Source organism: Solanum pennellii, chromosome 7 (assembly GCF_001406875.1).
Source record: "Solanum pennellii chromosome 7, SPENNV200".
In the NCBI taxonomy this organism is placed as follows: Eukaryota; Viridiplantae; Streptophyta; class Magnoliopsida; order Solanales; family Solanaceae; genus Solanum; species Solanum pennellii.
Window position 1 is genome coordinate 76441299 of NC_028643.1, and position 54760 is coordinate 76496058.

The 54760-nt window shown below is 32.9% G+C and overlaps 6 protein-coding genes across 7 annotated transcripts; 3 read left to right on the forward strand and 3 right to left on the reverse strand.

Moving 5' to 3' along the window:
• Window positions 1-1759: 1759 nt before the first annotated feature.
• LOC107024689 (probable E3 ubiquitin-protein ligase ZFP1) lies at window positions 1760-7570 on the reverse strand. Its single transcript, XM_015225676.2, has 7 exons — window positions 7480-7570; window positions 7135-7168; window positions 3501-4925; window positions 2758-3089; window positions 2527-2622; window positions 2276-2443; window positions 1760-2102 (listed from the first exon to the last, which is right to left on the reverse strand). Exons 3-7 carry the CDS (start codon window positions 4894-4896, stop codon window positions 1932-1934), a joined length of 2163 nt encoding a protein of 720 aa, XP_015081162.1. The 5' UTR covers window positions 4897-4925; window positions 7135-7168; window positions 7480-7570; the 3' UTR covers window positions 1760-1931.
• A 10861-nt stretch (window positions 7571-18431) lies between these two features.
• Window positions 18432-20904, forward strand: LOC107026220. The gene has a single exon (XM_015227113.2). It carries the CDS (start codon window positions 18662-18664, stop codon window positions 20795-20797), a length of 2136 nt encoding a protein of 711 aa, XP_015082599.1. The 5' UTR covers window positions 18432-18661; the 3' UTR covers window positions 20798-20904.
• A 7676-nt stretch (window positions 20905-28580) lies between these two features.
• On the reverse strand, window positions 28581-31104 carry LOC107024070. Its single transcript, XM_015224958.2, has 2 exons — window positions 30172-31104; window positions 28581-29128 (listed from the first exon to the last, which is right to left on the reverse strand). Exons 1-2 carry the CDS (start codon window positions 31018-31020, stop codon window positions 28799-28801), a joined length of 1179 nt encoding a protein of 392 aa, XP_015080444.1. The 5' UTR covers window positions 31021-31104; the 3' UTR covers window positions 28581-28798.
• Window positions 31105-34927: 3823 nt separating this feature from the next.
• Window positions 34928-38981, forward strand: LOC107024190 (uncharacterized exonuclease domain-containing protein At3g15140). Its single transcript, XM_015225109.2, has 6 exons — window positions 34928-35218; window positions 35347-35549; window positions 36805-36885; window positions 37539-37664; window positions 38163-38286; window positions 38379-38981. Exons 1-6 carry the CDS (start codon window positions 35000-35002, stop codon window positions 38577-38579), a joined length of 954 nt encoding a protein of 317 aa, XP_015080595.1. The 5' UTR covers window positions 34928-34999; the 3' UTR covers window positions 38580-38981.
• Window positions 38982-40870: 1889 nt separating this feature from the next.
• Window positions 40871-49621, forward strand: LOC107026037. Of its 2 annotated transcripts, none has more exons than XM_027918298.1 (6): window positions 40871-42821; window positions 43557-43697; window positions 43871-45629; window positions 46987-47243; window positions 47473-48308; window positions 48404-48580. In XM_027918298.1, the coding sequence occupies exons 1-6, from the start codon at window positions 41424-41426 to the stop codon at window positions 48441-48443; spliced, it is 4431 nt and encodes a 1476-aa protein (XP_027774099.1). In that variant the 5' UTR covers window positions 40871-41423; the 3' UTR covers window positions 48444-48580. The 2 variants fall into 2 exon arrangements, with proteins under 2 accessions (XP_027774099.1, XP_015082352.1); XM_015226866.2 differs by having other exon boundaries at window positions 40880-42821; window positions 48399-49621.
• Window positions 49622-49890: 269 nt separating this feature from the next.
• LOC107024476 (E3 SUMO-protein ligase MMS21) lies at window positions 49891-53308 on the reverse strand. The gene is made up of 7 exons (XM_015225462.2): window positions 53153-53308; window positions 52990-53061; window positions 51757-51867; window positions 51566-51676; window positions 51022-51161; window positions 50358-50446; window positions 49891-50279 (listed from the first exon to the last, which is right to left on the reverse strand). Exons 1-7 carry the CDS (start codon window positions 53246-53248, stop codon window positions 50125-50127), a joined length of 774 nt encoding a protein of 257 aa, XP_015080948.1. The 5' UTR covers window positions 53249-53308; the 3' UTR covers window positions 49891-50124.
• Between the last annotated feature and the right edge of the window lie 1452 nt (window positions 53309-54760).

Consider the following 54760-nt stretch of genomic DNA (forward strand, 5'->3'; position numbering starts at 1 on the left):
TCATTCAATATCACAATACAACAATGAATTACAGTCTGCTTATATACATGAACTGAAACTAAAATGCTTAATGTATTTATCTAACTAACTCCAATCTATACTGCTTTACCACTGTTAACTAACTGTACATAAGTTATTTATAACTAGCTAACTAACTTCCAAGTCACTAGACTCAATAGATAGTCAATAAACAAAATAATAGTCTATAGTGAATTAAAAATTTATTTACTATGTTGTTTTGTTTAATTAATTCATATTTTGTAAGTATGTAAATAAATATTATTTTTTAATATTTGAAACGGGAGATAAAAATACCTGTACATGATAAAATTGAAAAATGCAACAGAGGAAGAAATGACACAAGGATGATTTAACTAAGAAATTGAATAAGTTTCGATCACTTTTGGATCAAGGTAGAATCAAAGTACATAAGAGGTGTAAAACAGTTTAGGTTTTTGAATAATTGGCTCATTGATTTGTTAAATCTTTAATATTTGAATCTTCAAATTAAGAATACTTTATGTATGTTTCTATGAGATTTTCCTTCTATGTTATGTGTTATATATTTGATAGTTTATGTTGACTATTGAGGTGTGATGGAACTGTGCATTATTGTTGTGATTCATGCATTATGTCATGAATGCTCTCAAAAGTTGAAGTGTCTTACAAAACTATTCATTTTTATGTATTCTAGTTCACTACTAAGCGTCGTTATGTTCATAAAGGCAAACTACAGCGTCACTCTTTTACATTTATGTTTAGTTAATATCCTTAGATTAGCTTTTATAAAATCGTGAGTAGAAATATATTCCAATATAACATTATTCTAAATGGAAAATATGTTTGTAACTATAGAATATTTATGATATCTCTTATTCTAAATATGTTTGTAACTATAGAAATATATATATGGGTACTGGAATTATAATTTATTCAATCCAAGCACCACTTATATGAATAAATACCAGTTATATCGACCTCTACAAAAACCCTTTAATATTCAACTGAAAATGTCTTTCTTTATTTATTTTTTTCAAGATTTTAGAAAAGTAAGGTGTTTGATCAAATTTATGGGACAAAATAAATCCTCTTGAAGTAGCAGCAGTTATTTTTCAGAAGCTAAAAATATAAAAGCAAATTCCAAAAACATTTTTTTTGAAAAATAGTTTTAAGAAAAATACACTTTAAAAACACTTCTAAAATTAATAAGCCAAATACAAACTTCTCATCAAAAATATTTTTTTAATAACACTTCCCAAAATAGTTAATTTAAAAAGCTTGATCAAACAGACTATGATTTATATATCCAATATATATGCCTACTTCACTTTTCAAAATGCTTATTTTAGAAAAATACAGTGTTTGATCAAACTTTTGAATGGAAATAAATGCTTATGTAGAGAGAAAATAAACTTTAGAAGCATTAGGGAAAAAATCGCCAAAAACTAATTGCTATTCAAAAGTAATTTTAAAATTAATTTAACCAAACACAAACAACTTCTTACCAAATTTTTTTTTAAAAAAAAATAGTTGATTTTAGAAACTTGACCTATTTTCTACTTCAATAATGGCTACTTCATTACTATATAAACTACAAGAGCCGAGGAGGATCTATCAGAAATAATCTATCAAACATTCATTCACAAAGTAAGGGTAAGACTACGTACCGTTAAGTTGAGGTTGATGTACAACCTACATTCCTCCCTGCAACACAAGATATAACCAGAACACATAGATAGATACAACAAACATGCAAAGATTGAACAAGAAGTACAAATCTGTACAACTTAATGTCTTACAGATTTAAGGTTTTAAGGTTCAACAGCTAAATGTTTTCGAGAGATGGACTGCTAAGCAAAGTATATACAAGTTTATAATACAGTTTCAGCAACAGCTCCACATCTCGGAGGTTTAAATATTAAACGAAAACATCAGTCACCACCTGTAGTCACCACCTCCTTGTCCTTCTTCTCAGTTGACAAGGCTTTTGATTTGCAGATCGCGCAGCTGTTCTTCACAGCTAGCCATTTCTTTACACAATCTTCGTGGTACTCATGACCACAATTCAGAATCCCTATCTTCTCCCCATCCTTGTAGTCAGACTGCAATAACGCGTGTAAAGGATTCAAGACAATGACATAAAGGCCGAGGTGAGATTGTGTGTGATAAGGAAAACTTATAAGGATTCATGAGAATGTTTTGATGAATTTAAGACTTGGGAAGAAAATGGAAATATAAACATTGCGTAGAGTGTAAGTCAGCGAAGGAGTAATACCTGGCATATAACACAGACAGTTTTCTGGTCTTCATCAGATGCAACATTTTCCAGAGGGGTAGGAGTCTCGGTAGATAAAAATATTCTCGTTTTCAAATTGGCAGCGATGATGTCCTCGGACAAACCAAGTGTCACATTGCCAATTCGCTCCCCCAATGCAAGAAGCTCCTGGATAGATATTTGATATTAAAGGGTAAGTTTGCTGAAAATATCAAGCATGCAAATATGAAATAACCTACAATTGCACTTACCTCATAGGACATGCGATCCACGTCCAATCGCATATCTCTGTGCTGATCAACAATAGCCACTCCACGAAATCTTGGAACACCCAGCATTGACACTCCCTAGTAAAATCAAAAAGAAAGAGATACAACATCCAATCCCATTACTTCAACCGCATGAAACTGCACTACAATAAAGATAACAAGAAAGAACTATTATAATGCAATAAATTTTCCATCTTGTGGCAAAACTCTTACAGTACGGAGGTTGTGGTGGCTAGCATTTGTTCCACGGATCGTGAGTTCCCTTTGATGAGGTCTGTACATTCTATAGTCAGACGGAAGCAAGGGTCCCATATTGGACGAAGTAAGTTGTAGTTGTCTGCCTGGAGATGCTGTCATCTGAGCATAGGTGCTCACTGTGTGGCCTGCCATACTTTGCATGTTAGGTGACAGATGAGGATGGTACTGCGGTGATCCTTGAGGAATGGGTGGATACATGAAACCAGTCAAACCCCCGTTGCTGGAAGGTATTTGATAACCTTGCATAGCCATGTTTCCAGCACCTATCACATAGCCTCCGGCACCAACTAAAGTATATAGAAAGAAGCAGAAGAAAGATACAGTCAGTTAATATGTTATTCCGACACTTAGAATAAAGATCACAAATTGCTGTTGATAATTTGACGAAAGAGAAAAACCAAGGCTTTCCTGGATTGTCAGAAAATGAAATGAAATAACCATTAGGTAATAAACATTGAAAAAAGGAGACGTATGCCACATAAAATGTGAAGATGCAATAGGAAAGATTAAGATGTGGTTCAAGTGGATTGTCACTTTTAAATTTGTAAGAAGAAAGGACAGCTGACATATGCATTGCTCAACTTGGCAGCACGCTAATAGCTCGTAAGAAAACAAAGTTTAGAAGAACAAAAAGATCAACTAAGCTAAATAGACACTCAAAAGTCATAAATGTAAATTAAAACTAGAAGAGTAGTTACCGGGCGGATAGGTTATAGGAGCAGCCTGACTCCAGGCCCAAGATGGAGCTGTACTGCCGCTGCTACTGGAAGGCATGTTCAGCCAAGGATTGCCAGGAAACTGATAGGCTTGGCCTACATAGTTTCCTTGAAGCAGATAATTATTGTTATTTTGCAATACAGTATCTGGACCACCAGCAGATCTGCTCCCACTTCTCTGTACTCCATTTTCAAGGAGCAGTGCTGAGCCACTCACTACATGCGCACGAGATACAGAATCATCTGTAGTGCCTGAGACTGGAAGCCCATCATGTAACCCATGATTTGCTGGAACGGGCAAATCCATAGTTGCAGACATAGCACCATTTTGAAGGAGTGGTGCCGAGTCACTCCCTCCAGACTCGCGTGATACAGAATCATCTGTAGTGCCTGAGACTGGAAGCCCATCACGTAACACATGATTTGCTGGAACGGGAAAATCCATAGTTGCTGAAGTAACACCATTTCCAAGGAGTGGTGCTGAGTCACTCCCTCCATGCTCGCGTGAGACAGAATCATTTGTAGTGCCTGAGACTGGAAGGCCATCACGTAACACATGATTTGCTGGAACAGGCAAATCCATAGTTGCAGATGTAGCACCATTTCCAAGGTGTGGTGCTGAATCACTCCCTCCATGCTCGCGTGAGACAGAATCATCTGTAGTGCCTGAGACTGGAAGCCCAACACGTAACCCATGATTTGCTGGAACTGGCAAATCCATAGTTGCAGATGCAGTACCATTTTCAAGGAGTGGTGCTGAGTCACTCCCTCCATGCTCGCGTGATACAGAATCATTTGAAGAAACATCAGACTCATTTGCTGTTGTGATGACGGGAGCAGCGGAAGTACTAGGCCCTGCCAGAGCAGAATGATGTTGAAGATTTCCAGAGTTGCCTGCAACATCCCTTTGCTTAGATGACTCTCTGGTACTGTCCATACGAGGATCGTTCCTACCTAAGTTATCTGCGTTATTTCCTGTGCTGCCCTGAGTGCCTGAGACTGGAAGCCCATCACGTAACCCATGATTTGCTGGAACTGGAGAAGTCCTCAATGCAGCTGGAGCTGCCACATAAGGGTAAAAGTAATTTGCTGGTGGTGTAAATGCTGCGCCAACATTGGTAATATAATGCCACTGTTGAATCCCATTGGCCGGTGGCCTCCCATAAACTAGAGCACCCTCTTGATGGCCTGGTAGATGAGGCACATAGAAATTACCAAGGCTTCCTGGAGCTGGCACAGTGGTGTTAACGTTTGGATGCGGAAAAGTTGTAAAGCTCCCATGCATCATACAAGGCTCTGGATAAATATACGCTTGACTCCGCTGATCTGCTCCCAAAGTCATGAAGTGATTACTGTGGGGCGTATTCCTTTCCCCCATGATATCGAGTACAATCTTGTGGATAATATCTGGTCAGAGAAGAATAAACAGTCATGCAAAACTACATGCCAATACATGCATTAACTAAGAAATCACATGCATTCAGTATCTGCCAGCTGATATGATTCCGATTTATTTAAACTTAAAAGTTCAATGCTAATATGTAAATGTTTACTGGCATTCATCTCAAAAAGCACACTTCAAAGTTACCAAGATCCCATTCAAAAGTTCTAGGGGTATCCTCTTAAATTCAGAAGTTTACTTACGTAACACAAACCATCATAGACATACACCATGCAACAATAGAACCCGAGTATAAATTGTTTTCTTGATATGCAGTTGTTACATAAGGTAAAGAGTAACCAAACCATGCAGAAAGAGAAGCAGGAATAAGACGAAGCGAATATGGCACGTGAATAGACAGCAAGCTACTATTACGACTCATACCATTCTTAAACAGACAACAGAGACGATAAGTAGAAGCAATTCATGCATCCACTATTGTCAAGAAATCTGTCTTACACACTACTGCAATGTACTTTAATAAGGAAAAAAGTAAAAATGGATATAGGAAACATGATTAAATAAGGGAAATAACTCCTCCCCTAAATACATGTTAACGTGACTAGACCTCCTTCGTTGAAACCTCCTAATGGACTAGATAATTGCAAACATGAAAGAGTACCCTTCGTTCATTTGATTGTCTTTCAGAAAAGAAGTAGTGACAAAATTGACAACCTAGATAAACCTTCACAACTCACAGTTGTAAAAAGGCCACCTTTACTCCCTTAGCCAGTCAAAAACCAAAGACTTGAAGTCTACAAAGTCCACATGACAGTGATGAGCTCAAGCAAAGAAAAAAAGAAGGATCATTGAGCGGATACGAAACTTAGTATAAATGATTGTATAAGTGACAAGAAGAAGAAAAATTGGGTAGTATAAAGTTAACTATCAGGTACCAAAAGTTATCTGATTTCCCTTACAGGTTAAGACGTTAAGTCAAACGGCTAGTAAAAACTACACGAGTAGAAAAAGGTCAGAACAAGTAGCATCCACATAAGGTGTGTTCCATCATTCATGGATTGATATCAAGATTTTTAAAAACTCAAAGTCATCAGACTCAATATGAGATATACTAGATAAAGAACTTGTATCACGCTGTTGAGCTAGCTGTAGTAGTCCACACAGAGTGACTTTTAGCTAAAACTGTTATCACGGAGTTCAGCTAGCTGAACGAAGATTTGCTTTTCTTTCCTTGGTAGCTCAAAGAACAAAAAGCTTTAGAAAAGTCAAGCAGAATAGGAAGCTAGGTTCCTAAGGGAAATGGCTATAAACAATCGTAACAAGAACACAGACTTGAATTTTAAACCAGTAGTTTATAAATTCAACAAACCCTGATAACTGAGGTTAACCAAGGCAAAAACAACTTCGTAAACCTTTTCTTTATAAGACATAACCTCAAAAACTAGAAAAAAAATACATACACTGATCAAACACCGTTCAAAGTTCCAAGTAAAATTCAACAACTGTTAGTCAAGAAAAAAATGCGCAAAATCTTCACTCCCAAATTAAGTAGGGTTTACTCTCAAAATCCCTTCTCTCTTTTTTTTCATTTTCATTTCCCTTTTTTGATCAAGCAAGAGCTTGATTTTTTCTTCTTATAAACGGTGGTGTTCAATCCAGCTTGCACAAACCTCGATTGTTTCGCCAGTTACCTCCTACCTCCCACAAACACAAGTGATTAATCTTACCAATGCTCAGACAGATACGACGAAACCACCAAGTGTTTTCGTCCACCATTTCATTCAAACAAAACACTTAGTAAACAAATTTAAAACCTTCAAACTTTTCACCTTTTTTTTTTCTTTCCAAAACAATCAAGATCATCCCATTTTGAAAAATCATTCTTTTAGTATCCACATTTAAGTAAATTCTAAAATGAAAACACACAAAAACTAGTTATAGACTTAAAGAAACAATATATATATATTAAAAAATACTTTGAAGATGTTTTCACCTTTATTTTCTTTCCAAAACAATCAAGAACATCACCATTTTGAAAAAAACACTCTTCTATATCCCCATTTAAGTTAATTCCAAAATGAACACACACAAACACTAAACATAAACATTAAAAAAAAAAAAAACAATCTTTAACATTTTTTCAGTGAGAATCAACATGCAACTGATATAAAAAACTTCAAGAAATGCAATTCACTAATAAAAACTAAACTTTACCTTTCACAAAAAACTTCACAACAACTTGAAACACCTACAAAAAACAAACAAAAAGCCCTAAATTCAAGTTAGATATAAAATGTAAACGATGATCAATGATCATAAAAATGAACTCCAACAAAACCCCACAAAATTTTTCTTCTTCTAACCAAATGCTGCACTTCCACAAAGATTAATTAGCAACAAAAAAAAAAATTGTAACCGACCAAAAAAAAAAAAACACTTCTAAGCAAAAAGAAAACTGAAAATTCCGATTAAAACCATCAAAAGAAGCAGAAAAACTAACCCAAATTGAGCTTGATGAAGAATTGCAAATGAAAAATTGAGAGAGAAATAGTTGATTACCTCAAAAAAAACTGAAGCATTAACACATGTTTTTTGCTCTTATGAAGAAAAACTATGAACTCACTGGTTTGTTTTTCCTGTGTATTTTTCCTGGACTTAACTGCAACGTGGCTAATACATTTTTGTCATTATTTACTTTCATTTATTTCTTAATTACAATTATCATCCCTCAACTATTCAAAAATAATTAACTTTAATCTATTTTTACTTTGTTTTGAACGAGATTAGTGAAAAAAATTACAAAAAGATCCATTACGTTTGAGAAACATAAAAAGAAACGCTCATTAAATATAGGATAAGACAGTTACAGTCCTTTTGAACAAGCCTCGTTCATATCGAAGACTGTAAGAAAATACAAAAATAGTCCTTTAACTTTAATGAAAAAGTTGAAACTGCACGTTAAGTATGTGATAGAACAGATGTAGTCCTACTTCTAGAATCTTGTTGGTATCGAAAAGTATTTGGAAAATATAAAATAGTCCCTGGAGTTTTAAGAAAAGTTTTAAATTGTTTGTTAAATATTGGATAGAACAATTATAGTCCTCCTAAACCAACCTCGTGGATATCGAAAACTATTAAAAAAAAACAAAATAGTCCCTTTAGTTTGATAAAAAAAATCAAAATTGCCCGTTAAATATACGATGAAACAATTATACTCCTCCTATTTGAACCTCGTTGATATCGAACATTATTAGGAAATACAAAATAATCCCTTAATTTTGAAAGAAAATTAAAAAAATGTCCGTTATATATAAGATAGAACAATTATAGTCCTCTTACATGAACCTTGTTGGTATCGAAAAGTATTGAAAAATATAAAATAGCCCCTCGAGTTTTAAGAAAAGTTTAAAATTGTTTGCTAAATATTGCATAGAACATTTATGGTCCCTCTAACCAAACCTTGTTGGTATCGAAAAGTATTGGAAATTACAAAATAGTCACCGACGTTTGAAGAAAAGTTTTAAATTGTTTGTTAAATATTGGATAGAACAATTATGGTCCCTCTAAATGAACCTTGTTGGTATCGAAAAGTATTGGAAATTACAAAATAGTCCAATAAGTTTGAAGAAATATTTAAAATCGCCTGTTAAATATATGATAGAACAATTGTGGTCCTCTTACATTAACCTTGTTGGTATCGATTATTATTAAGAAACACAAAATAGTCCCTTAAGTTTGAAGTAAAAATTAAAATCCCTCGTTAAATATACGATAGAACAATTATAGTCATCTTACATGAACATCTTTGGTATTGAAGATTATTAGAAAATACAAAATAATCCCTTAACTTTGAAGAAAAAATTAAAATCGCCCATTAAAAATACGATAGAACAATTATAGTCCTCTTACATGGACCTAGTTGGTACCAGATATTATTAGGAAATACAAAATAGTCCTTTAAGTTTAAAGAACTTTAAATCGTCCATTAAATATACATAGAACAATTATAATCCTCCTACACGAACCTCATTGTTATCGAATATTATTAGGACATACAAAATAGTCCTTTAAGTTTGAAGAAAAATTTAAAATCAATCATTAAGTATACGATATAACAACTACAGTCCTCCGACATAAACCTCGATGATATCAAAAAATGTTAAAAGACTCAAAATAATCTCTCAAGTTTGGACGTGAACTCATAATTTTCCCTCAAATATACAAAAGAACACTTATAGTCATTCTACACAAACATTATTAGTATCGGAGATTATTTTTTAAAAAAGTACAAATTAGTCTTTTAAGTTTGTAGAAAAATTTAAAATCGTAATATACGATAAAATAATTATAATCCTTCTACACGAACATCTTTTAGATTGAAGATTATTAAAAATATTCAAAAAATCTTTCAAATTTGAACAAAATCTGAAACCGCTCATTAAATAAATGATTGAACAATATAGTTCTCCTACACAAACATCATTAGTATCTAAGATTTATTGTTACCTCAAATTTAGACATGAACTCAAAATCGTCTCTAAAGTACATGGCGGTACACTTACAATCCTCTCACTAAACATTATTAATATCGACAATTTTTTTAAAAGCCAAAATAATCTCTTAAATTTGAACATAATTCTTAAATGTATGGTGAAACACTTATTATTATTATTATTATTATTATTATTATTATTTTAGGTATAAGCTTTTGAACCTATTTCTATTTTCCCTGGTGATAAGGCAAGTCTGCCTTGGCCTCACGCATTGCGTTAAAAAAATATATTAGGACATAGTATGATATGGTATGATATTAATAAAATTGATATGATATTCTTGTTATTTTAAAAATATTATATCGTTACAATATCAAATTAATTCGTGTATAGTTCGAAACCTTAACGTTCAATTTTATTTTTTTTACGATATAATAATCAACAATGTTCAACTTCAACTTATATAAGCTCATATTTAGAAAATTTTCATTTCAGACTACTTCAAAAGAATATCTCAATTATATCATACTTTTACTTAAATAATATTAAAATAGAAACAAGTTGTTCTTTGTTGATTTAATGGTAAAACTCATGTCTCACAAGTTGATATAGTGAGAGTTTATAAAAAGTACAAAATTAATAGAGACTATATAAATTCTAATTGCTAAGGATGTGTGTTGAGTCTAATTCTAATGAGGTTGTTTTATACTCCTCTTATTAGGTTAGGTTGGTGGTGAGACGAACATTAATACTCAATTTAAAATTAAATTTTGAAAAAGAGCTTAATAAAATGTCAACGATTTATTATAAGAAAAGAATAAAATTAATTATCGTATATCTCCTTGTTTAATTTTTTTTCATACCAAGTGACAATCAAGCTCAACATGCTTCATACGAGCATGTAACACAAGATTGACTGTTAGAGTATTCCACTAATGTTGTTTGCATACAACAATGAAGGTTTAGGCGAAGAGATAATTAAATCCTTCAAAATGTAAGTAATTTATGTGATATTAATCTGATCTTAATATTTATTTATTTTTATAAATATGGAATATCAAAATTTTAAAAAATATATACCAAATATTATAATATCAAAAATTGAAGCATTAAGTTTTTTTAATGCTCATACCTAATTGATGTTACATATCTAAAAGAAGGCATCATGGCATATTCTATTTGCAATGACACAAAGTATACAAAAATTAATCGTTTTTAAAGTACAAAAGGTTAGATTCAATATGACTAAAATAGAGTAGTTCAAATGTAAGTTTAATAACGTTACTCACAAGATAAATATGAAAATAAAAATGATAGACAAATTATCTCTAAAAGAAGTTTTATGAATCTTATATCAATAAACCAAAGAAATTAGGAATTGACAATGATATAATCATGTAACACATTACATTAGGGTGTGATAAATGAAAATAGAGGCTTGTATCTAGCAGTGTCTTGAATGATAGTATAAGAAAAATGTCGATAAAGGTAAGTTTTGTAAAGTGATTGTTAGATCAACTATGTTGTATCGGATGGTGTGATAATCAGTTAAGAGCTCGTACATTCAGAAGATAAAAATAATGTAAATAAGGATATTAAGATAAAAATGTGAGCATACTAAGAAGTATAGGATTACGAACGAATAAATTTGGAATAATATAAGAGTGATCTCAATCATAGACAAAATGAGAAAGACATGACTAAGATGATTCAGACATATGAAAAGAAGCTGTACAAAATACCTCAATGGGGAGGTGTGAGAGGCTTTATACGGTGGGTCTGGGTCTTAATAGAGGTGAATGTAGACCAAAAAATTATTGGACATGTGCATTTACAACTTACTGATATGATTATGATAGTAGATAATTTAGCGTTGTTTAGTTCTTAATCAATATAATTATTGTTACTATTTTATTATTTTATTCTTCAATTCTATTAGTATTTATTGTCCCCTTTGCTTCAGTTATCATAGTATTAGTTTCTTGTTGCTACAGTTCTTTTCTTCATTGTTTTCTACTTGATTTCTTCATTACTATATATATATATATATATATATATATATATATATATCGGTTGGGAAACAAGTTAGCCGTGAATTAGGTCTCTAATTAGGAATTATTTTAATAAATAATATTAAATTAAAATTATTTTAAATAAAAAATTATTAACAATATACTTATACCATAAAATAGGCAATAATTAATTTATCATTACAATAAAGGATCAAGTCCTTGTCAATTTATTTTTCTTAATGAGCAATAAAAATGGACTTTTATAAATAAAAAAATGTAAATATATTATGATTTTTTATAAAAAAAAATCAACAGAAACCAAAATTCAAATATGAGCGCGTTGTGTGCCTTAGGCTTCTCCCAAGTCCTAAACACCTAATTCTGCTGGGCATTGGCTACATTATTCAATTGTCGGAGTGCGGTGTTAAATGGATGGGTTGAGTTAAAATCACAGATATTAGAATTAGATAAAGTAGAAATTGACTTGGATCATGACATGCTCAAGTTTATTTTAGGTTCAAACGGGCTAAAAATCGAGTTGAATCATGACCTTTCAATTTGACCTGCTTAATATCGATTATTTTGACATATTATTATTTAACTTTTATAACACAATCTTAATTTCAACTCAAGTAAATAAAATTTAAAAGAGTTACAAATAGATAAATAAATACTAAAAGATATAAAATGGATATTATATATAAATACAAATAAAGAGTTTTAATACTAAATAAAATTGAAAATTAAATTGGGCTCAATTGAAGATTCTTCTAAAATGGGTTAACAATTGAATGGATTAAAATTGAACTCAATTCATTATTATTTTGAACTCAACCCATAAAATTTTGAACGAATTGAATAGATTAACTTGGGCTCATTTTGACACTCTTATTTAATTGTATCAATGATGTTCAAAGTGTGATATCATATATTCATATTGAGTAGTATTTTATCTATTATATGGTGTGATTTTTCGATAAAAAATATTCATATAATCACTCTTGCCTCTGTCATTCCTTCTAGATTCAATCGTGAAATTACACAAAATATATCATTATGCATTATGTATAATTGGAGTCTAAGTTAGCCTTGCGATACTATTTTCCTCTTAGATTCGACTCACAAGTATTTATAGAGTATTACACAAAGAAGAGAAATCAATTTTTCTTAAATTACAATTCGTAGCTACATGTTATAGGGAGGAGAGAGGCGAGAGAGAGAAAAAAAAGTGGGAGAGAGGTGAATTATATATGTATATTGGTTAGATAATTGTATATTATACATATACATTTGTATATATGGCAGACGAGATTGGGAGAGAGAGGAGAGAGGTGAGCGAGATTGGGACAGGGAGGGTAGAGGCGAGCGAGGGAGTGCAGAGAGTGAGAGAGAGGTGAATTATATATGTATATTGGTTAGATAATTGTATATTATACATATGCATTTGTATAAAAAGCAAGTGAGATCGGGAGAGACAGGAGAGAGGCGAACGAGATTGGGAGAGGAGGAGAGAGGCTAGCAAGTGTGGGCAGAGAGTGGGAGAGAGGTGAATTGTATATGTATATTGGTTAGATAATTGTATACTATACATACATATACAAATGTGGTTAATTATACAAACTCGAAGTTTGCCCACATAATTAATGTATAATGTTACTTGTGAGTGATAATTATAGCAAACTATAACTATAATTAATTAAGTAGTATAAGTTTGCTCAACCGAAAAATAAATTGAATGGACTCTTTTAATATTAGTTGTCCACGTATCTCTCTATTAGATATAAGAATATATTTAGCCTAAGAATATTATTAAAATAAAACAAAAGGCTCAAAATAGTCCCTTTAAGTTAGGATTTACACTAAAAATTGCTCATTAAGTATATGGTAGAAGGCTAACAAGTCTCCTATTCAACCCATTTAATATCATTGATTATTAAAAAAATTCCAAATAGTCCCATCCATTTGGATATTAATTCAAAATTATCCTTTATTTATATCATAGAACACTAATAGTCCCCTTATTCAATACATCGTTGAAAACCGTTGCTCTTAATACATTGTTACTTTGTTGGTGATAATAATTACTTAAATCCAAATTAGTCCCTTAAGTTTGAAGAAAAAACTTAAAATCAACACTTAAATATATGATAGAATAATTACAATCCTTCTACAAGAACATCATAACCCCTAAAGTTTAAATGTAAAGTTGATTTTTGGATTATTAGTTTTAATAAACTTCGATACAAATGATGTTCTTTTAGGAGGATTGCAATTAGTTTATCATATATTTAAATTAATATATTACATTTTTCTTCAAACTTAGTGAATTAGTTTGGATTTAAAGTAATTATTGTTATTAACTAGTAATTAACAGTGTGTTAAAGCAATGGTTTGAACAATATGAATAAAAAGGAAAAAAGGCCTTGGGCTGGACTGGACCATTTCAAAGTGGACTGGACTACTCTTAAGATCTAGGGGCTTATAGGTTGGATCTCGAGTGAATGCAACCCAAATTTAATTTGTTCGTTATTGGAGTTTGAGGTACTGCTATTATGATATAAGTATTTTGTTATGTGTGAGTTGCACCGAAGAAGTACTTTCAAAGTGAGAAAGGTAGACTCAATTGATCGTTTCTAGGATTTCCATGAATAGATTAGAGGGTCCTCGGCTCCTCGCGCCCCACATACTAAATTCATCTTTTTAGTAAGATGAAGTTGTATCATGTTTTAATATTTTTTCAACCTACTTTTACTTTTCCTTAACTTTTCAAAGTAAATATATCACACCTCTGCACCGAGAAACTCATACATCTCTTCTTCACATATTTAAACAATCTTAGCCTCGGCTCTTCATCTTGTCCTCTGTCGAGGCCACTATAGAAAAAAAAGGGAATAAAGGCCTTGATAAGGTAGGACCAAGTAAAAATGGGCTGGATTTTATTCCTAAAATCAAGGGGCTTAAGATTGGACTTTGACTTTGAACTTTATAAGGAAAGCCCAAAGACAAAAAAAGAGGTCACTATCACTTCACTAAATTGGAGGTTTCAACTTCATTGGATTGGACCACCTTATCTAGTTCTAATTAATTCCAAGTTGACAACCCAACTAATCCTTCAACTCTTTCTTCATTTCTAATCAAATCACTTATCAATAAAATATTTATAAACTCTCTTTATTACTCAATTGTCTTTTTGTCCCTTTTTGATGTAATAAATGTTGGTCAAAGCCCTTCTTTTAAAGTAATCCTTGACTTAACTTAGACTAATAACCTCCCACCCCCACAACAAAAGAAAGCCAATTGACTCAACTTTTATACATGTTAACATTGCTTAACCTTTGAATATTCTCTTTCATTTTATTTTATATAAGAGAGATTGAAGTTGAAACACTTTGTTGATAAGTGTTTAATTTTTTTAAAAGAGAAAATTAGAATATTTTATTTATTTTACTCTTATTTAATTAATGTTTCTTTTTTAAAAAAAAATTATAGGATTCGTTTTAACTATGACATATAGTTATAGATAAAATAGATTTCATAATTTCAAAAAAATTATACAAAAATTAAAATAAAATAGAACATAAGAATATTTTTAAAAAATAAATACCCTTGCTGAAGTGGGCTGTCAAGACGTGTATATTTCAGCAGAGATTTTTTTGGGAGAATTTATCAAAATTGTTTCTTTTGTTCTATTTTCATTGACGTTGATGAAGACATACCCACTTCAGCTTAAACTCTCTTATGTATTCAAATAATACTTCAACTTCATCTCATGTGATATCATACCAGAATTTCATTTCACATGACCAAACATACTTAAAACTCAATACTAAACATCAATTAACAAGGATAGTATGATGAAATAGTTAGATATTATTTTCTTAATAGATATGTTAAATTCAAATATAACAAGTAAAAAGTTAACAAAGGAAACATTTTATATGTTCTCTCTGTTAATTTTTACTTATTTATTTTGGATTTTGCACATTTGTTAAAAAACAACACGTACTAGTATTGGGTATTGCTAATTGAAAATCAATTTTAAAAATACAAAAAAGAACTAAATACACCCTTATACTATTGAAAATGATCTAAATATATCTCTCGTCATACTTTTGGGTTAAATATATCAATCATATTATATTTTGGCATATATATACCTTATGACTAGCAAAGTGACACGTTGAGCGCCACGATTTAAAGAACCCAACTAATTTTAAACTATATATGGTGCTAAGCCAACCCACCCGATTTATATTACTCGAACCAAGATATAGTTCATACGGGGAAACCTCTGCTTTGCACAGAGTTTTGCATGTATGAACTGTATTTTGGTTCGGTGTTATATCAATCTGACGGGACAAATTAAGCTTAGCACTTGATAAAGTTTAAATTAAATGAGTTTTTTTAACTCTAACCCTTTAAGTGTCACTTTGTTAGTTATAAGCATATAGATATAACGAGAGGGTTTACCTCAAAAGTATAACGAAAATGATATATTTAAGGTCATTTTCAATAGTACAAGAGTATCTTTGATCCTTTTTCGTTAAAAATAATAGATAAATAAAATAGCGATTGTAATTCACGAACACAAGTGGCGCGTGGGTGAGACATTTTGATTACTAGTCACGTCACGTGCACCTCTTGTAGTTTTCTGTTTCACCTCGTCTCTATCGATCTTTACTCCCCATGTGATCGGTCCACAATTTGACACTAAAGTTCAATTAAATAACAGAAATACCACTTAATCCAAGCACAAAATGTTGGGTAAAAAAGAAATGGTGGAGCCTACACTTGGTAATTTTACTAGATTTTTTACTCACAAGAGGGCAATATTTCCCTAATTAGTAAAAATAAAAGGAAAATAAATAGTAGTTTGGTTTTGCATAAATAGGTCCTATTGTACTTTGAGTTGTTTTTTATAAATATCTAAAATACTAGACAGTTTCTACGAGACGTAGGCGTAAAAATATTTCTTTATATAAGGTGAAAAATAATACTCGAGTGTAAAATTAGAAGAAAACTTAACAACAAGAATATAGAAAGGTAACTTATGATATTGGAAAATTATGCTTTTTCTCTCGCTTGGTATTGTGATTATGATCGATAAGTTGCATCTAATCAATATCGGAATTAAAATAAACCATGAAAACAACTGAGTCAATTGCTATTTTCCACGGATCTACTAGACAGTTTCTATGTGAGGTAAGCGTGAAAATGTTTCCTTGGATATGGCAACAAATGACTCTCGAGTGTAAAATCAAAAGAGAGCTTGACTATAAAATACAACCATCGAATTGGAGAATTATTCAGATTCAATAATGACGAATGAAAAGCCGTCACTCAAAAAATAAAAGTTACTAGTGGATAATAGGCCGACCTTGTCCAAAAGCTCACATCGATAGAAATGTTTGACACCTTAACGTCGATTCCTCATCAACTATAGTATGTTTCAAGGGTTGAGTTGTTTGCCTATTATAGTGATACATGAGATATTCACTCTATATTAAAAATAATACTAGACATGCACACACCCCTACCATATGAATCCTAGTAAAACATATGGTAATTTTGGTCCATTGGCAGCTGGATTAGTAATTGATGAAGTCATGATCTGGCCACGTTCATGGAGGGATTTATTAGAGGTAACATAATAGAAAACATTTACACTACTTTATCATCATTTCATCAAATCAATATGTTTTAATTAGTTGTTGAACATGATAAGAACCAAAAATAAAAATAAAAATGAAAGGATCAATCGACCATGTGGTATGCAAGCTACAGATAGTGTTAAATGGGACCAAAAGTTGGAAAATGATTGGGTGGTCCAATGTCATGAAGCTAACGTACCAAACTAATTGACAAAATCACTTGAAAACTTTTTATGTAAAATATGTTATGTCCACAATTACCTAAGGGTAAAAATAAGGGAGAAACCCTTTCTTTTTTCTCTTTTTACGTTGAACCTCGATAAATTTGGATTTACGATGAAAATTTCAAAATATTTCCTAACAAAAATAATGTCATAGTATCTGATTAAGAATGAAGAAACACTAATTACTTCACCATAATTCTTGATAAGAGAGAAAGCCTTTTGTTAGGGTGTGGGTTATAGCTCAATTCTTTTTCCTTTTTGTTTGTTGTTTTTTGTCTCAATCCTAGAACATTTATTTTTATTACATTTAATAGGGAAATGAAAGAGTTAATGATTTTTACCACTACTAATCCTAAAAAATGTATCAACTTACACAATACTTTTTTGGTCCCTAATTATTTGTCTATATTTTTTTTTATTTTTTTCTAATTACTTGTTCATTGATAATATTTTTTTAAATTTATTATACTCTCAATTAATTACTTTGAAAGAAGTAGAATTTTTGAAAATAATAAATTTTTAATTCATCCACTTCACAATTAATAGAGATAAATGATAAACTTATCATGTCAATTATAAATTTTTTAACAGATATGCCAATTCAAAAGCGACGAGTAATTAAAAACAAATGGAGTATAACTTAAACAATATCACAGGCTCAAAGGCCTTAACATATGTTGGTTTTTTTTGTGAGGTTTATGGAGTTACAAGCAACCAAGAAAGAATTATTATTTGTTGCTTGAAGGCTCGATAATTTTTATTTCACCAATTCTTTCTATTTTCAATTGATTAATTTCTTTCTTTACGCAAACATTTAATTCGTCAATTATTATGTTTATAATTTTTTATTTTAGTTTGCATTTTTCAAATAGCCAGAATCGGACGTTGATTTTAGATGTGGTACTCACTTGTAATTAACTTTTGTGATGTACTAACATAACGACTTTTTCGCAATATTAACTAAACTTGAAAATTTGATTAGTAATATATCATAAAACGGCAAATCACCTTGTTTTTCCGACTAATATATCGCAAAACGATAAATTATCTTGTTTTACTATATCATCAAAAAAGTTTCATATTCAAGTATTGAATATTTTCAAATGAGACTTTGTATATTTTCAAAGCTATGCGCGGGGTTCGGAGAAGGACCGAGAATACGAAGGGCTTATTCCTCTTTTATTTCTGCAACCCACAGTCCATTATATCCACACACACGCACCCACTCTTTTTTCTCTTGTTCTCTTCAATTTTTCTGCGCCTTCACAGTTGGCCACTATCGTCCATGGCTTACTATTACACTCTGTATTGTACTGATGAAAGCAAAATATCATAGCTTCACAGTCAATTTTTAGGGCTTAATGGACTTAGACACCAAACCCCATCAACGCACAGCAGCCGTTACAAGCAATAGTACAAAAACTGAGCTTTTTATTTGCTTTACTTCTCGTCTTTCTTCTTCTACTTCATCTTCTTCCATGAAATTCTCTAAATCAATTCTTAGTCCTGGTCGTGCACGTGATGGGCCGCTTTCTCTTCCCACTTCTCTTAGCCGGAGACTCAGAGCAAATGGGAGCTTAAAAGGTGGTCAAGCTTCTCCGATGTTTCCGTCCACCGGGAAGAAACGTGGGTCGGGTTTTGAAAACCCGGAACCTACTTCTCCGAAGGTTACTTGTATTGGTCAAGTTCGAGTGAAGACGAAGAAGAAGGTGAAACAGACACGGAGTTTGTCGAAGAGAAGAAGTGGAAGCGGTGAGGTGAGTTTTAGAAAAATAGAGCAAGCTCAAGTCAGTGAGGCATTTAATCAAACAGATGATAGGCTATTGTTAAGGAATCAGAGATACTCACAAGGGAACTCGAGTGTGCATTATCAGCAACAAGAATGCGTTTCTCATAGAAATCAAAGATGGGTTCATCTTCCATTGACGATATGTGAAGCTTTGAGAGCTTTCGGTGCTGAGTTTAGCTGTTTGTTCCCTTGTCGTTCGTCGTGTTTTTCGACGAACGAAAGGGAAAAAGAAGAGAAAGGAGGGGAGAACAATGAACATAGATCGTGTGGGGCGGTTTTTGCTAGATGGTTAGTAGCAGTGCAAGATGGGGAAGGAGGGAAAAGAAGGGATATTGAGTTGGTGGTAGCGAGCGGTGAAGAAGAAAGAACAGAGGAGGCGAGGTGTAGCAGTACAATGAGGAGTTCAAGAAGACATGTATTTGAAGATATTGAATTTAAGGATGAGATTGTTGAAATGGAAAGCGGAGGAGGTAGAGTGAGTGTTTGTATTCCGCCGAAAAATGCTCTGCTTCTTATGAGATGCAGATCCGATCCTCTGAAAATGGCTGACCTTACTAATCGGTTCAGGGAGTCACCTGTTTTGAAACATTACGATGAGGAGGATGACGAACAAGAAGATGTTGGAGAATTGGAAAAATTCGGAGAAATTAAGCGTATGGACATCATAGATTATCAGATATGTGAACCAAGTAATACAGTTGAATCAACGGAGAAATTGTGCAAAATGTCAGGTGAAACTAGTCTTTCGTTAGATCTCAATGAAATCGAAGAGAACCCGGAGGAAATAGAGGAAGAAAGAAAGCATGAAACTTGTGAATTAGCCGCAGAAATGGAGGAAGAGCATGACCGAATAGAGTGTTTTGTAGGCGAAGACGAAGAGTATCTTGAACAATCAGTCCAATTGGTTAATCATACGGAAGATAATGAAGAAATTGGAAGTAACCATGTTGAAGAGATTGCGGAAGGAGGAGAAAAACTGACCATTTCGCCTCGTTTATCGTTATCAGAAAGCTCGAATAGACGAAGTATGATAATTGAAGAGGAAGAACTAGAACTAGTAACTGAAGAAGCTGCATTGGAAGAAGAAGAAGAACGATTCAAGTTAACCGTAATGAAAGAGATTGAAGAAATTCTAATGCTGGGTAAAGTAGAAATGAATTCGACAACGCCCCAACAAGAAGACGAACAAATTGAACTAGAGAAGCAAATTGAACAACCCAAAGAGCCTGAAAACGAAGAAAAAGAATCCGTTTTACCAGAGTGCTTGTTACTAATGATGTGTGAACCGAAGCTATCAATGGAAGTTTCGAAAGAAACATGGGTGTGTAGAAGGGATTTTCTCAGATGGTTACCCGAAAGAAAACAACACACCAAACCACCCAAGAAAGAGATCCCCGAAGAACAACCCAAAAGGCGGCGAAGCACTGACACTAAACCCACGGAACACAGGAACAAACACCTATTACAACCACCAAGATCATCGTGTTCTTTACCAGCAGCCACGGGGATGTCCATGGCTACTATGATTGAGCAGAAACTAGTGAATGCAGCAGCTTACGAGCCGTTCGTATTGACAAGATGCAAGTCGGAGCCAATGAGGACAGCGGCAGCTAAGCTGACCCCGGAGAATTGTTGCTGGAAAAACAGAAAAATTGAGCCTCACCGGCCAGCTACATTTGGCGTCGGGGCAGCTGGAGTCGGGTTTTGAGCTGACCCGATTGGTTTGTTACTATTGAATACAATAGTCTAGCACTGTGTCTAGCTTGTACATTTTCTTTAAATGAAATTAGCAACTTTGGTTTATGATTTTATTCAGTTGGTGTTCAGTACATTATACGTCGAAAAGTTTTATATCGAGGGTGCAATAAACATTATCTAACAAATTCAACTTTATATATTAAGTGTTAAAAGAAGTACTTATCACTCTGCTACGACTCTCGTGGTGAATTTTCTTTAATATCATCACTCTGGCTACTGTTGTCTGAATTAACATCAATTTGTTGGGGAGGTAGACGATAAGGATTGAGGATAGGTTTTATATGAATGTTTTTTTTCTGATATACTGATGAGATGTCACCCTTCTTCCATTGGTGTTTCCTTTGTTTTTTTATGATTCCGATACCATTTGAAGTCTGATTAATTTGAATTTATTTGTGTAAAATATTCACTCCGAAGATGAAATTTCTAGTTAGTCAATGATACAAAAATACTTACCACTACCATGTAACTTTTAATAGTATGCCTCATTTCATACCAAGGAAGGTTATTTTTGTCATTTTGAATAAATGTTTTCGAGAATTTGATCTTGAAAATATCTGATATTTTTCTCCGTAGCAAACACATCCTTGATCTTACATTTTCCTATTTGTTTGCTACTTACTTCGTATCTTGCCATTTTGATGTTATATTTTCTTGAAATCCAATTTTGGATACTCGTCTTTTAAGTCGAGAATCTATCAAACACAACCTTCCTACCCCTTTTTACGTTGTTATTCCAATAAACAAAAATGAAAATGCTAGTATATTTATCCCTAGTACTTAGTCAACAAAAAACAATCGCTAGGTCCAAACAAGCTAAGCAATATACCAAAACTGAATCGCGCCCATTCAAGCGTGACGCTCTCAACATATTTTTTTTCTATATCAATGACTTGAATCCAAAACTTTTGATTAAAGATGAAGCAATTCAACCACTACACCACAATTGATATTAAAGTCAATCTTTATGCAATCTATGTACTAATTTATTAAGTAGTTCCACGTAATCATTTATATGAATCGAAGACTCATAATTGAATGTCCAAAAAAAAACATTTGACTGAATCTTAATATGAACAATCAAAGCCAAACTTTCAATGAATACTATAATTAATAGTAATTATTAGCACTATAGTTTTATGTCTTTGACCTAATGTTAATGGGCAATCTGGATAACCACATCATAACATAATGTATCAGTATACCTATAATGTAAGGACGGGAAATATTGTTACACTCCTAGCAATATTCACGTAACGTAAAATTTACGTACATTTTATTCTCGTCAAATCTTAGTTGTATAAAAGATTCAAAGAGAATAGTATATGGTCTAAAAGATATTTTAATGGAAGCTGATTCTTTTTTATATATATATATTATTATGTGTGGCTTGTTTAAATGTCATGTGACAAGGAGCCTCTCTATTTATTTCTTCAACTTTATACCACTAGTATATTAAAGTTTAAACATTCTTATACAGTTTTACCTCTTTGTGTTAATACATATTTTTGATAATTCTATAATTGGTAAATTTAAGTTTTTGTGATATATGACATATTATATTTAATTATTATTTAACATATTTTTTTAATATCTTCAAATAGAAAACATATTATGTATCTTGGACTATTTTTTAAAATTATATTACCTTTCAAGGATATTCTGTTTTTTTTTTGTCCAATATACTTTTCTGTTCAAGAGGTATAAATATAAAACTTCCAAATTAAGGAGAAAAATTATTGATTCGTTTGGCCATAGATTTTTTAAGTGTAATTTGGCAAATATTGTTTGTCAATATAATTTGTCATTATTTGATAAATATTTTAAATTTGTAAATACCCAAAAAAAATTAGTATTTGGGTTAGATTTCATTTTTTGAGATCTTTTAAAAGTTCAAATTATATACCAAACTGTAATCTTTTACAAAAACACTGCTCTATTACATAATTTTTTACGTAAACACCAACATAGTGTTGAAATATTCAGTTATATGAAAGTGGTGATATCACATTCTCCATTCTCACGGACACTACTTGTTATTTTTTGCAACGAAGATTCAATTGACTTGTAATACGAACTTATGGTTAGTTTAAATAGTCTTTAAAACTTATGAGTTTAAATTATATTTTTCTAAAAAGGTGACGTACGTTTTCCAAATACTATGGTCAAACACATGTAAAATTTTGCTCACATTTTCACTCAAATAATATTTGCCAAAAATATTTAAAAATATATGGCCAAACACTAGTTAAGTTTTTTATTATTTAACTTATATTTATATTTTGGTCTCAATCGATTAACTTATTTTTATTTTTATTTGGTGTTGATAATTATATGAGCTGAGCTTTAGTAAAATTATAAAAATTTATATAATTTATTTAAAATTAAAGCGTAATTATAATTGCATAAAAAATATAGGAATTATGACCCGACCAAAAATTATCTTTTTGGTCAGAGATTCCCATACTTCTTTCCAACCTTAGATTATAAGTATTTGCTTTTTTCTTTTCAGTGATTGTCTTGCTTTTTCAAGTGCTCACTTTTATGCACTTTTATTATAATTATATTTTTTTATCATAAAGAAATTTAATCCAATCGAAACCATGCAATATATGTCAATTAAGGAAACAAATAAAACAAAAACCAAAAAGATATAAAAGAAAAAAAAGTGAAATCTGCAAAAGTGATCATGTTTGAAAAGGAGATGTTATTATAAGTTAGAGTTACAACTTTCTGATATCAAGTTCGCCTGAATATAATAATTCGATTCGAATGAAGTAAATAAATTTATACAATATGAAAATTTATAAAAATTGAAAATATCGAATATTGATTTCATAAAATTTAAATTCAATTGCTTACGTACGACTAGATAGGGTCTAAAATATTTTTTATAAAAATTTCATATATAGCATATTGAAACTTAAATTTCTTAATCATGGGGGTCATATTCTGATACTAATGCCCTACTTCACATGCAATTAATCTGTGCTTCAACAGATATATTGTACATATAAGATATTTAAATGATTACTTCAATTCGAAATATATACTTCTAAAAAAAATTGCTTCATTGTCATCGATAAACAACAAAAAATGAGAAAAATGAAGATTTCGTTGGTTGAAGTTTAATATAATTTTTCATTATCGACGGAAGAAGAAAGACTATAAATATCTTGTATAGTAAAAGATTTAATAAGAAAATACAATCAAATATAATTAAAATAAAATATGCAAAAGTTAGAAAATGATCTACATTAATATTGATCCGCGATTGGATTAATTCAAATTCGCATGACATATGAGAAAATGTTAAGGGCGCGATTGGTCATAGAATTTTCAAATAATATTTGAGGAAAATTTGATAAATAGTGTTTGTCTATACAATTTGTCATTATTTTATAAATATTTTTGGCAAATATCCCAAATTTCTAAATACTAAATTTTTCTAGTATTTGGGTCAAAACTCATTATTTGGGATCTTTTGAAAATTGAAATTTATCTCAAACTTTTATCTTTTAGACTTTTACAAGAACACTGTTTATAGTAGTTGTTTGTGTTGTATTACATAATTTTTTGACGTGAACACTAAAGCAGTGATGAAATATTTAGTGAATATTAAATGATGATATAGTTGTTGATCAAAATGATGAACAATCGGCTCAGGGTAACAAAATCATGTGTTTTGTCTACTTCACCATTATTGAGATGATGCTTATTGCACTCACTTTAAACTACCACATTACTCTAGTGTCATGGAGACTATTTGTTATTATTGCAACGAAGATCCAATTGACTTGTAATACAAACTTATGGTTAGTTTTGATAAATTTTAAAACTTATGGATATAAATCATACTTTTATAAAAAAGTGAAATATATTTTTCAAATACTATGACTAAACATATGGCGAAATTTCATCCAAATAATATTTATCAAAAATATTTGAAAATCTATAATTAAACGCTAACAGATAGCGGACTACTTAATTGAATTTTTTTTTTTTAGAGAAACCAACGTACACAAATTTCAAGTTACAAATACGTATGAATTATGATGGACAGAATTTATAGGAGTCCACACACAATTTAGTTATTATTATTTTTTTACTTTTATTATAATAAAATAAAACCTTAATAAATTAAATTCATTTAATCAAATGTAACACTTTAGTATTATACAAAGGATCATGTATGTTTCTCCACTTTCTCTGACAAAAACAACTCCCAGGCTATTGTTTAATGTTATGTACTCGAGATTTAATAATTTATTATACCAAATTAATTAACATGAAATGAGAAATCATTAATTACTTTTTTTCTTAATAAAAACAACACCTAGGTGACAGGATGTCCTACATATTAAGAAATCGACATTAAAAAAATAATAAAACAAGTTTTGCAAGTAATTTTGACACATTTTTTTATATATATACTATTACTTCTTCAGCAAAACAACATGTGCTTAGCTAAATTTAGATTCGATATCAGAAAGTCTAACAAAAATAATAAAACGTTTTTTAATATAGGTGATTTCATATTTAAGAAAATATGAACAAATACTTATCACGCTACTGTAATCTTTGTGGTGATAATTTTTTATTAAACTTAGTACATCTAGTTATAAATATATTTATAGCTATCAAACCATGCCCAAAATTCAACATTAATTCATCTTTTAGAGGAAGCATAAATATTTAACATTTTGAGACAAATCTGAATATTTTTTTCCAAAAGGTCTCACATGTAATTCGAATTACATGCACTATATGACTTTTTTTAGGCCATTTCTTGTTTGTCCTTAAAATTGAATGTTCTCTAATTTTTGTCTTTAGAATCAGATTTATTTCTAGTAAGACATAAATTGTTAAAGGCTCGAGAAATAATTTGTGAAATATTATAATGTAAAAATATAAGCTTATGTCCCATAAAAATATTATTCATCTCGAATGATAATATTAAAGACCATCGGAATAGGAACAAAGGTACAAATAACCTATTTTTCTCTTTTTAAAATAGGGATAATGCACAAGTAATTACTCAATCTATGCTCAAAATCTCAGAGACACACTTATACTATACTAAGGCCCTATTAGCCCCTGAACTTATTTCATTAATAATTTTCTACCCTTTTAGGCCTACATGGCACTATCTTGTGGGTCCAACGCTGGTTCACTTTTTTTTCAAGCTAGTGCCACGTAGACCAAAAAGGGATAGAAAATTACTGTAGAATAAATTCAGGATAGTAATAGAACCTTAGTATATTATAAATATATCTATGAAATTTCGATCATAGGTTAAAGGGTGCTTGAACAGTAGTTGATGAAATTTATGAAATTTGCATCTTGCATACAAATTGAGTCCATTGGACTGACAGGGAACAAACAAATATTTATAAACAAATGCTCAGTATGGGCTTTTAACTTTTTGTCCAGAAATAATTGGGCCTGCTTGATCTGGATTTTATTGAAAGTTTAGTAATTATAGACCTTTGCATTGACAAAATGTTAGATATTATCAAAAACGTTTTCTCATAAGATTTTCAATTTACTCAAATGAATTTGTAATCCATGATCTAAAAGGTCCATTGATTGTGAGAAAAATAAAAAGATAAATCATTTACTAAACAATTGTCCTGAAAAGGCACCTTCAACAAAAATTCCAGGCAAGTGTTTCACTTAAAAGGTCACTTAATTCGAAAAGTGATATATATGGTCATTTTAAAATGATGTAACACCTGAATTTTTACGTTTGAAAATATTAAACTCAAACCCCTCGTCAAACAAAAAAAATGTTATATCCGATCCAATATCTAATCCAATGGAATTTCTTCATAAGCTAAGCAAATAGCTGAAAATGTGAAATAATTTAAGAGACAAGTATCCAAGACACCCTTAAAATGGACACAAATTATTAGTTTTATTCCGAAACTATCAATAGCCTTAAAAACACTCATTTACTTGACTAATTGAAGTTAAATACATCCTCGATCTTGCAACATTAGTAAAATACATCCATAAATTTTCGCCAAGTTTAAGGATGTTTTCAACGCTTCTCTCGATTTTTATTAAGAACTTCATTCTCCTACAAGAGTTTGAAATCACTTGTTATGTCATGTTGCATATCGAGAGTGTATATTGAGGTGTATCTAATTTTAGTTAGTCAAATAGAGTGGTATTTTTAAGACCCTCAATAATTTGAAAATGAAACTGATAATTTACGTTAAATGCAGTAATGATATCTTTTATACTTGTCTCATAATTTAATCAAAGGAAAACAAATATTGTCTGACAAATTATTTCATATAGCAAACATCTCTTGTAGTGAAAATGTGGATGTCAAGATGCCATTGATTAAAAAAGATTATACCCCAAAAATGAAAAAAAGAAGAAGTGAGTTACAAATTAAAAGAATGTTGCTTTTGGAAATTAAATGTATCTAATCATGTTCTCTTTTAGCATTTTCATAATTACACATAAAATTTGAAGTAAATTAATTTTTGGGATAAGGATTTAAATAATATCTTAATTTTAGTTGAATTTGCTATTGCGATACTAAACTTTCACGAGGATTTATTACCTTCCTTGACTATTTAATACCGTATTTTCAACATATATATTCGTCCATGTGGACATAAAAAATAATGCAAAATTATAAATAGTAATGTGTCCACGTAGACACATATGTACCTTTAAAATACACTATTAGATAGTTCAGGCGGTAAAAAATACACTATTAAATAATTCATGGATGTAATAGGTCCTCATGAAGTTTAGTATCGCAACAATAAATTAGACTGAAGTTGAAATATTTTACAAACCCTTATCCATTAATTTTAAAATCATTTTAGTCAATTTTTAAGACTTTTATTATCAACTTGGGCTTTCAATATCAATTAGATTCACTGCCTACGTGCCCTAAAACAAAAAAAGTTAACATCTACTTTGCAATAAAAACTAGCAAAAGCCAAAAAAGGTATCCACAACTTCTCTACTTTGTCACCTAAAAATAATAAAAAGTAACTCACAAAAACACATGATTTAAGCTGTTCTCTTCCATACATTATTTGCCTTTTCCCCCTCTTTTTGGATTAATATGACAACTTTTTAGATCGTGAATCTTACATTTCTAATTATCGAAAAGGATAAAGTAATAGGTCATATTAAACTTTTTTACTGAATTTAATATTATCTTTTTTTCTAATTTCTCCCTTTTTGTTTTTCGAGGAGTCTCTAAGCAACAGTAAAATTATCTTTGTGTGATCTATAGATAATTGATTCGAGTAATCAAAACAACTTATAATACTTGTATTAGACTAAACCGCTTTGCAGTACACCTTTTAAGTACGGCCTTTCCCCGAATGTTTTGTGCATCGAAATAACCCAAAACATGAATAGGGATCCAAAAATATATTTGACACCTTTCCTCATATATGTTTAGCATATAGAGGGATTTTACGAGTTGATCCTTTAATTTCTTTGGTTAAAATAGGTTATGTTTGATATTTTATATGTTTTAGCTTGACAAAAATAAGGTGTCACGTTAGAAAAAAGATGGATAAATATACAATTTTATTGCTCAAGTGATCTTTGAATTGACAAAAGAAAGATAATTTAATTATTGCTTCGAGAACTATTAAACCGAGTATCTATAGGAAACAATTTTTCTACTCCACAAAGATAGCTATAGATCACACAAAGATAATTTTACTGTTGCTTCGAGACTCCTCGAAAAATGTTGCAAAAAAAGGTCAATTTTTTCATATAGAAGTCACCAAATCTTTTTTTACAAAATTATTCCCACAATGAGCACTTTGATTATACAGCAAGTTTTGTAATTAACAATTATTTGTCTTATGAAATGCAGAAACAGAGGTTGTTTCTGTTATAATCAGAGAGTTAGAAGATCATGAGCTTTGTATCCTAAAGTAAAAAATTGCAAAAATAGCCACTTTTAGCGAACATTCGATGCCACAGCTCTAGCCCAATATTTGATCTGTTCTTTCATGTGATCTTCTGGTGAATAAGGTTGTCTTCGTATCTTGTCTAAATCTGATAAACCAACTGGTTTCTTCTTGTTCTTCTCTATCAAGCCTGGAGTACTTGTGTTTGCAAATTTTGAGATCGAATCCTTCTTTTCGTTGTTCAAGTCTAAGTTCTTGAAACCTTGCAAATCTTCAACTTCTAAGCCATTTGAACTATATCTAGTCTTGCTTTCTTGACCTTGTTTTCTCCTTAGTTGGTGCTTTGTGATGCTAGAAATGCTTGGACTTCTTGTGAGACCCTAATATATAACAAACACATTAAAGTGGTTCAATTGATGACATGTTACGAATCAAACATCAGACAAATCCAGAATTTGAACTTCATGAGTTAAATATATGACAGTCCTAGCCTAATGAGTGTACTTTTGAGACTATGGTTATGGATTTTATTGAAATTTAGTGTTTTTTTCAATATGTATATGTACAGTTGAATAAAATATGAGAGGCAGATTCAGAAGTCTACACTTGATGAGCTCAACCTTTATTGTTCCTAGCACTGATAGGTGTACTTTTGAGACTATGGTTATGGATTTTATTGAAATTTAGTCCTTTTTTCACATGTATATTCAAGAAAGATATAATAAAATAAAATAAAAGTGTGTTCTCTCTAACACCTTAAGTATTCTTGCGAAACCCTATTATATAATGACATACCACAAAACAAAAACAAAGGTGGATTCAGAATTCGAACATGATGAGTTCAACCCTTAACGTTCCTAGCATTGATGAGTGTACTTTTGAGATGATGGTTATGGATTTTATTGAAATCTACGGTCTTTTTTCACATGTATATTCAAAATTCAAGTTCAATTGATCGTTGAGAAGATACGAGTAAAATACAAGTGATACTCTTAAACAACTTAAGAATTCTGATGAGATGATCACACACTTTAAAAGTTTCTTTTGCCAGTAGTCTAAACTATATTAGTAAAAGCTACTCGAAAACAACTTAAGTATTTTGATAAGATGATCACATACTTCAAAAGTTTCATTCGGCTTTAGTCTAAACCATATTAGTAAAAGCTACTCAAAAACAACTCAAGTATTCTGATGTGATGATCACATACTTCAAAAGTTTCATTCGGTTTTAATCTAAACCATATTAGTAAAAGCTACTCGAAAACAACTCAAGTATTCTGATGAGATGAACATACTTCAAAAGTTTCATCCGTATGTAGTCTAAACCATATTAGTATAAGCTACTCAAAAACAATTAGGTTCAAGAAAAACTAATAGATCATGCAATTCTAAGCAGGAAGTAAGTAAAGTTGTATAGCAATACCTTTGAAGTATGTTTAGGAGGCAAGACTCTTGCATTATTGTTCAAAGATGCTTGCCTAATCAACTTTCCCATAGAAAACTCATTTTCCTCATCATGAATTTCTTCCACTTTCGCGTAAACCGGCAAAGAAGGTGCCCTCTGCAGATTGCCCTGTGATGTCTTTAGTAAATTGACCTTTGTAGTATGTTTTGAAGGTGAGACTTTTACTTTGTTTATAGATGCTTGCCTTATCAACTTTCCCATTGAAAAATCACTTTCCTCATCATGAATTTGTTCACTTTCTTGTAGTGCCTTGTTCTGTGATGCTTTTGGTAACATTACTTGAGAAGTATCACTGATTTGTTCACTTTCTTGATAAACAGGCAGAGAAGGTGCCCTCTGCAGATTACTCCTCTGTAATGTTTTCGAAAGTGGAACTTTTACTTCGTTTATAGATGCTTGTCTAATCAATTTCCCCATAGAGAAGTCACTTTCTTCATCATGAGATTCTTCTTTATAATCCACAAAAACAGGCAAAGAAGGTGCTCTCTGCAGATTACACCTCTGATCGGATGATGATGATGAAGATGCTCTTTGTAATCTTGGTTTGCTTCTTCTTGAATCAAGATTCAATTTTTCAACTTGTGGGAGTTTTTGCAGTGAAGAAAATGTTTCTTCCATGGATTTTCCAGATAAAAAATCTTGGGTTTTCTTTGAAGAAGAACAAGGCTCAGAATAACATCTCAACATTCTTGATTTTCTATCAAGTAAGTTCCCAAAAAACCAACTTTCTTCAAGAAGCATTCCAGGTTCCATTTTGTTACCACTTTTGGGAGAAGTTGGAACAGACATTTCATCAAACACATACATTGCTATTGCAAGATTCCTAAAATTTAACAGTTTTTTGGCCTCACAAATATAAGTTAAAAGAGTCCCACATGGGATTCTTGAGGCATCTTTTATACTTTATTTCTTATACTCCCATCTGTCTCCGTTAGAAAATTTGATTCGGTACGAAATTTAAAAAATAAAGAAATTTTTTTAAAATTTATAATCTAAAATGAATAATAGAAATGTGTGCGATTATATATTATTTCACTACGATAAATTAAATATTTTAAAATTAAATTATTATTAAATATAATTTTTTTAATATCAAAAAAAAATTAATCATATAAATTGAAACTATAAAAGCTGTCAAATGGGGTTGATTAGGGAGGCCATGTTGTGTGATTGGGTGTCATGTGCATATAGAACAGTTGCGTATTTAATCAGTACAATGTGGACACAGAGACTAGAAGGAAAAAAAAAAGACAGATATGTGGCAAGGGTTGATCTAGGGCTCGATCGAATACAGTAACTAAAAGTTTACTTGTTAGATATAATTATTAGATTTTAAACTTTAAATTTTAAACTTCGTAATTTTATAACTTGTTAATTGATTCATGACATATCGATGTAAAGCTTTAAATTGGATGTGTTACGTGTAAATGTTTTATTAGAGAGGAAAGAGAAAGACATGAATATTGCATCAATGAAGTGAGTTATGAATTTTGAGGTTTTAATTTTCGAGTTTAAAATTTAACAGAATTAATAATCATTAAATACATGTTGATCCATTGATGAATCGGTCTTTAGTTTCGCCTTTCAAATGAATTGTTCTTTTAACTTTTGTCCTCCAACTATTGAACTTATGTTTATCAGAATATAAATTCTTTAGTCCTACGAGATGTAACTTGTGAGATATTATAATGGCGAAAATATAAACATATGTTCGTAAAGAAAAAATTAAAGACCAACACATATAGAGACATAAGTGCTAATGGCTCGTAGAGAATACTATTTAATTTATTTTCGATATTTATATTGATGAAAAATAACTAACGTATACTTGTAAAATTAATCAAAATATGCATACTCATACCTACATCATAATTATTAAAAAAGACATTAAAAAAGACAAATATATGTGTAAATGTTTTATGATGGAGAGAAAGAAAAAGACATTAAATTATAAAAATAAAATAAAACTTGTGGTGTGTAGATAGAAAATATAGAAAAGGGAGGTGTGTATGCATTTAATTGGAACAAAAAAAGAAGAAAAAGATATATGAGGAAGTATTTTATGAACAAAATGCAAAGACTTAGCTAATGCCAGCACATCCCATGTGATGGACTTGTTTTTTTGTTTGATTATTTGCTTCAACAAATCACAAAATTCACTAGAATATTATTAACTTAATAATAATGTAACAGCTAAGTTTTACTAATAATAAATATACTTTTATTTTAGTTGGACAACCTAATAAAAAGGAATAAGTCTAATTTGATGATGGTGTTTCTTTGACGTTGGTTTAATAAGAGAGTTTAATTTTCCTCAATCATACCAAATATTTTTGGTTAGTTAGACGGTTCATGACCATATGAAAAATTTACACGTTATTTTATTTTTCGTATTTATTTTAAATATTATGATTAATTTAAATATGCATCGAAAATCATTCTTTGGAGATAAAAATTTTTTTATTAGGGGCGGAGCTAGTATTGTTACGAGTTTAGCTGAAGTTAATAATTTTAATTTGAAATTTTTATTTGTCTTTAAGAAATTCATTGAATATATATTAAATTATCAATCAATTTAGAACTATGTAACTTGGATAAATTAGATTTTCAAACTTATAAGTTTTAAGTTTCGACTCTACTTCTATTTCCTACTAAAAATAATTTCGTACTTATAACTTGACCATAAAATCTCTTAATTAAGAATGATTTAATATTTTACTGTTCAGCTGCTGATATATATAGTTATAGAAGATTAACTAATATGGGTTGTGGTCAAACTTTAAATATAAAAAAGTATCATGAACCAATTCTATAATATACGAGATAGATTTAATCGAGCTTCGAGAATAACGGTATAATTTTATAAAACTCCAAGAAAAAGCAAAAGTCAAGTTGGATCTCAAGTGTAGTCTAGATCCGGTTTGTCTTGTTTGGGTCCTCAGCCAACATGCCTATCTCAAATAGATCTACACTTTGTCCTCTTATTACCTTCCAATTTTTCAATCTCTATTTTGCCCTTTTTCATAAATTGATAAAAAAATTATGAAAATATTATTTAGATATTATTTTTTAATGTATACATCTAATTTCTAGAAAGTTCTACGTGTTTATCTATTTTAAATAAATTTAAAATATGTTGCGTCTGAAATTTTATATAACTGAAGTTCAGATCGAAGTAATATTTTACTATCATATTTGGGCCATAATGCCCATATCTACTGGCTACTGGTCTAGTATGAGCATGTGCAGCCGTCGAAATTGTATTGGGACCTTAACAAATGCAACTAAATTAATTTATTTTTTGGACTTTGTGGTATTTGGTTTTATTGCTTATATTCCAAGCATTGGGTACTTGGTCTTTTGGTTCATTGAATAGCCATTGGTGTTTGATGAAGTAAATAAGAAAGGAAAATTTACATAAATCTCAATACTATATAAGTTGCTTAGATTTATTCTAATTTATAATATTATAAATTTCAAATATTTGAATTTGGTGTGTTCAGTAAGATATATAGATTAAAATTAGATATAATATGTTCAAGATATACTGTATTTAAATGGATTTGTATGTAATAAACTTCGTTCGCCTCCCTCTCATCTGATTTGTCACTCTTCTATGTATATGGTATCCAAATACATGTGAATCACACCAAATACATATATATACATATAGTTTGTATGTATCTAATGTAATTTGCATGTATATGAGATATAATGACTATCCCGCTCGCTTCTCTTCCTATTTTAGTGTATCTAGTATCAAATATATGTATATATAAGTATATTTTCCTCAATATATGATATAAAATTTTTAATTAGTGATAAAATATATAATATTTTATAAATATAGAAAATAATAGTAATAATATTAATAATATACATGATATTAAATTTATACTCCACAGTATTTGTTGCCTAGTCTTTTGGTTCATTGAATAAGCATTGATGATTGGTGAAGTAAAAAATTATTTTTTTTTCTTTCCAACTTTTTGTTTTAGCAATATTGCTCCTTTACTTCTTTTTTGTATTTGGGCCGTATCACTTTAGTTATGGCCCATATTCTCTCAGAGGCCTCAACCTTTGTCCAATGGGCCTGTCAAACTCCCGATGTATATAGGAGTGTTTGGTACATATTTTTCCTGTTTATGTATTTTTCCTTCCTCTATCTGTATTTTCGCGCTCTTTTTGTATTTGTGTATTTTACTATTGCGGATGAATATAAAAAATAACAAGAGAGAATGAATATTATTAATACAAGAGTGAATATAAATGAAATTATAGAACAAATAATTACAATTCAATGTATTGATGTATTTCTTTTGTTTTGTATACACCAAATGTAGTTATTGATACATCTTAGATCAATATGCACTTATAAATACAAGTGAAATCAGAGTGAACAAATGAATACAATCTGTACAAGCAAAACTAAAGTGAATGCATACAGTTTTCTATTTTTTTGTATCGTTATATATACCTAATATATATTTGTTGATATAATTTTGATACGTAAATAAATACAAGTGAAATTAGATGAATGAATACAATTGATATAAAAAACAAATGAATAAAGTGCAATTAAAATAAAAAAATACCATCTTTTATAATTTTTATTTTATATACATAAATTTTCATAAAACCCAAAATATATTCATTTTTTTAAAAAAAAAATCCCCTCTCTTTTCCTGTTTATATTATTCCTTGACTATTTTTATTTTTTTCTTCATATCCTTTCATTTCTTCTTGACAGAACAAAACTCAGTTAGTTTCTCAAAGTGCCGTTTCCATGGCTATGGGATTTTCTAGAGTCCCCATGCTCCGGCGGTTCCCCGTTTCTTCTCCGGCGCTACCTTATTCTTCATCACTTCAATCCAACCGTAAAATCAACATCTCCGCCTCTCTTTCTAGAACCGAAGAATCTACTTCTTCCCTAATTCAGCATACACCAGTCCGTACCCGGTGGAAGCCAATGTGTCTCTATTTTACTCAAGGTAAGTGCACTAAGGTAATACAGCTCAACCTTCTCATACACACCTCTGTTGTTAGCTTTTCAATTGAGTTCGACATTGATATATTTGTTTTTAGCTTTTCAATTGAGTTCTACATTGATAAATTTGTTTTCGAACTGAATAGATGGATGATCCTATGCATATTAATACGTTTAATCATAATTGCTCGTTGGAGCTTATGCGAAATGCTGCTAGACTTGAGAATTTGAAGCAGCAGGAGTTTGAGTACTTTTTGGTGCTTGATTTGGAGGGTAAAGTTGAGATTCTGGAGTTTCCTGTTCTACTTTTTGATGCTAAAACCATGGATGTGGTTGACTTGTTCCATAGGTCAGTTTACTTAGCTTTAATGTCCTATTAAATGCAATGTCAAGTGTCTTATTTGCTTGAGCTATTATTGGAAGGATGAAATACTTTTGCTAGCATTCCATAGTTATTTATGTATGTCTGTGAAATCACAAATCCAGTTGTAATAATGGCCTGTTGGCTTGGGTACTTTTAAGGACCTATATAGGTTGCATTTTCTTCCGGTAGATAGGATGGAATAGGTTTAGGACTATTTGATGTTATGTGAAGCAGGATAACCTATAGATGGAGAGTAGAACTTCCTGGAATGCACACGTAATCAAATGATCGAAGTGGATTCTTCAATGATAATCTGACTGATAAAATAGTTGTAGAGAAACACAAGCAAGACTGAGGTAGGAAAAGTCATAAAGATACACTTCTGATGCTATTATAACTAATAAATTTGCTTTGGGAGGTCTTTTCTTTGAAAATGAAAATGATAATTGCTAGAGGAGTCAAATGAGAATAACACTGTAAAAGAGTCTACGAAGCTTTTTACAATTTTTTCAGAGGGATGTCACATATACTTTTCAAACTCCCAACTGCAAGGGAGTGATGAGCTTACGTGTGCATTAAAATTTTGCAAGTGAATTTTGCTGCCTGGACAAGTCTTGGTTCACTTAGGAAGCAGGGGAAGAAACCGGAAAGAAGCCATGAGCTGTTAGGGTTTCACAAAATTGAAGGAGGGGGAAGTTTGCCACTTAATAACATAATCTTCTTCTCTAATTGTGTTGCTGATCAGATAAATCTATTGATTTAGTCTGCGACCCATTCTTCGCGTACAACAGGTGGCATAACCCTTTCCTAGAAGGCAGAAGCTCATCCAAGTTTTATTTTATTTTATGTTATGTTGTGTGTATACTGGTAGATTGATATGTATTATAATTTATAGCCACCTTTAACAGGAAGCTGTTCGATGATATCTATCATATCATATTGCTACAACATGAAGTGGAACAAGTTCGTGTAATTGATTATATGGCGTATTAAGGTTTGTTACATGGACGGTGGCATAGGATTGTAAATTGACAAAAATGATTCTTTTAGCATATATACATAAGTTTGTTGAATCCCGCAAGTATAAGAATTCTCCTCTTTAAATCCCCTTGTTTGAATTCCTGTCTCCGCCACTTGTTTGTTAGATTATTGTGTTTAAACATTTTTCACATCAGTGAAAGACTATGTTTCAATGTTGGGAATACAATCTTAATTCTTTCTTTTTTTGGTATTGCTACAGGTTTGTGAGGCCGACAAAAATGCACGAAGAAAGAATAAATCAATATATAGAAGGGAAATATGGAAAGCTAGGAGTTGATCGGTATGATAACTACTACATTAGTTTGAAATACAATTCAGCGCTTGGCACTTTGCATCTTTTGCTTTTATATGAAGAACTGCAGTGTAGTTGTATCACATGGATTTTGTCTCTTATGGGTCTCAATTGTGCGTGCTGAATCTATTATTGGCACTGCTTTACCGTTTTCAAAGTCTTCATTATCTTTCCTTCTTTTCCATGACTACTTTGTGATAGCTTTTTATTATGGCATCAAGGTCACGGGTTCAAATATGAAAGCAGCACAGCATGTATGCTTAGGATAAAGTTGTGGACACATTATCCTCCTACACCCTGTAATGCTCCAATTCTTATAAGCTAGGTTACCGTCTTAATAAGATATATTCACTAGAAAGCTGGCATCAAGGAGTGTAGCTATAGGAAACATACTTGCATGATCTAAACCTGTTGTTAAATCATCAAGATTGCTAAAAGGATTTCTATATTTGGATGTTTTTAGTGAAGGACAATGGTGAGGAAGATAAAAATTGGATCGCTATGCATGCTTAGTTGCTGATAGAAATTAATTCCTATTTGTTCTCGTTAACCATGGAAATACGCATCATTTTTGCAACAGTTGTTAATTCCCGGATCTGACTCTTAATGTTGTTCATTTGCATGTATGTCAATCCATGCAGTGTCTGGCATGATACAGCTATACCATTTGCGGAAGTTATCGAGCAGTTTGAAGTTTGGCTAGGTGAACGCGAGTTGTGGAGAAATGAACTGGGTGGCTGTCTCAATAATGCTGCCTTTGTTACTTGGTGAGTCGTTGCTATGGAAGTATGAAATATTAAATAAATGCTATTGGTTAACTGAAAGTATACTGTTATCTGATATTATAGCTAATGATGCAAAATTTAAATGGGTGAGAAAAGTCATTTGGGTTTGTTGTGTCCTATGTGGATGACTTGGAGTTGCTTATTTCCTAAAAGGTGCTCCAGCTACTTTCTTGTGGTGCATTTGTCACTAACCGGAGAGTTACCCATTTTTAGCTGTACTAGCCGATGTTAGAGCTTCATATTTGGTAGCACGTGTATCTTCATTGTTACTGCACAATTTGCATTACATATTAATTTTAAGGGTATATATCATGAAGTTAAAGATTTGTATTTGATGCCAGCATAACGCTACCTTTAACCCCATCTTTCATATTTGAGTATTTTGAAATTAATATTTTGTATTTATATCCAATGTAAAACATGGAGGGGGTATGACTACTAAGTACTTCTGAGTGACTGAGCTCAATTTGTATATGGCAGTGGGAACTGGGATCTGAAGACTAAAGTTCCCCAGCAGTGCGCCGTAGCAGGGATGAAATTGCCACCATATTTCATGGAATGGATTAATCTGAAGGATGTGTTTCTGAACTTCTACAAGAGGAGGGTGAGTGTGCAAACTTCTAAAAATTCCTCTTCTTTTTTGTATACTTATTGAAATATATAACCGCAAGTATGGCTTTACTTCATTGATGGTAGGCGCCAGGAATGCTCTCAATGATGAGGGAACTCCAAATTCCTTTGTCTGGAAGCCATCACCTTGGAATAGACGATTCAAACAACATAGCAAGAGTAATACACCACATGCTAACTGATGGTGCCCTTTTGCAGCTAACAGCTAAAAGAAACCCCCGTTCTCCTGAGAACGTTGAATTTCTTTTTAAGAATCGCATAGTATAACCACTTCCTGCTAAACCATTATGCAACATCACCGAATGTTCCCAAGCTTCAGTTGAGGTCTGTTGTATTCTGCGAAGCATCACACCAACCCACGCGCCCCGACCCATCCAAGACCAAAAAGGTAAACACAAAAGACTATTTGTGGAGACTTGCATCAGTGTTTGTACATTAATATCATTTCCTTTCAATTGTTAGTGGAGTTCTTAACTTGGAAAATCACAAATCTTTCTTGATTGGTTGGGCACTTGGGCTGGTTCTATGGATTTGTTCTATTCTTTTATACTAATTGTTTCCTCTTTGTTCTTGCAATCATCAAATGTATATGCATGTATTATCATATTTGTTCTTGGTAACAGGGTGGAACAGTTAATTGAGCTAAAAACTAGTTAGAGTTCCTTTTAATCCAAGGCTGCCTCTTGAAGTTGCACTTAAGTACTTAATCAACAGTGATATTATCTGTCCTTTTTCATGTACATAGCTAATAGTATGATTATAACGATTTAGCGTAAAGGGGAGACAAATTTAGATTCTTCTAAGTTTATGGTTTCTAAGTTCTAGAAAAGATAGTTTATTTGATTCTTTCGAACCCAATTTAGACACCACGAAAAAATTCTTTCCTTTTTTCATGTTGTAGAAAACTAAATCCAAATTGAGCTAAAGTTATTTTGTATAGCCTATTCGAAAGTGTAATTTGAAAGTTCCAAGAGTTTTTTGTTGGTTCATTATTTGTTTATTTTTCATTTCCCTATATCTTTGTAAACGTGTTCCTTTTTAGCCGGCAAATGGTATGAGTACCATAGCTTTCCACATTAATTTCTCATTACGTATTTGTACATTTGCAAGAAAAGATTCTGTTCAAATTTTATAACCACGTGCGATAGGATTAAGAAATAATTTTTTCCAAGAAAGTAATAAACATATTCATTATAAAATTAATCTGAAATCTGAATAAATAAATTCTTAAAAGTGTCGTCCAAATCTAAACCAAAACAAAACGTTAACATCTTCAATTCTGAACTTTGCAGAATAATTTAAATTTGTCTTTAATAATCCTTGGGGTTAATTGTACATGATTACATGTCACAAAAAGATTGTCTAAATTTCTCTTTAATCACTATGATATAAACTTTTTCTATCATGTGAGTTTCTTACTCCGAAACATTGAACAAGAAGTAATATTTTCTTTCTTCAATATTTAAAACATTCGATAGATAAGGTCATTGTTCTCTTGCTCTAATTAATCACCTTCATGTTTCAAATCATTAAAACTCGAATAATGAATAATTACCATCATTAAATTAAATAATAATTATCCTTGTCAAACCATTACCTACCATTCTCCTATTAACAAACTCCTAATGCCAAAATAGACTTAAGATGGTGTTCAAATGATTTTTGGTTGGTGATTTTAATTATATGAAACTTTTGTCTTTTTCTAAAAAGATATCGAAGTGAAGTGACGATGGGAGCATAATCTTTAAATTGTGTTTTTATGTGGGTAAAGAAAAATATTTCGCTAATAACAAACTTTAAATGAAGATAGAATGTGATCAAGAAAAATAAAACATGCACAATTTCACAAAGTTTAACAACAGATCTAGATAACATCACATAGTCTGATGACACTAGTTTTCCTCATGAAACAATTTTGCGTGGTGAACTCTTTAATTATTAGAATAAGAATATATCCTAAAAAATATCATAATGATAAAGGTATATTTGACTCGACGATATTAATGACACAAATTTAAATCATTTCACAAACAGTCAAGGGTAGTTTGGACCTTTTCACTTTTATTTTTTGCACACGTGTAATACTTTTAGCCGTTAGTAGCTAAGGATATATTTAAAATGAATCTAATAATGATTACAATATAACTGAGTCGACTGTATTATCGACCCGCTAATTTAGACCATTGCACAAATGTCAGGGTAGTTTGGTCTTTTCCCCTTTTATTTTTATTAGAAACACTCTTACGCGTTAGAACATTTTTATATGTTAGTGAATAACAATATATTTAAATAAATAACGGTATAACTCAACTATCTTAATAACACCCAAATTTAAACGATTTTAAAAAAAAAGCAAGGGTAATTTGGTCATATTCACTTTTATTTTTGTTAGTGGCTCTCTCCTACCCTCCCTATTACTTGAAAAAACTTTCCGTAATTGTGGAAAAAAAAATTGAAACTCGACACCCTTTATATACGAAAAGAAAATCTATTTGGCGGTAACGTTTGGTGCGAAATACCAATAAAATTTGCAAAATCACTCTGTTTTATATAACACACGCGCATCAGCTAAGAGCGTTGTATACACTTTCACAAATCAACTCTAACAAAAACCACCTACTGTACGTGATATCCACGTTCGATTAACGCGCGTGTATATAAAGTGATTTATCTCACTACGCTTTCAAGTGAGAACCCTTTCTTCTATATACCTCCGCCCCCAGTCTTCGTTTTGTTTTCGTTTTCACCACAGCGAAACTCAGAGAAATTTCAGCGAAAAAAGAGAAAAATCATTGAGAGAAATGGAGCAAACGAAACCCTAATCGGAAGAGTAAGAAGGAGAATCGATGATTTTCAAGTGTTTTTCGGTTGGTATTGTGGTTTTTGATCAATCAATCGAAGGTTAGTTGTATTGTTTTTGCTAATTTATGTTTTTTCAGAGGTTTAATTGAAGAAAAAACGAGGAGATTTGATTGTCATTGGTGTTTATTGGATGATATTAGATAGGGATTTTGATTTGATTGTTGAAACGAGGATATATTGTTATATAGGTGTAGAGACTGTTAAATTAACGTAAAGATATATATTAGGAGGTTGGTGGTTGTTTTTGTCATGCGATTTTCGCGGATAGCGTCGGTTGAGAGGAGTAGGTCGGATACGAAATTGGTGTATTCTAGGGCTAGGAAGAAACATAAAAGACTAGATGAAGTTTGTGAAGAAACGTATAATCAGAACCATAATGGTGTTGATAAAGTTGAAACGAGTGAGTGGAATGGTGAGGAGAGTGAGGTTGAGCTACGGAGGAGCTCTAGGGTTAGAAAAGCTCCTGTTGTGCTTGATGCATCGCCTCATCCTGCGAGGAAGCGCCAGAAGATTGATAGTAGTGGGGTAAGAAGTAGTAGCAGGTTGGAGAAAGGAGATATGGTGAAGGTGGAGTCACCTTGTTCAACTTCCAACCATTTGGAAGAAGGCACTAGTGCTTGGGGATTGAGATTGAGAGCTAGGAGTAAGAGAATGAATAATAGAGTGAGGAATAGTGTGGGTTCGTCTCCGGTAGGTAAAAGGAAGATTTTTCAGGATGTTGACGAGCTGAAGGAAGAAACAGAGTTAGAGGTTGGAGAGTTGGATAAAGAAGAAGATAGTGAATGTGAAAAGTCAACTATAGTTAAGTCGAAGAGACCTGGAAGAATAAAAGCTTCAAATGTAAGGGTTACTGAGCAGCAAGAAACTGGTACATGTGGTGGTGTGGAGGATGGTAAGATGATAGACCAGGAGGAGCTGCTACATGTGAGGGATGAAACAGATGACAGCATTTCAACAACTAGATTTAAGGAGGGGGTTGAGGATGGCAATGTGGCATTGCCGTTAGATAATGAAGACAAGGCTCAGTTAGAGACTTGTGTAGAGCCAGAAGAATGCCACACGGCTGACCAGGTGAGTATGCTGGAACAGGATTTGCAAAGAAGAAATGAAATGAGTGTTGGGGTGAATGACCAAAAGGATGGTGTGGAAGGTGGTTTACTTCCTAATGATGAAAAAGATGAAGGCACAGAGAAAGAAGCTCAAGATGAAGTTGACAGAGTTGATTTTGCCCAGGAAAAAGATGGAGGCACAGAGAAACAAGCTGAAGTTGAAGTTGACAGGGTTGATTATGCCCAGGAAAAAGATGAAGGTGTTTTTAGTGATAAAGCTCTGGAAATGGAGAAGGTGGTCAAGAAAGAATGTGCTTCTGATAATAATTTGAGAAAGCGGCGAATAAGAGAGGGAAGACATTGTGGTTTGTGTGGAGGAGGTACTGATGGTAAACCTCCAAAAAAGCTAGTTTATGGGGCTGCCAGTGATGATGAAGAACGCAGTGGGTCCTCTGCTTCTGATGAACCTAACTATGACATGTGGGATGGATTTGGTGATGAACCAGGCTGGCTTGGGCGCCTCTTGGGGCCCATAAATGATCGATATGGTATAGCTGGGATTTGGGTGCATCAGCAATGTGCTGTGTGGAGCCCAGAGGTATGATGCGTCTCCCTTCTCAATTGCATTTTCCTTGATCTATGTCTTCAAATTTAATAATTATTGAAATTAGACTGCCTACTCCAACTGGGCATACTAGAAAATAAGATCAAGCATTTCCATTTTTTGTTTCAGAAAGAAGAATGAACATGCATTTCCTTTTCAATATTTCTTATTCCTTTTGAGAAAAAAGTTAGTAGTTAATTTTTTGGAAGAGATGATTTGAAACAAGTGCAATAGGCATGTCTTCTCAAGGAAGGATAAGGTTTTTTGAACTATTATAACTGTTGCTCTTAGCATGGATGAGGAGTTAATTATCAGTTCCATGGCATACTTGAGACAATTTTAGCAGTTGTGTGGTTTTGAATCTTTTTCTCAATAGATTATCTTTTCATAAATATTTGTGTCCAAAAAGATAGGAATGAATATTGAAAATAGCCAACCCCAACTAGCTATGGACCAAGGCATAGTTGATTGATGATTTTTCTCCATTACTGCTCAATGGTGTGTTTAAAAAGTTATTAGGCCTTGCTATTATCATCTGTGGGATGCATTGTGATGGATATACTAGTATAAAGTAAGCAACAGACTGAACTGTTTGATTTCAGTTTCTATTGGTATATGGCATTCATAGAATTTCATACTATCTGGATTCTTTTCCTGATTGGGCACTCAATTTTTCAAGTCATAGTTTCATGGGCAAGGATCCAATACATCTTCTACTTGTGCTCTCAGGTTTATTTTGCTGGCTTGGGATGCTTGAAAAACGTTAGAGCAGCACTCTGCAGGGGAAGGGTCTTAAAATGCAGCCGCTGTGGAAGGCCTGGGGCAACAATTGGTTGCCGTGTTGATAGATGTCCCAAAACTTATCACCTGGTTAGTTTAAATTTGCTGAATCATTTCATACTTCAAAAACTCAGCATAGACCACCATTGGTATTTACTTACTTTTTGGTCATTGCTTTTTTTATTGTATCTGTATATCTTGATTACCTCACTTTTTGTCTTTGTAATATTATCTTTTGACTAAGCATGTGTTAATTTTTGCAGCCTTGTGCACGGGCAAATGGCTGCATCTTTGACCATCGTAAATTTCTCATTGCCTGTACAGATCACCGACATCTCTTCCAACCATATGGAAGTAATTATTTGCAACGTATAAAGAAATTGAAAGCTAGAAAAATGAAGTTTGAGCTGAGGAAGTTGTCAAATGATGCATTGCGCAAGGATGTTGATGCAGAGGAAAAATGGTTAGAGAACTGTGGAGAGGATGAGGAGTTTTTGAAACGTGAAAGCAAAAGACTTCATCGAGATCTATTGAGAATTGCGCCTGTATATATTGGAGGTTCAAACTCCGATGCTGGTGTACAATTTCAGGGTTGGGACTCTGTTGCCGGGCTCCAAGATGTCATCCAATGTATGAAAGAGGTTGTCATCTTACCACTTTTGTATCCTGAGCTCTTTAGTTCTCTGGGGCTTACACCTCCTAGAGGAGTTCTTTTGCACGGATATCCTGGGACAGGTAAAACTTTGATAGTACGGGCACTGATTGGTTCATGTGCACGCGGCGATAAACGAATAGCATATTTTGCTCGTAAAGGGGCAGATTGTTTGGGGAAGTATGTCGGGGATGCTGAGCGTCAGCTAAGACTTCTTTTTCAGGTAGCCGAGAAATCTCAACCTTCTGTCATATTCTTCGATGAAATAGATGGTTTGGCACCTTGCCGTGGTAGGCAGCAAGACCAGACACATAGTTCAGTCGTGTCCACTTTGCTTGCTCTAATGGATGGTTTAAAATCTAGAGGTTCAGTTGTAGTAATAGGTGCCACAAATCGTCCGGATGCTGTTGATCCCGCATTAAGGCGTCCGGGTAGGTTTGATCGTGAGATTTATTTTCCACTTCCATCTGTTAAGGACAGAGAATCTATTCTTTCATTGCATACAAAGAAATGGCCTAAGCCAGTGTCTGGACCAGTACTCAAGTGGATAGCTAGCAAGACAGTGGGCTTTGCTGGTGCTGATTTGCAGGCTCTGTGTACTCAGGCTGCCATAATTGCTCTAAAAAGGAGCTTTCCCTTGCATAAGCGACTCTCTGCAGTTGTGAAGGTGCCCAATGCTTCATGTCCCCCTCTTCCCAATTTTAAGGTGGAGGAGAGGGATTGGGTAGAGGCTCTTACATGTGCACCACCTCCATGTTCACGTCGAGAAGCTGGAATGGCTGCAAATGACGTGGTTTCAGCACCTCTACACACTTTTCTTGTTCCATGTCTGCTGCAACCTCTTAGTAGATTGATTGTATCCCTTTATCTGGACGAACGCCTCTGGTTGCCGCCTCTACTCTTCAAAGCTGCTGAATTTGTAAAAGATGTTGTTCTTTCTGCAATGGTTGAGAAGAAATTACCAAGCAATAATTGGCAGTCCTATGTTAATGATTTGCTTCAAGAACCAGATGTTATCAGTCAGATTGAGAATCACTTTGTACGTGCTAACATTCTGGATGGAGATGCTAATATTGGTGGTTTTGATGCTGTTGATGATGGCATTGTTCATGGTCTCTCTAATTCTCAACCATCAAAATTGCAGTTGGCAGGGGCTCGGCCTGAATTGTTGAAGAATATCTTTCATATGGCCGGAAACAAATCGGGATTTAGAATACTAATTTCTGGAAACCCAAGATCTGGCCAAAGGCATCTTGCTTCCTCTCTTCTTCATTGTTTTGTTGGTAATGTTGATGTCCAGAAGGTGGATTTGGCTACTATTTCTCAAGAAGGACATGGAGACATCATTCAGGGGTTGACGCAGATACTGAGTATGTTCCTTCTCTGTTTTATTTATGTCATCTTAGTGGCTCAAAGTGCTTACTTGAAGTACAAACGTCTACTGAACTTGCCTTTGTGAGTTCGGGATACCTTGTCTCCAAGTTTTGATATCAGTTCTCAAAGTATTTCTATTCCCAACAACTCAGTTCCATTCTAAAGAGAGATTCCTTATTAATGGACTCCATCTTGTGAAAGTTTCCCTTCTACCTTATCTTCCGAACTTGTTAGCACCATAGGTTTGCAACATCTTAGTACCTTCACCATATTATTCTGATTAAATGTGCTTGCAATCAAAAATCATGTGAAAAGTATTTGAAAATGAGGTACTTATAACTGTTCTGTATTGTTTCAATGAGTGCCATGCAGAAATTGTGGTGAGTATAGTTATCATGGTTGAATGTGATTGTAACAAATAACATGTAGCACGTCTTATATCTTGTGAGCGGAAGATTGTACAGAAGAAATTTGATCTCACAACATGGGAACATCCCTGGACCTTGGAAACAAATATGGAAATCTAAATATCCCTACCAAGATTAAGGGTTTCACATGGAAGGTTTGTAGAAGAGCATGTCTCACTCAGGAGAAACTAAAAAAAAAAAGGTTTTGAGATTGTCTCAAGGTGCTTCTTTTGCAAGGAAAAGGAGGAAACAAATAGCCATTTGTTCCTCCATTGTAGAGTGACTTCTTAGGTGTGGCATATGCTTCTTAATCACATCCAAAAACCATGGGTGATGCCTGAGCATACGGCAGATTTTCTAACCTGCTGGATGAGAAGAGGTGGGAGTAAAAAACAGAAAAAATGGTGGAGCCTAGTCCCTTCTTGCACATGGTGGTCAGTCTGGAAGGAAAGAAACAATAGATGTTTTGAGAATATTACTAATCCAATACAGAAAGTAAAAGAAAACTGCATTAATACTTTATATCTTTGGTGTAAAGAAGAGGGTATAGATGAGGTTGAACAGCCAGTAGACTTCTTAGACTATCTGTAATTATGATTACTTGCACTGTAATTTTTTTGATGGTTGACAGCATACCCACATTGCTGAAGAATATAACTTTACCTTGCTCAAAAAAAAATAAATCTTGTGAGCCAAATAAATCTGCATAAAGTTTTTATAATCATTGTGATGAAGGTGCTTTAGCTTTTTTTTCTCTCTCATTGGTCTTTTCGAGGGTGCTAAATGGTCATTTGTGTACATAGCCTTTTCTTAAAAGAAAGGTTATTTGTGGGCACGAAAGGCCCCTGAAACTATGCTAGTATGCTTGAGGGATTACTTGTTTTAAAATTGATTCATTACATTTTGAACATCTTACTGAAGCAGTAAATTTGTATCTCTTGTGCAGTGAGATGTGCTAGTGTGGAGAAGTGCATGATATTTATGCCGAGAGTTGATTTATGGGCCATGGAGACATCTGACCTAGTCTGTCAAGATGATGGTTCCTCTTTAGTAAACCCTGAATCATTAGGCAAGGACAAGGAAAGGAGCTTTAACCATAGTGCTGAGCAGGCTGGAGATGCTCTCAAAAGAGCCTCCTATCTGTGGAGCTCCTTTGTTGAGCAAGTGGAAAGTATATGCATGGCCACATCCGTGATGCTTCTGGTATGTGCCTTTTGTCCTTAAATTTGCCTTGGGCCCTTTATATCTTTCTGAATATTATGTTAAAGGAATACACCTTGATGTGGAAACAAGAAAGCCGCATGTGGCATACAATATGATTCTCTTCAATTTTAATTCTTTTAATTAGACAATCCTAGATTGTGCAATTACTTTACAACAAAAGAACTCAATCTTTTGCACCCCACGCCCTTTTCCTGTTTTCCTTAAACAGGCTACATCTGATGTACCATTGGAAGCACTCCCTATTAGAGTGAGGCAGTTCTTTAAAAGTCAGGCGTTGAACAACAGTATCCTATTTCCCTTGGAGGATTCAGTTTCTAGATTTTCTGAGCAGCTTGATAGAAATTTTGATGAAGAATGTCTGATTGATTCCTCAGCCGCTAAGTTGTCAAAAGATTTAGCTCAGCACTTCATTCAGCTGATTCATCGTACAAACCATGTCCACTTGCAGACATGCAATGATGAAGCTAGTGATAAATCTGAGGGTGATGCTGCCATAGAATGTCAGAGGTCAGATCTTAGATCAACCATTGAGCCTGTGAATAAACAATGTCCACTTCCTACTTCTGCAATAGCCAACAGTAGAAATGTAAAAGGGAAATCAAACTTGATGTTAGCAATTACCACATTTGGCTATCAAATTCTGCGATATCCTCATTTTGCTGAACTTTGCTGGTTTACATCCAAATTAAGAGAAGGTCCTTGTGTTGACATAAATGGACCTTTGAAGGGTTGGCCGTTCAATTCTTGTGTCATTCGTCCTGTTATCTCAATAGGAAATGTTACCCTTCCACTCAACAATAATAAAGGCAAAGAGAAATACTGTATGGTGCGAGGCCTGATAGCCATTGGATTGTTGGCATACAGAGGCAAATATTCATCCGTCAGAGAAGTTTCTGCAGAGGTTCGAAAAGTTCTTGAGCTTCTGGTTGAACAGATCAATGATAAAATTCGGAATGGGAGGGATAGATATCAATTTGTTCGTCTTTTATCCCAAATAGCTTATCTCGATGACGTGGTTAATAGCTGGGTTTATTCGTTGCAGAGGTAAGTTTTGCTCTAGCTGTAGTTCATGTACAGTTTTCTTTGGTTTCTTATTGCCAGCCTTACATCTAATGTAAATGGCTTTACTTTCAGTTTAGGGGGAGAGACTCAACTTGCAGAGGCAAACACAAAGATTAGTTGTGCTGGTCTTCCAGAAAGCGCTGATGCTCCTGAGAATACACCTCTGAGGGAGGGAGGTTGCAAGCCAGAAGAATTTCTTGACAAAGCGGAGACGTTGGAAACATGTCATCCAGAACTAACTGCTGAAAATTGTACGCCTGCTAATCCTGAAGCATATGGTGTTTCTAATTTTCCAGATATTGGAGCTGTAGAACGTGAGCCTCCCCACTTGGTGGCTGTAAACCATTCTGTCCCTTCTAGGCAAGTTACTAGTTCTGTGCACAGTGTTCTTAATGATAATTCATGCATGCCAGATGATACTGACAAACATTTAGGAAATATTGGAGATTGTGTATTAAAGAGACAATCTAATGGGCTCATTCAAGAGGATGGTAGTAATCATTCCAGGGACGGGCGTGGCATTGATGAGCACTCTAGTTATACGTTGAGTTCCAACTCAAATGGCAGATTGTCCACTCCGAACAACCTTCAAATTGGAGATAGCAACCAAAAGTCTGTTGGCAATAGCTTAGGTCTTGAATGTTCAAATATATCTTCCAATGTTTCTATTGATTCTAGCATAGTGTGTTTATATCGGTGCTGTCCTCAGTGCCTGCTGAACCTTCAGCGCACCTTGAAAAAAATGCTTTCCTACGAGTGGGGACTTAAAAAGGCCGAGTTTATAGTGGAGGATGCTTATGACTTTCTGGCCTCGTTAGCTGCAAATCTTCATTCAGCTTTGAGGGTATGGTTGTTGGCTGATGATTCAACTTCGTTTGATGAGAAGCGAGTACAAGAAAGGTACGGTGAATCATCTGAATGCAAGAAAACTAACTTTTGTGAATGTAGAAACTTAGAGAACAGGTTAATCAAGCTGATAGAATGCAACTGCCATTTGAAAAGCAGTGACCAAACTGAGAAATGCAAATCTTCTCAGAATTTGTCTCAGGAGTTTATATTTAGAGATGGTGTACTGACCAATTTAGATGAGAAGGATGTCTCTACTCATTGTAAATTTGAGACTTTGTGCCTTTGTTCTCTTGTAGACTGGATAGAAATGAGAAAAAAAAACACTTGATTTATTTTATTGGCGTATGCCGGAATTTTTTTTTGTTAATTGCAATGTAATAGTGGAAGTTGAACTCCGAGATGTAAAAATCAAAATTTTGGCTTTCTATTTCAGTTTAATTTTTTTTTAATCTTCAACGTTCACAGTGGCTCGACTCTTTGTTGCGTCTATTTTCTGTTTCTATAACTGCTGATGCAATTGAGGTGCTGGATGCGTTGTTGTTAACTTATAGTTCACCCAAGTTTCTGAACTAATTGTTGTTGAGCTTTGAGAGGCTCTATTTTTGGGAGCTGTAATCCTTCCATCTCAATCTAACATCGTATATTTATTTTGGAACGTCTCAAATTTACCTGCTATCTTTTCACCAACACAATTATCGAGTAGGTCACATTGTCATGAGAGAAAAATTTAAAATTGTCCATTTGCAATTTATACAAGTATGCACAAGTTGGTCATTTTCAAGGAATTTCAAAATATTCATGTCCCCTTCTTGGGAAAGAGAATCAAAATAACTTCCAAAAGATTAAAACAAGGCTTTCTTTTTCCACAGAAAACATAAGCTGTTCATGAGTAGAACCCTGAATATTTAGATATCTAGATTCAAGAGGGTCCATCAGGGCCTCAAAACCCTCAATTATCTTCATCTTCATCTTCATCCAGCGCAGTAAAATCTTCTATCCCATCAGGTCTAGCATTTTGCTTATTCATAGAGCGGACTTCATCAATTTCTATAAGTAAGAAAGGGTCACATAACACCCTCTGCGCCTTCAGAATTTTCGGACAACCTGAAAGAACAGAAAATTAACTTGCATTTAGTTATTGAATGAATAGGAACCCAGTTTTGTTAGGAAAAACACAACTACCTGCAACGGGACATTGGCCACGTGTGCTTTTGGACTTCTTCATGTACTGCATGATAGCCTTCTTATCGTATATATGCTTGCAGTCCATGCTGCAAGGAACAAAATATGAAAACCATATATTTAAAGGAACATGCGGAAAGGAAATTTCTAAGACAAATTTTAATCAGCCTGTACATACAGAATTACTGGGTAAAAAGTAGAAAACTAAGAATGTGACCAAAAAAAAAAGAAAAAGAAGAGGAGGTGTGCAAAACTCTGAGATGGGGAGAAGAGGAAATATAAGGAAACATTCCCGCACTCTTAACAGAATTGATGTGCCTTAATTACCGATGTGCATTACAACTTAATAACTGAAAGAAACTATAATAAAACCAATTGTTGGGGTCAACAGTTCAATTGAGAGTTAGTTACAATATAGTGATAAAAAGCCTCATTTGAGACAGAAGGAGTGTAGTGGTGTACTGGATTGAGGTTATAGCATCTGAACCAAGAATACACAGAGCAATGAACCTTAGTGGCAAGTGGGAGAATAGATCATATCAAATATATATATGCAAATGTAAATCACTTACATGGGTAACTATCTACAAATGCTCATGTCTAAAGCACCCTCTCCAATGGAAACCTAGATATGTATGAAATTGAAGAAAGATATTCACTATACCTACGAACTGGTTCAACAAGTTCAATAACGGGCTTTCCACTTAATGGGCAAGTCACATTCAGAAGGTTGCACTGTGTACTGGTCATTACAATGTCCTCCTGCTCGTCACCTGGCATTGGCTGTCCTTCGTGATGAACATGCTGCAGAAGAAAAAAAGAGCTCAATTACCCATAGGAGGTTACTCAACAGAGCCCCTAAATAATATAACGGACAAATTAAATTTAGAATAAAAATTAATCAAAACTATAAATGGAGATTCTAAATGGAAATAGTCATCCAGTGGACATAGTTAAATGGAGAAAGCACATGGTAGCATTAAAGAGGAAAACGCCTCCCCTTTTGCTTGGACCATCCCTCTCTTCTTTATTATTATTTTTTCTTTCATCTTCTTTACCGCTCTTTTCTCTTTTTCGCTTTTCTTTGTTGTTTTTTTCAGCACAGGAGGGTTGAGTTATCTTCTCAGTGCTCTTGATCAATACAACTAAGATTGCTTTTCTTCCAAACAAGAATGCAAAAAGTTGTACAACTAACAAGAAAAACATACCCAGACGGCTTCCCGGAATTTTCTCAACAAAGACTGGTTCTGAGTGTGAGACGATGATCTAGCCTTTGATTTTGCAATTTCTTCGTCAAACTTCTTCTTAAAATTCGTTGGCTGCACGCATATAATTGAAATCTTAACAGTCCAAGCTGAGCAGCAGAAGACCAATATATATAATTAAAACGAAAGGTCACCTCTGGCCCAGGCTCTAATGTATCACCTATAGACTGAATTGCCTCAGATAGATGCATGCACTCATCGGATGCTGCCAACAACTGAACAACACCATCTTCAAGATCTTTTACCTGCAACAGAATAAGCCAAACTCATTTACATTCCATCAAGAAAGAAATTGTATGGTTCCTGATAATATTGAACAATATTTGGATCAGTTTTTAACTGGTTAACATCAACAATTTAACAGGATAACACATCGTCTGCTAGCTACCAACATATAATTCACCTAAACATTTTGAGGAAACTAACCTTATGTGTTCTATCATCAGTCATTACATTCTGATAGGTGGAATCGAGTACTATCAAGCCAGTTTATTCTTCAATTAGTCAGGATATTTATAACCTTCAAATAGCTTCATTGAACCGGTATTTTGTTCAATTTCTGACTAGAGGTTCAGTTCCTATTGCAGATTACACTGGTACCAAAAGTCAAAAGAAACACAATGGACTATGTACATGATTATTCTAACAAAGCTTCAAAATTGGGTAGTATTTCTAGAAATTTACCCCCTCGTCCATAAAGAATGTGTAAGCACCTCAAATTTTTGGTGTGAATTCAAACATACATTTCTTAACTTCTTTAAAATTATATTAGTAAAAAACACTACATAGAGACTATTATGAACTATGCAGTCAAAAGAAATATTGCATCAACTCCCCAATAGCAATATTACCATTTCTTCTGAAGAAAAGCTTGTCTACTACATTATTTTGAAAAGCTTTTTGTGAACCTAAACTTGGTTATTTGACAAGCACATCAAGTTAAAGCAAAACAGTTTGGAATTGGGACGGACAGAAGAAGATAAAGTACAAATTACCAAAACCACTATTCCCTCTATCCCAATTTATGAGACACTTTTCCTTTTAGTCCATCCGAAAAAGAATGTCACCTTTCTATAATAAAAAACAATTTAACTTAACCCTTCGTGATTGATTCATAGTCACACTAATGGTCAACGAGTATTTTAAACCACAAATTTCAAAAGTCTAAGTCAAAACCGTATAAATTGAAACAAAGGGAGCACAAACTGAGATAATTATAAGCATTCAAACTAACCAATGTAAAAGTAAAAAATTAAGGTGAGATTCAAGTTCAATACTACATATATTGCTCACATAGCACTGATTACAAAAGAAATATTTAAGAACAAAAAGAATTGAACATATAGCTAGGGTTTATCATGAAGTACCATTTGGGTTCTCTCATCTCTCTCCAAGTGGACCGCAATATCTTTCATCATAGTCACAGACTTCCTAATTTCCTGCAATAGAAAACGAAAGCAATCCGATTCAGAACGAAAAAAATTGAAATTTAAAGTTTAATTTCAGAAGTTGCGAGAACAAGCATGATACAAGGATGAGGGATTGACTGTCGGAGTACAGCGCCGATGTATGAGATCTGATCCTTCCGGCAGCTACGCCGCTGCCTGCGCCGGACGTCGACGCCATTCTGAGTATCTTACGGCGTCGTTTGAACTCAAACACTAGCTTTTATTTGTTCCTTTTTTTTCTTCTGAAATTTGGAGGGAAAAGTGACCTTTTTGTAGTAGAAGCGCGAGGGCAGAAAGCAATTTTATAAAAATACATATTTAGGCATAAACTTTGCATATGCTACAATGAGGCCCTGAGAGTTCCATTTATGATGTTTCATCCCTCAAATCATCATTTATGACGTGCGAATAAAATTTCACATTAAAAGTTAATAAGAAAAACATACATATAAAATATGGAGCTATTCTTAGTTTTGGTAAGGTCTATTGAGAAAATTTAGTAGACTTGAGAATATATAATGAGAATATTTTTGGATTGATTTAACTCATTCATTAATATCAAAGTTAATAATTCATTAAGACAATTAGATGATGGAACGATGACGTACGTGGGTTCCTTTCCCCGTCTACAAGGCCGGTTTGTTATATATTTCTTTGTAGTTTTGATACAAGATGCACATACAATAAAAGGCTAGTATGTGTACATCATAAACATTCAGATGATGTCGACGTTACATAATATTTCTGGATTAACCTAAGATCATCGTATTGATGCCTCATGTAAAATTTTATTTGAAAGATAATTATTAATTATACTAAGAAAGTATTAAAAAAAAAAGGATCATTGTACAATTGAGAATATGAGATCTTTTCTCATTAAATTTCCCACAATTGTTATTGATTTCACCAAGTTGAACAACATTTATTGGACATACCTATCATAGCATAAAGTTCATCAAATTGCAAATTACTATAATTAACCTCATCATTAGGTACCCATGTAGTAGTACTATAGCTAATCAAATCTTCACAACATGTAGACAATGTGAATTCCCTAATTTGCCCTTGTGCACCTGACTTCAGTCCAATTAACATTTCATTTGCTTTTTCCAACTCTCCTTGAAGAATTTTAGTTTCTTTTTCAAGTTGCATTTTCTCAGATAATGCATTCTCAAGCTTGAGTTGAAGGGCATTGTAGTCATTTTCCATGCTCTGATTTTTCCATCGCGCTCTCCTATTTTGGTACCAAATTGAAATTTGTCGCGGTGGAACCCCTAGTTCTCTTGATAATTGGAGTTTTTTCTCTAAGTCGAGTTTTTTAGTTGAATCGAAACTCGCCTCTAAAAGCTTAACCTGTTCTTGATTTAGCCTTTTTTTGTTGTGTTTTGAGTATTTTTGCAAGTTTTGGGAATTGAAGGAACTATTCATTTTGGAAAAATAGTGGAGCTAGCTATATAGGAAGAGTGTATATGGGACTTTGAAATGAAATGATTATGGTTTTCTATTGTTGGCATTTATATAGGAGATAGATGTGAGATATATAAATTTGTGTTATATTAAAACAGGTCAAATCAACAAACTAATCCTAATAAGTTATTCTAAAGTTTATTTGGATCAAAAATCGATTAAATCAAAATAGTTAATTAATGTGTCATCATTCAATTTGCTCAACTTGTGCCCCCCCCCCCCC

Bases quoted from the DNA above. Each gene is read 5' to 3' on its own strand.
- LOC107024689 (XM_015225676.2), bottom strand. From the start codon at position 4,896: ATGGGGGAAAGGAATACGCCCCACAGTAATCACTTCATGACTTTGGGA. The intron at 2,623-2,757 runs GTAAGAGTTTTG...TGATTTTACTAG, and splicing joins GCCACCACAACCTCCGTACT to GGAGTGTCAATGCTGGGTGT. The intron at 2,444-2,526 runs GTAAGTGCAATT...ATATCTATCCAG, and splicing joins TGGATCGCATGTCCTATGAG to GAGCTTCTTGCATTGGGGGA.
- LOC107026220 (XM_015227113.2), top strand. From the start codon at position 18,662: ATGGACTTAGACACCAAACCCCATCAACGCACAGCAGCCGTTACAAGC.
- LOC107024070 (XM_015224958.2), bottom strand. From the start codon at position 31,020: ATGTATGTGTTTGATGAAATGTCTGTTCCAACTTCTCCCAAAAGTGGT. The intron at 29,129-30,171 runs GTATTGCTATAC...GTTATATATTAG, and splicing joins CTCCTAAACATACTTCAAAG to GGTCTCACAAGAAGTCCAAG.
- LOC107024190 (XM_015225109.2), top strand. From the start codon at position 35,000: ATGGCTATGGGATTTTCTAGAGTCCCCATGCTCCGGCGGTTCCCCGTT. The intron at 36,886-37,538 runs GTATGATAACTA...CAATCCATGCAG, and splicing joins GGAAAGCTAGGAGTTGATCG to TGTCTGGCATGATACAGCTA. The intron at 37,665-38,162 runs GTGAGTCGTTGC...TGTATATGGCAG, and splicing joins AATGCTGCCTTTGTTACTTG to TGGGAACTGGGATCTGAAGA.
- LOC107026037 (XM_015226866.2), top strand. From the start codon at position 41,424: ATGCGATTTTCGCGGATAGCGTCGGTTGAGAGGAGTAGGTCGGATACG. The intron at 42,822-43,556 runs GTATGATGCGTC...TTGTGCTCTCAG, and splicing joins GTGCTGTGTGGAGCCCAGAG to GTTTATTTTGCTGGCTTGGG. The intron at 47,244-47,472 runs GTATGTGCCTTT...TTCCTTAAACAG, and splicing joins CCACATCCGTGATGCTTCTG to GCTACATCTGATGTACCATT.
- LOC107024476 (XM_015225462.2), bottom strand. From the start codon at position 53,248: ATGGCGTCGACGTCCGGCGCAGGCAGCGGCGTAGCTGCCGGAAGGATC. The intron at 53,062-53,152 runs GTATCATGCTTG...TTTCTATTGCAG, and splicing joins ACAGTCAATCCCTCATCCTT to GAAATTAGGAAGTCTGTGAC. The intron at 51,677-51,756 runs GTGACCTTTCGT...ATATGCGTGCAG, and splicing joins CATTAGAGCCTGGGCCAGAG to CCAACGAATTTTAAGAAGAA.